A 72,089-nucleotide genomic window follows, 5' to 3' on the forward strand; every position below is an offset into this window, starting at 1 on the left:
AAAGTTAGTAATGTACGCGTCCCCATGTAAAGGTCGGTTCACCCGCTTCATCCTCCAATTCCTCTTAAGGCTGGTTTTCTTCACGACAACGTTATTCCTCGTAAGGAATAATTTTGGGAGTTAGTGTAGAAGGCTCATTTATGAGCACTCAAGTACTGTCAATACTTGTGTCAGCCCAATATTCAAGGCTTGTATAAAAGGTGCTCACTAAGCACGAAGTATGTACAAAGAACATACACAGAATTATTTTTTAATATAGTTTTGTTTCTACTCTCTCTCTCTGTCTCTCCCTCTCCTTCTCTGTGATTTCTGCATTTTACCGAACTGTCATACTTATGAATTGTGTACTCTGTGTCTTTTGCATATGCTTCCGCACACGTATTCTTTTACATGGTATCAAAGAGGGAGGAGGGTTGAGACTCCTTTGCAGGCAACACAAAATCTTGCAATAAAGATAGAGTTAAGTTATTGGTTTCGGAAAGGATAGGACAACAATATGGACAGAGGAATGGGATGCTCGCTACCAACTGAGAAGCTCGACAGGTGGAACTACGCATCTTGGTCATACAAGATGCACAAGTACCTGCTTGGTCATGGTTACTGGAGTTATGTTGAAGGAGCTAATGATACAACATCCGAATCGACACACAGAGACTTTTTGTCTTGGGAACAAGCGGCAAGCAGAGTTCTTTACTACTTCACATCCTGTGTGAGTGACCAGCTCTTGAGCTACATTCGGGATGCTAAGATGCTAAAGGACGCGTGGGCAAATCTCAAGAGGATTTTCACGCTGGCACAACGACCAGGAAGCTACATCTCACGTAGGAGCTCAGCAATGTCCACCAGAAATATCTATATGTGGCTGATTACACGGCCTGAATCAAGGAAATCTGAGATTCCCTCGCCTCCGTCAACGTGAACATCGAGGAGGATGAAATGGTGCAGATTTTTCTTGGAGGGTTAGCGTCAAAGTTCGGAGCATTCCGAACAACAGTCTCCACAAGGGAGAATACGCGTTCGTTCTTCGAGCTTCAGTCAATGTTGCTCGTTGAGGAAAATCATGTGGATGCATCAACAAGTACGCACGCTGACGGTAGGATGTTGTACACAGAGGAAGCTAGGCCCCATGGTCGAGGTGGATCGACGCGCAATGGAGGCAGCCAAAAAGAGCAGAACGTGCGGCATAATCGAAATGTCAAAAGCAATTCTGAACCCTCCGTAAGCAGGGGGAGTCATAGCGGCGCCGGAAGCCGGCAAGAGAAGGTCGTGACAGAATGCAAGTACAGTGTCAAGAAAGGCCAAAGGGAGAGCGAGTCCTGGAAGATGAGTGCCGACTCAGACAAAGCCGGATCGAGCGGAAGAAATGCAAAGAGGCATCAGAGGTCGCACTACGCAGAAGGCTCCGAACGAGCTTGAAATGGATCAGGTCGAGCCTTCGTAATGAAGAACAAGGCCAATTCGATGGTCGTGAATACCTCAGAATCGAGCGAGGTGTGGTACGTTGATTCTGGAACGTCAAATCATATGACGAGTCATGAGGAATAGGTCTCGTACTTGGACAAACCAAAAAACAAGGAGTGGGCGAAACGGGAGACGACCGCATACCATCGAACATGTCGGCGAAGTTCCCCTCAGCCATGTCGGGCAGAATGGGAAACTCAGGAATGTGTTGCATGTCCCAACAATAACGAAGAACTTGGTGTCGGTCGTACAGATCGTCGACCAGGGGATGCAAGTTTGATTCACGCACCTCGGGTGCTACATCAAACAGGAAGGCCAAGTCATCGCGCAAGGGTGCCATGAAGGGAGGATGTTCAACCTCGACACCAACCAAGCCGGAACTGCGATATTCACGAAAGGACAGAAGGTTGAATCAGATATTGACCTGTGGCACAAGCGGTTCGACAATGTTAACTTCCCACGCCTTCATGAAATGCAGATGAAGAACATTGTTTTCAGTTTGCCGAAATTTCGTGGCCGGAATGGCCAAGTCTATGAAGCCTGCCAACTAGGGAAGCAGCACCGAGTTCCGTTCCCAAACGAGCGTAATCGGAGTCAAAATCCGCTCAACTTAATCCATTTGGATGTGTGGGAACCGACACAGAACATGAGTCTCGGTGGAAGCCATTACTTCATAACCTTCATTGATGACTTCACTCGGCATACCTGGGCATGTACGATCGCGAAAAAGAGCGAAGTCTTCGCGTGGTTCATGAAGGTGAAGAGCCATGCGGAAAGGGAAACTGGGCGTAAGATCAAGTGCCTACAGTCCGATGCGGGAATGAGTACTTCTCCGACCAGTTCACAAGTTATCTACAAAAGGAAGGAATTCGACGTGAATTCTCGTGTAGATACACACCACAACAGGACGGCGTGGCCGAGCAGAAGAATTAGCTAGGGCAATGCTTGAAGAGAAGCATATGGCGAAGTTTTACTGGGCTGAAGCCGTAAGGACGGTTGTTTACTTGCAGAATTAGACTTCTGCCAAAGGAGGAGTGTCGTCACATGAGTTGTATTTCGGGAAGAAGTCGAACCTTCCACACTTGATGATTTTCAGCAGCATTGCGTATGTGCATGTGCCGAAGGAGAAGAGGAGGAAGTTGGACGCCAAAGCTAAGAAGTGTATCTTGGTCGACTATTCAGACGAACAGAAGGGGTATAAGTGTTATAACCCCCGAACAAAGGAAGTTTTGCATAAGCGGAGATGTCATGTTCGACGAATTTGCTTTGTGGTACTTGCCTTCACTTCCAATACCTCATGACTCCATTCCGAATTCTGAAGAAGAGGTCAGTGAGGCCGAGCTGCCTCCGCGTGATAGAGAGTCCAATCTCATTTCGGCTTAGTGGACTGAATGAGGGGTTGGGCCGAGATGGTCAACCAAATGAAGAGTTGACAAGTAGTGGAGACTCAACCGTGGTGTCCCCGCGTAAAGAACCAAGGAGACGGTTTATGCGTAAAGAAAAAGGGAAGAAGAAAATGTCGGAATATGATTTCGGCAGTGCCAAGTCAAATCGGAGCGAATCTGACTTTGGGCCAATCGAGAAGGAACCTTCGTAGAAGAGGTCGAAATCGGTCGAAAAGGTTGTGAAATCGGGTAATCACGAATTACGCCAATCTACCTGCCTTAAAAACCCCGTAAAAAGATACGGGTACAATGAATACATGGCGCATCATTACGCGTACATGACACGAGTGGCGGAAGTATGTGAGCCGGAGAGCTATGTAGAGGCAGCGAAAGACACGAATTGGTGTGCCGCGATGGAGGAAGAGATGCACGCTTTAACAGACAACGAGACTTGGGACCTGGTTGACGCACCTAAAGGTGTAAAGACGATCAGATGCATATGGGCGTTTAAGGTGAAATACAACACCGACAACTCGGTCAACCGATATAAGGCCCGTTTGGTTGTGAAAGGCTACGCGCAGAAGCACGACATAGATTACGACGAGACGTTCGCGCCGGTCGCGAAGATGACAATGGTACACGTTCTGCTAGCTGTAGCAGCGGTGAAGGGGTGGCACTTACATCAGATGGATGTAAAAAATGTGTTCCTGCAAGGCGATCTTGAGGACTAAGTGTATATGGTACAGGCCCCCGGATTTCTATCCAAACAAAACACTTCGGTAGTTTGCAGATTGAAGAAGTCTTTATACGGACTTAAGCAAGCCCCGCGAGCTTGGAACGCAAAGATTATGCAGCGGTTGCGTAGCATGGGGTTCACGACGTTCAAGTCAGACTCTTCATTATTTGTTCAGCAAGGTCGACATGGACCATTTTGTCTTTTACTTTATGTTGATGATTTAGCCATCACCGGTGCCAACCTGGAAGAAATCAGTCGCGTAAAGTCTCTACTTGCGGCATCATTCGAAATGAAGGATCTTCATGATCTTGACCCCTCTAGATAGAAACGTCAAGCATCGTCGAGATTTGGGAAAGGCATGCGACTCGACATGGTTTCAACAAATTGTCAGAAGCCTCATCTACTTGACGATCACTCGGCCGGATCTCAGTTACCCGGTCGGCTTGATCAGTCAATTTATGTCGCAGCCCACAGACAAACACTTTCAGTGTGCGCAAAGGATATTGCGATATGTTAGTGGCACCAACCACATATGTCATTCAATACATCCTCTATGATGAAGTGAGTTCTGTGATGAAGCCATTGCTAACAAGCACAAGGAGAAATGGTAGAGTGCAATGCAAGACGAGATGGACTCCTTGCATGAGAACTACACCTATGACCTAGTAGAGCTACCGAAAGGTAATAGAGCACTCAAGAATAAATGGGTCTACAATTTGAAGATGGAGAAGTCGACAGTGCACCCAAATATAAAGCTTGCATTGTGGTGAAGGGGTTTCAACAAAAAAAGGGTGTCGACTTCGACGAGATATTTGCACCAATTGTAAAGATGACATCAATTAGAACGGTTCTCTGCATAGTTGCTAGTATGGACTTGGAGATCGAACATTTAGATGTCAAAACAGCATTCTCGCATAGGGAGCTGGATGAAGAAATCTATGTGCAATAGGCCGAAGGCTTTGTGGAGAAAGGGAAAGAGAACTTGGTCTGTTAACTGGAAAAAAGCTTGTATGGTCTGAAACAAGCCCCACACCAATGGTACAAGAAGTTTGAGTCCTTCATGCACGAACATAGGTTCCTGAAAACACAGGTTGATCATTGTGTGTTCGTCAATAGGTACGATGAAGGTGACTTCTTAATTCTCTAATTATATGTTGATGACATGTTGATAGTCGGACAAGACACAAAGAGGGTCATGAGCTTGAAGAAAGCATTAGGCAAGTCATTTTCCGTGGAAGATCTTGGACCAGCGAAACAAATATTGAGCATGCACATAGTTCGAGATAGAACTAAGAAAGTGTTGTGGTTGTCACAAGAGTAGTATGTGACAAAGATCCTAGAAAGATTCAACATATTGGAAGCAAAGCTAGTCGGCTCTATCTTGCCGACCAACTGCAAACTGAATGCAAAGCAATGCCTAAGAGAGGAGAAAGAAAAGGCTGAGATGAGGAAAGTACCATATGCCTCAATCGTCAGTAGTTTAATGTATGTTATGGTCTGTACAAGACCAGACATAGCATTTGTTGTGGGAGTAGTAAGCCGATATATGAGTAGTCCAAGCACCTCGAGGGTATGCCTAAGGTATGGTGTCGGAAAACCCACACTCGAAGGGTTTACCGATTCAGACGTGTCGGGGGATACAAAATCAAGCCAATCCACATCAGGGTACATGATGACCTATGCAGGGGGAGCAGTGTTGTGGCAGGCCTTGTTGACCACAGAGACAGAGTATATGGCAAGGATAAAGGCTGGCAAAGAGCTTATTTTGATGAGAAACTTCCTCAATGAGTTGGGAATGAAGCAAAGGGATTTCTGGCTTCATTGTGATAGCTAGAGCACCATACATCTAGCCACGAATGTTGCATATCACTCCCAGACCAAGCACATACAAAGAAGGTATCACTGGTTGCGGGAGAAAGTGGAAGAGGGAGAGTTTACCCTTGTGAAGATTCATACTGACGACAATGGATCCGACATGCTGACAAAGAACCTACTGATGGACAGACTCAAGGTCTGTCGACAAAGGACAGGACTAACTGACGCCACCCATAGGAGTGAAGGGGAGTTTGTTAGGAACATGTCCCTCCTATGGGAGGAGCCGACTGTTCAGGCGGAGAGCCGACAGTCGATGACAAAGAGTGAGTCGATAGTATACAAAGTGATCCAGGTCGAAGACACGACTAACTAGTCTAGTTGACCGGATGGTCGAAGATAAGGCTGACTAGATAGTCAACACAAGAGTCGACTAGTCAACCAGTCAACTCATTAATTGTTACTGCTATTATTATTAGTATAGTAATAGGAAGATTGTAGTAGTGGCTACATTTGTAAATAGCCCATAAGGTGTATAAGTATAAATACACTTAGGGCAAAGCTTTAGACGTGACAAGAGAGAGTAGAACATAGTGAAGAGTTGTGTGTTGCAAAGTATAGAGAGTGCGTGAGAGAGAGCAGTGGCAGAGTTCAGTGAACTTGCCAAGAACCCTAAGTGGTTATCCTGTGAGGTTTAGAGAAGATTTGTAACCATTTTCTGTATTCTCGTGTATAATGGAAGATCTATTCTCCCGTGGTTTTCCCCGTTTAGTGTTTCCATGTAAACACTAGGTATTGTGCATTTGATGTTTTCTGTCTTTTCGTGACATTGTGTATTTCGAGTTTGTCTTTCTCACAAATCAAAGATTTGTTCCTTTCACAAACCCCATCCGATGCAATCTTTGCATGATATTCGCGCTCCAAACAAACGAGGCTTGCTTAAGTCCATATAGTGACTTCTTCAGTCAACAAACTGCCGATGTGTTTCATTCAGAGAGAAATTTGGGGGGTTGTACCATGTACACCTATTCCTAAAGCTCGCCTTGCAAGAACACATTCTTTACATCCATTTGATGTAAATCCCACCCCTTTGCCACAACTACCGCTAGCAAAACATGGAAGGTCGTCATCTTTGCGACCGGCACAAACGTCTCATCATAATTGATGTCGTGTTGTTGCGCATAGCCCTTTGCCACCAAGCAGGCCTTGTATCAGTTAACAAAGTCATCAGCATTATACTTGACCTTATATACCCACCTGCATCTGATCGACTTCACACCCTTGGGGGCATCAACTAGGTCCCATGTCTCATTTGTTGCCAATGCAAGCATCTCTTCCTCCATAGCGGCATGCCAATTTGCGTCCTTCGCCACTTCTGCGTAGCTCTCCGGCTCGCGCACTTCCACCACCTTCATCATATATGCATAATGATGCGCCATAAACTCGTTGTACCCATACCGAATTACGGGGTTCTTCTGGCGGGTGGATTGGCGCAACTTCTAGTTGGCCAATTTCAAGACCCTCTTGGCCGGTTCTGACCTTGTTTCTAGAGGTTCGTCTTCGTTCCTGGCTGTGTCAAATTCATTCGGATCCAATGCGCCGGTCTCTGCCATATTCCGGCATCTTCATCTTCCCTTTTTCCTTGCGCATAAACCGTCTCCTCAGTTTCTGGCACGGGGATTGCATGGCCGAGTCTCCACTACTCGTCGGCTAGTCATCCAACTGGTCATTCTAACTCAGTCTCTCATTCGGCTCACTTAGCCACAATGAGATCAGACTCTCTTCTAGAGCTCCGATTTCTTCTTCATCCAAGGGAATCTTGGCGTCATTGGCTTCATCCTCAGAATTCGAAATGGAGTTGAAGGAGGTTGGAGGTGGAGGCAAGTACCATGAAGCCGACTCGTCGAATACAACATCTCAACTGACTCAGACCTGTTTCATTCGAGGGTTATAACACTTATAGCCCTTTTGTTTGTCCAAGTAGCAAACTAAGATACACTTCTCGGCTTTGGTATCTAGCTTCCTCCGCTTCTCCTTCGGCACATACAAATATGCTATGATGTCAAACACCCTCAAGTGTGCCAAGTTTGGCTTCTTCCCAAAGTATAACTCATGTAGTGACACTCCTCCATTTGCAGATGTCTGATTCTGCAAGTAAACGGTTTTCCTAACCGCTTCAGCCCAGTCGAACTTAGGCATATGCTTCTCATCAAGCATTGCTTGTGTCTCTTCCTCTATTGTCCGGTTCTTTCGCTCCGCCACACCGTTCTACTCTAGTGTGTATCTGGAAGACAATTCTCATCGAATTCCCTCCTTCTACAAATAACTTGAGAATTGGTTGGAAAAGCACTCTTTTCCGCCATCAGTCCTGAGGCACTTGATCTTCCAGCATGTCTTCCGTTCAACAAGGCTCTTCACCTTCAAGAAACAAGAGAAGACTTCGCTTTTCTTCTTGATCAAGAAACCCCAAGTGTGTTGAGTGTAGTCATCAATGAAGGTTACAAAGTAATGACTCCCACCGATACTCACATTCTGCGTCGACCCCCACACATCCAAGTGGATCAAATCAACCTTGTTTTGGCTCTGATTGCGCTCATTGGGGAATGGAACTCGGTGATACTTCCCTAATTGGCAAACTTCTCAGACTTGGCCCTTTCAACCACTAAATTTTAGCAACCCGAAAACAATGTTCTTCATTTGCATTTCTCGAAGCCGCGGGAAGTTGACGTGGCCGAACCACTTGTGCCATAAGCCGATGTCTGATTCGACTTTCTACCCTTTGGCAAACATAGCGGTGCCTATCATTCGTTTTGAGGATAAACATCCTCCCTTCTCGATGCTGTTGCGCATTATTTGACCTTCCTCTTCGATGAAGCACCCAAGGTGAGTAAACCGAACTTGTATCCCCTAATCGACAATTTGTCCGACCGTCGCCAAGTTCTTGGTGATTGTTGGCACATGCTAGACATTTCTCAAGATTCCTCTCTGACCGACATGGCTTAGAGGGACATCTCCAATATGTTCAATGGGGTGAGCGGTGTCATCACCAGTTTCAATGACCCCTTGTTGTTCTGGCTTCTTCGGAGTCGAGAACGACTCCTTATGATTCGTCATCTGGTTTGATGCGCCGGAATCCACATACCACACCTCATTTGACCTTGAGGTGTTCATCGCCATCGAGTTGTCTTTGTGTTTCATTATGAAGGTTGGGCCCGTTTCAGCTTGCCCTTAGCCTTCGGCATAGTGCGACCTCTAACGCCTATTTGCGTCCCTTCAGCTTGATTTGGCTCTTTCTGAATCGTCGTGCTTCTTCCAGCACTCGCTCTCTCTGTGGCCCTTCCGGCCACAATACCAGGAGTCGGTCCCGGCTTTCCCTTGCCGGCTTCCGGCACCGCCTTGATTCCCCCTACTCGTGGAGGGTCCGGAATTGTTGTCGGCATTTCGATTATGCCTCGAGTTCTGCTCCTGTCAACCACCTCCATATTGTGCCGATCTACCGAGTCCATGTATAACATCTTGTTGTCGGTGTGTGTGCTCGTCAATGCACCCAAGTGGTTTTCTTCTGCGAGCAACATCGATTGTAGCTCGAAAAACGAAGGCGTATTCTCCCTCGTGCAGACCATTGTTCGAAATGCTCTGAACTCTGAGGCAAACCTGCACCATCTCGTCCTCCTTGACAGTCACATTGATGGAGGTGAAGGAGTCATAGATCTCCTTGATCTAGGTAATTGTGTAATCGGCCACAGACAGATCTTTCTATCGGACATTGTTGAGCTCTTGCTTGAGTTGCAACTTCCTGGCCATTGTGCTCGTGCCGAAAACCCGATTGAGGTTCGTCCATGCATCATTTGGCGTCTTGGCATCCCAGATGTAGTTAAGTAGCTAGTCTTCGACATTGGAGGCGAAGCAGTAGATTACTCTACTTGCCACCTATTCCCAAGCCGAAAAGTCATTGTGTGTCGCATTCGGTGTTGCATCATTCGCTCCTTCCACGTAACTCTAGCATCCATGACCAAGTAGATAATGGTGCATCTTATATGCCCAAGATGCATAGTTGCTCCTATCAAGCTTTTCTGTCGGAAGTGAGCTTCCCATACCTCTGTCTTTTCTTTTCCAAAAAAAAGCAAAAAACTTGTCTCTATCTTGTTCGTTTTGTCAGCAATAGAGGATTCTTCTAACCCTCACGCTTTAATACCATGTAAAAGAATATGTGTGTGGAAGCAGAAGCGGAAGACACAAAGTACACAGTTGGTTATTCGGAAACCCAACAGTTAGATAAACACAAAGAATAGATACACAGTGAGAGACACAGAGACATAGAGAGCAGACAACAACAAACTTCCATTACAAAGTGTTCTGTATACTCTGTACAACGAATGTGCTCAAAGAGCACTTTATATACAAGCCCTGATGAGTGGGCAGACACAAGTGTTGACAAGTACTTTAATGCTCATTAACTAAGCCTAACACTGACTCAACCTATAATATTCCTATTTACTAAAATAGGAATATAGGCCTCTAATGACCAGCCAATTCGGTTTACCAACCAATTTGGCTTTCGGCTTATTCAGCCGATTTGGGCCTAGCCAATCAATCTCCGACTCTCGGCTTCTTCAGCCAATTCGGCCCATGTTGAGCTTCGCTTGTCTCTCAATAGCAAATGACAAAAGGAAAGGAGCTAGAGGTGCCCGAAGACTCAGATACAGTAAAGAGTTTTTTACACAAGGGTGATCCTTTCCGCCAACTATACTATAGTGTATATAACGGGGATGTGGGTAATATGCTTGACGTATTACCCAAGAGGCATTATACGTTGCTCGTTGCAGATATACCATATGGATTTTGAATAATCGAAGCATTGTGAACATTTGTGCGTGGGGTACTATGATGCAATTTCTAAGAAGAAGGCTCGGGCACATGTGAATGAGCGAAATGTCGTAAATTATATCATTTGCCCAGTTGTGACGAAGAAGTTGTGCCATGTTTCTGGCGATAAAAGTCTAGTGAACCCCTACCAAAAACCATAGCGATTGATCGGGCTATTTTCTAACCCCGATGATTGGGTTCTCGACTTATTTTCTGGAACAGGTATTCTTACACACATGATCAATTTATCTTAAAATAATATTGATTTCCCCAAATATGTTTTCTCACTTACGCAATTACGATTTTTTTTTCAAGAACTACGACTACATGTTCTTTAAAGATGTTTAGGAACTGTGTTGCCTTGGAGAAGGACCCTTCACAAGTTAACTTTATTAAAATAAGGATCCAAGGTATCTAGGATTGTCTCAACCAAGACCAAGAGGTTGGGACAAAGCATATTAATGAAACTAAGATGTTCCAGTTGACCTCCAGAGAACCGATGGAACCTAAGACGAAGGAGGGGACCTTGTCGATCTTGAGGATGTATTATAGTTCGAACAAATGCTTGATTTAGTTGAGCAGACAGAAGAGGCAAATGTTGATATGACACAATAGTCAATTGATCTTGGAGAGCAGACAGTTCCAGATTTACTAATGGAATGAAACGTGTGTGTGTGTGTGTGTGTGTGTGTGTGTGTGTGTGTGTGTATTGCTTTGTGTATGTTGAACATTATTTTGAATTGTAACAACTTTTGGTTTGAGTATAATCTCCTAGTAACATTTTGTCTTTACTCTATCCTTTTGGTGTCTCTTATGTGTCTTAAATGTGTTTTGACTTGTAAAGTATATGGTTAAGTATAATTTCCATTGAACATTTGCTTTTTACTCTATCATTTACATGACAATGATTGGATATTATTGTATCTCGGTTATTTTTAACCTGAATGGGTGACTCTTGTTAATGTGTAAATTAGGCATTACATATGATTCATTGAACTTATTGTTTAAGTATATTTGGTATCCTATTAATATGATTTATGTTGTAATAATTCTTAGTAAACTAGTTTTGGGTAATCACAATGATATTAAGTCAAGACGGTTGTTCATAAGATTATGCGTTCAAGTTTGTTCACATGATTGACATCATAGATTCACATATTCGCATTCGTGGGGGTTCCCATTCGAATGCAAACGAACACGAATACGAAGGGGTAGTCAAGTATTCGTTTAACCCCCCCCCCCCCCCCCCCAAAAAAAAAAAAAAAACTTTTGTTTTTAAAATTTCCTAAGATAAAAAAAAAAACTTAACAATAAATAGGGATAATAAAAGAGTGACTTTGGGGACTTGACACTACTAGATGTTTATAATAAATGTATAGTCGTTTTATTTTTAATAAATAAATAAAATAAAATAAAGGCTCATTAATTTCTCACTTTTTATTTCCTCAAAATTTATGGATATTTTTAGCTTGACATTAAAAATGGTACTTCAAACTAATCATATCTTCAAAGTTCATACTAATCATATTTGTATAATAAATATAAAAATATTCGTTTTTAAATAATTAATTAATTAAAATAAGTTTCATAAACTCTCTTGACACTATAATCTATTAATGAATAATTGTTTTTTTTTGTGAAATACATTTATTTAAATAAATAAATAATTTTTTATATTTATTTTACAAAACGAATGGTTTTTTAATATTCTTGGGCCCATTTTGTATTCTTGAATATTGAGAATATTGCGCATGGAGAATATCACGAATATCACGCATGTGTCAATCTATGATTGACATATAATTAGCATATCGGTTTTTTGCATGCATGGTATCTCGTGAGATTTGCTTTTACGAATATTTTTCTAGTTGTAACCTTAAACCCTATTTACAAATTTGACAGATCCATCTTCATAAGTCTTAGAGACAAATATAAACATAATCGCATTTCAAAATTTGTTAAGTTGGATTCAAATTTAACATTATGTACAATGAAGCATAATACAATTATAATTGCATGGATTCCTGTCATCTTATCTACGAATTGGATAAATTTATCATAGATTGAATAAATGAAGGTTAATTTTGCAGTCTTAAAATTTTTAATTGCATATTTAAGCGGTGTCTTTAAAAATCATGTACGCATGTGTGATATGTTCTTGAAAGTTCGTTAAAAAAAGGTATTTCTTGACATCTCACGTAAATATCAAAAAGGGAATGCAACATATTGCTTGTTTCAAATGTCCTGGTGTTTACAAAGATTCATTACATGGAAGTCTACTTCCTCTATATAAGTATCAATAGAAATTCCTAATGAATGAATCACCCAATTGATGTATTGCACTCTTCCATCAGCCAAGTGCACCTTATAGGTGTGATCACTTACGGTGGGTTGGATTCCCCATATCTAAACCAAACGATCATTCACAAAATTGTGTGAGCTTACCGATTCAAATAAAAATTGTACGGGAGATCCATTGATATACCCGTTTGCACGTAATAAATCATTGGGTTCCAATACATAGTGAGGGAAAGGACATTTACAATTACTTAAATGATTTGTATAAACCTCAAGGACATCAAGAGTCTGACCTTTATGGTCTACAACTTTTGTTTTGTTGTTGTGCTCTTTCCATTGGATCTTTCAACATTTCTCTTTTGTATGACCCTTCTTTTTGTAGAATAAGCAAAAAGGATTTTGTCGCTTATAATTATGATCCATGAATTTGTTGGGTGTCTTACGTTTCCCAATGAATTGTGACTACTTAGTCTTGGGCACTTTGGGTTTGTTATGGTCCTTCTTTGAAGTGTGTTGATAACAAAGAACTATTTCAACAACCTCTTCAAAGGATTTGGGATCCTTATCGTGCATTATTAAGTGATAGTCCCAATTGGGGATGTCATTGACAAAACAAGCTATTAACCAATTGTCCCCTTCTAGACCCGATTTTTGGATTTGGGTTCTAGAATGGTGAACATAGTCTTCTAGCGAGGAAAATTTCCGGCTAGAGAGGTTCATTAAACCTTGTGCTGCCTCGGTTCCTGGCACATGCACATATGCAATACTACCGAATACTCTCAAGTGCTTCAAGTTCGGCTTGCACCCGAAGTATAGCTCATGTGCTGACACATTTTCTCCAATCTGATTCTGGATATATACAGCCATCCAAACAGCTTCCGCCCAGTAAAACTTGGGCATGCTTTTCTCCTCTAGCATTGCCTGTGCTGCTTCGACAATCAACCAATTCTTCCTTTCGGCTACACCATTCTACTCCAGCGTATATTTGCAGCTGAATTCGCACCGGATTCCCATTTGTTGCAGATAACAGTTGCACTGGCTGGAAAAGTATTCTTTCCCGCCATACGACCACCAGACACTTGATTTTCTGGTCTGTTTCCCTTTCGACAAGATTTTGCAAGTTCTGAAAACAAGAGAAGACATCACTCTTCTTCTCTATCAGGTAAATCCATTTGTGTCGGCTATAGTCGTCCATGAAGGAGATGAAGTATCGACTCCCGCCTAGGCTCACATTCTATGTCGGTCCCGACTCCCCACATGTCTGAATATATTAAGTTGAGGTTGTTACGGCTCCGATTACGATCGTTGGGGAATGGAAGTCAGTGTTGCTTCCCTAGCTGGCATGCTTCACAAACTTGGCCCTTCTGGCCACTGAACTTCGGCAAACCGAACACAACTTGTTTTGTTTGTAATTCTTAAAGCCTTTGGTAGTCGATCCGCTTATGCCAAAAGTCGATATCTGATTCGACTTTTTGTCCCTTAGCGAACAATGTGGTGTCAAAGTCATTTGTATCGAGGATGAACATCCTCCCTTCTCGGCACCCTTACGCGATGATCTGGCCTTCTTCTTCGATGAAGCATCCGAGGTGTGTGAACCGGACCTACATCTCTTGGTCGACAATCTGACCGACCGACACCAGGTTCTTCGTGATTGTCAAGATGTGCAGGACGTTCATTAGTCTCCCCTTCTGTCTAACATGGCTCATGGGGACATCACCAACGTGCCCGATGGGATGGGGGGTGTCATCGTCAATTTCGACAACCCCCAATTACTCCGATTTTTGAGGATATGAGAACTACTCTTTGTGGCTCGTCATGTGATTCGAAGCTCCAGAGTCAACATACCACACTTCGTTCGGTGTTGAGGTGCTTGTCTTCATCGAGTTGGCTTTGTGCTTCATCACAAAGACAGGGCCCTTTCTGGTTCCTTCCAACTCTTCGGCATAGTGCGAACGTTGTTGATTCCTGTGTTCGGCCTTGCTCTATCTGGATTTATCCGAATCAGCCTTCTTTTTCTAGCACCCACTTTCTTTATGGCCTTTCCGGCCACAATACCAACAATCCATTTCAGCCTTCCCTTGCCGGTTTTTGGCACTACTTTGACTCCCCTTGCTCGTGGAGGGTCTGGAATTGCTATCAGCATGTCGATTATGCCTCTAATTCTGCTCTTTTTGGCCACCACCATTGCATGTCGATCCACCTCATCCTCCACACCTCCGTGTATAGCATCCGATTATCCGATTTGTGCTCCTTGACACACCAGCTTTCTCTTCAACCATAAGCATTGATTGTAGGTCAAAAAACGACGGTGGCTTCTCCCTTATGCAAATAGTCGTCCGGATTGGCAAGTACCTCTGAGCTAGACCACCAAGGCAAATCCATACCATTTCGTCCTCGTCCACCATCACATTGATGGACCCTAAGGCGTCACAAATTTCCTTGATTTTGATGATGTAGTCGGTCAGCGTCATATCCCTTTGTCGGATATTGTTGAGCTCTTGCCAAAGCTACAACTTCCAGGCCATGGTACTCACAGCAAAAAACTTTTTCAGATTTTCCCAGGCCTCCTTCGGCATCTTTGCATCTCGAATGTAGCCCAACATCTGATCGTGCACATAGGACGCAAGGCAATACAGAACTCTGCTTGCCGCCTACTCCCATGCCGGAAAATCCTTATGTGCCGGTTCTAGCGCTACATCATTCGCTCCTTCTACATAACTCCAATATCCATGACCGAGTACATACTGGTGTCTCTTGTATGCCCAAGATGCATAGTTGCTCCTGTCAAGCTTCTCCGTTGGAAGCGAGCTAGCCATTCCTCTATTCATTTTTTTGTTTTTCTTTTTTTGTCTGTTCTTGACTAGGGGTTAGAGTTTGTCTATGTTACAACATTTTTCAGCAGCAGAGGATTCTCAACCCTCACACTCTGATACCATGTAAAGATTATGATGCGGAAGCTAAACAGAATAGAACAGAACCGGCTTTGCCGGACAGCAACAGAAAACACAGAATATCAATGGAAGATCACACGGTATGCGGGAGAGATAGAGAGAGCAGAAGACTATAACTCTATTCAAAAATAATAACACTCTGTACATACAAATATGTTCAGAGAGCACTTTTATACAAGTCCTTAAAAGGACTGACAGAAGTACTTCAATGCTCATAACTGAGTTACTGACACTAAATTCGAAATTTATAAGTACCCACTAATCTGGGTGCGTAGGCCTCTAACGGCCTACTGGCTCACTGATCGATTCGGGCCTACCCAATCGGTCTTCATCCGATCCGACTCCTAATTTGTTCAATCGATCCGGCCTATATTGAACTTGCTTCTCAACAATGTACAAAAGAAGTTAGTGATGAGTAGAAGACAAATATGACCCCAAGGATGTATTTATGGATGATCGAATATCGAGGGTACAAAGGTAGTTTGGAAGAATTGAGGTTATGTGAGAGAGTGTGAAATTAAAAAAACTCAATATAGTAACTAGTTAATGTTTTGGTTTTTGATGACTGAAGGCTTGTTATAAAGCTACTTTGACATCCTACAATTTTCTAGAAGACTTGGATGATAGATTCAACCATCTACATGCTTGAATTCAAAGAATTCCTTGTGACATGCAAGAGAAAGTAGCAAAAGTGTTGCATGTTTGAGGACTACTCTTCATATCTAGTGGAAGTTTTTTGTAATCTCTCCCTCTGCTAAACCCCCTTTTGGATCATCTCCTCTCCCCTCTCATAAACACATCTCTTTGTCACTTTCAATCTCTTTTTTCTTGTGCTTAGAAGTTTATTGTAGAATCTTATGAACCCTCTTTTTATGTAGTGAGCCTTTATATGTACATAATGTTTATAACTCATTGATCCTCCTCTCATCTATGTCATGCCCACTCCCTTCCGTCTTGTGTTTGTGTTCTTTCTTAATGTCATTCATGTCATCATCTTGTGTTTGTGTTCTTCCTTAATCTCATTCATGTCATTATGGCGCCTATCGTATACTGAGTTGTGTCTTGAGAGACCTTGTGTTGGGATTGTGCGAGGCAAACTCTAGCACAACATTTCTCATTTTCTTGGATTATCAATCATTTGAAACTTCTTGCACTTGGATGTTGGTCGTTTAAACTTTACAAAGAAAATAACAGGTTCAGTCAATTGAATCCTATTATCTACTATACAATTTTGGAAATTTAAACAAATTTTAAGAATAAAATTCAAATGAATGTGGCAACCTTCACGCAATTATAATTTCAACGGTCTTTTCATAATGACATCCTCTCTTTTCTTAAAAAGGAAAAGAACCTCATCTTTTATTAAAGACTAGAATATAATGGGCAATTGGAAATGCTCATTCACATTGATTTTACTCTATAAGAATAGTCCAAGTCGATACAAAAATACTCTACAAATCAACTAGGAAAAAGTAACAAATAAAGCTCACAATGGATGAACAATACTTTATTTTCTTAAGACTAGTACTCCCATAAGCCCACTTGCAAGTTCGTAATGGTCAGCAAGTGCAAAGCCAGCTTCTTTTGCTAGGACTTCTTGTTCCTTTCCTATAGTAAAGATTATTATCTGCCATTATATTTCATTACAATTTTTAATCACCCTTCTTTCCAAAACAAAACCCAAACCTGTTGGAAACTGAGAAATTGACTCCTTAAGATAAGCATACTCTTCTCTCATTCCATATTGAGCCGCAACAGGAACAACAAGATTGTCAAGAAGCCAGTTCTACAGAAAATACATATAATTCCAAAATATCATGATTTTCCTAGAAAATTATTTTATGCATTATAGGTCAATGGAAAATGCATCAGACAGAAGAAAGAAATCAGTTACCTGAATATCATATATCACTGTGTTGGAGGGTCTATTGAAATCTAGTATAGCAACACTCGAGCCTGAAGGTGAAAAGATGGATAATTTGTTTTTGAGTATATCGGATTGAAAATAAGAGTTAAACATTTCATAACCTTTCTTTACAACACGAAAAATTTCGTTGAGTGCTTGAGGAATATTTGTGACATTTCGCAATCCATATCCAACTGTCACAGCATCGAACGCTTCATTTGCAAATGGAAGATTCAAAGCATCACCTTGGAGCCACCTATTATACCAAAGCTCATATCTATTAAAAGATTGGGTACATATTGTATTATACAGTATCCACTATATGCATAGTTTCCATTGTATATTCATCACCCAAAAAGAAAAAGAAAGAATATTATTACTCTAAGTTTCTATAGCAAGGCCAAGCCTTAGACTTCTCTCGCTCGGACGCTATGATAAGCTGCTCCTCGGCAAAATCAAGACCTGTCACCTACGGCTAGAGTTGAGTAGGCAACAGAAGTCTGAGAAAGAACATAAATTACTTGAGAACAGCACTGACCTTTCCTTTTGGCCCAACCTTCTCCGAGAGAAGGAATGCAAGATCCCCACTGCCACAGCAAACATCAAGCACTGTATCACCTGGCTTTGCCCTAATATTCAGCACATGAGATGATTTCACAAAAACAACACCACCATCGGAACACCAATATTTCCTCAATAAATCTAGCAACTAGCTGTAGATGAAGTTTTAGTTTGAAATGTTTCAAATATTTCATTTTGAAGAATGAAAGAGAGTATTGCATTTTTGAACACCCTATTTTTTAAGCATATCTACCTGCTCCACTTGAAGAATGAAAGAGAGTATTGCACTTTGAACACCCTATTTTTTAAGCATATCTACCTGCTCCACTTGACCGTCATTCTCTTCCACACTCTATGTTGACCCAAACTCAGCCAATCATTAAGCTGACAAAAAGAAATACGAGCCAAGATAATGAATATTAAAAAAATACAATAATTTAAATTACTTCCAAGCAGTATATGTTTAGACATTAGCTCCCTCCGATATCCACAGGTCATGAAGTATATTTTGTCGTATGAAAGCATTAAAGGATTCTATGTTTAAAGACGGCAATTAGCAGTACCCTGTGCAACCATGACAAAAACATACAAATCATTATACCAGCTGATTTATTTTCCTCCAATGCTTCTGCACGTCATTGTAAATAAACTGTGCTTTCCATTCAGACATTCCAAAGGTCAAATACAGTGCTATGAATTCTACCCTAAAACCTAAACCCTTCTATGTTTAAAGACGGCAATTAGCAGTGCCCTGTGCAACCATGACAAAAATATACAAATCATTATACCAGCTGATTTATTTTCCTTCAATGCTTCTGCACATCATTGTAAGTAAACTGTGCTTTCCATTCTGACATTCCAAATGTCAAATCCAGTGCTATGAATTCTACCCTAACATTGGGTAATGTATTTGCCATGGTAAAAGGACGAATAAAGAACAGATGCAAAAACGAAACTCCCATTCATTCCAGGTGGAAGACTGAGCAATGGAGCTCCTGAAAGTATGCAACACTGTCTCTGATACCACTTCTAGAGAAGTGAAGATAGAATGACCATTTTCTAAAATATCTAAAGGCAGAAATATAGAACCAAAAAACAATTATGGGGTTTCACACATAGGAGAGATTAAAGACATCAGAAGCAGTTTTGCAAAATAAAAGCTCATCTATCTGATATATCTTCAAGATAGGAATGCACACATATGCATATACACTATTTAAGATACATAGAATATGCTCTTTGAAGAAGAGCTTCAGATGTTGATGGGACCATATCTTGGGGGCGTCCCAAAGCACTCATGGTCAGATCGTGAGAAAATCCTATGCAAGGAGAGATTATTTGATTGACGAGAATTCCCAAATCTTGGAATGAACGTTTCAATTCACGACAATCATGCTGATTGTGAAAACCCGATGTAAAAATTCATTCAATTCATGGCTCCACTCAGGTTGTGGATAGCCTCACAAATACCTATAATGTTGAGTGGCAATCTTTTCCAAGGATCCCATCTAATGTACAAAATATTCCTTTAGGAGTTGTGGTACAATACTGAAAATGAGACTATACTACTCTAATAGAAATCAGAATATAAGAAACTATTCTCGTTTAATAGGAGAAACCTAAGGGCCTTTAATCCCAGCACTTACAAGTGTGTGTGAGAAGAAAGGGGGAGAATAATCATGATAACCGTAGTCATTATGATTGTTCACCTTTGATTTCTTTAAATTTTGCATGTGAAGCAGTGCACTCTAAAGAGAGTAGGTAGGAAAAAGGGGAAAGTAAAGTTATCCCACATACAAAGGAAATTTGGGCAACATACTACTAGATAGATGGATGGATGGATATTTTTAGCATCCATAGAGAGGCCAATATTGACCCACAGGACATAAGTACAAAAGTTTTATTGATGTGTCTCTTTCCTAAGAAGGGATGTTGATAGTTAGAAGCACCAAGTCTCAATGTGTGAATAAGGCATACACATATGAGTTCAACCTTGTAAGTGCTCTCTTTCATGTGACACTCAAGTCATCACCCCCTCTTAAAATATCATCATAGATTTCACGACTTGCACTATATGCAACGCATGTAAAAAGCAAGTGATACTCTCGTCCTCCACTAGCCCTTTTTGTATACCTTACATGCCTTTATATTTGGCTCATTTTGATGCCATAATGCAACTTCAATACCTAGTTATATGATCGAGTGTGAAGGAGTATTAGGGTTCAACAAGACTTAATACTTGTGTTAGTAATGAGGTAAGGTTGAATATGATCAATAGGCCTTATTGCCTTATATAGAACCCAAAATTCAAGATTGCTGTTTGCAATGTAATATTCTAATTTTGTCCTTTTAGCATCTTTCCACTTCTTCCGTAATAACTACATATTTGATGGCATCACTTGAAGGCTCAAAGAGATCTTCCACATCCCAGCTTTTTGAACCATTTTTTTTATGTCAATGACCCAACCAGATGAGATAATTTTGCTCTTGTGATTCTTTTGTAGTGTACATCCAACATACCGAGCAAGATGTGGTGATCTATGATTTGGCATATTCTTGACTTTTGTAATGTATCTATATACTCTCTGTAGTGCCAATATTCTATAGGTCAAACACTTGTTTCCAAGAGCATAACTTGATAGGAGGTGGTGGATTTAATTCCCAATTGTCTCCTTAAAAACATCTTCTGAATCTTCTCAATATCATCCCATGCATTAAAAGAGGTAGTGCTTCCATACACTTCTACTCCATAAAGCAACACTTGTGTGTTACCTTGGCATTAAATAACATTAGTTTCACATCCCATCGATAAATGTCATTTTGGTTGCATTTATTTTCCAACTCTAGTTGCTATGTAAGAAAAAGAGAAACTATTACTTCGTACAGAGAGAGAGAGAGAGAGAGAGAGAGAGAGAACCATGTGTTGTACTTGACCCTTGAAATTCTATATGATGGGTTTGACATTTTCACACTTGTGGTTTCTCCATACTCTTAAGGAAGACCACATGATTAAGACTACATGACTAAGAAGCACCACATTATTGTGTGAACACCACGTTATAAAGGAAGATCATGTGCTTGCATGATCTCTATCTAATCCTCTTGCCTAACTTCCATTCATTCTCTTCTAGTACACCCAATCAGACAGAACTTTGGTTATCCATCCTTTCTGAACCCACTCAAATCTCCTCCATCCTATCTGACTTCATTCATCCTCTCATCCAAAGACTCTTCTAATCTCCCAAACTTGCTTGTGTCCTCTCCTCCATCCTTTCAAGCTCCATTAAGGAAGACCACATGATTAAGTAAAGACAACCTAACTAAGAAGCACCACATTATAAAGGAAGATCATGTGCTTGCATGATCATTATCTCGTCCTCTTGTCTAGCTTCCAGTCATTCTCTTCTAGTACACCCACTCAGATCTTTGGTTATCCATCCTCTCTGAACCCACTTAACTCTCCTCCATCCTATCTAACTTCATTCATCCTCTCATCCAAAGACTCTTCTAATCTCCCAAACTTCTCGTGTCCTCTCCTCCATCCTTTCAAGCTCCATTCATCCTCCTCTCCAAGGACTCAATTGATTTTCTATTCATCCAAATCTCCTCTCATCCAAGCTTCCCTTCTTCACACATGATCTCCCCACATGACTTCTCCTCACATATATATATATATACAAATCCATTCGTCCGCTCCATGAGAAAGAGTGGGTTATGATGGGCATTTTTGCCTCACTCTGATGGTGCTAGTACTTAAAACTTACACCTAGTGCCTATAGATGCATTCTAATAGTCGCATATATTTTCCACTACATATTGTCAAGTAGCCCCATTGCATATAGTCACTATTGGAGAGAGGTAGCTACATACCTAAACTCTCTCTCTCTCTCTCTAAGTTCACTATAGAGTTTTTCTCCAACATTTATTATTAACTACGATTTTATTCCCTATTTATTTAAAGCTTGATTGTAACTAGTAGGTAGTCCAGCATTCACTTGACTATGAAATAGGAATTTCACCTGACACATCCCAGATAAAAAGAAAAAAAGTAAAATAAACATTTTATTGGATTGGAATCATCACTATTCTGCTGAATAGACAACCACTTTGAATAAATTGGTTATTTTAGCTGGATAGCTCATTTTGTTCCTGCTATACAAACACAGGCTCCTTAGCTGAGTGTCTCTATTTTTCTTCAAACTTCAACCCACTGCTGCTATCTAACAGCTTATTCATAAAGAGATCATTTTGGCAAGAGCTGAAGAACTCAGTTGGGAAATGCCTAAGATCACTTGAAAGAATAATTAGACATCCACTCTATGAAAAGATAAAGTTATGAAGTAGTTGTTCCAAATCTCAATCAAAAGAGGTATCACTGAATCAAACTTCATTTGCATTTTCATTACAAGTGACTTAATCAAAGATGTCATCTAACAAAATAGTATATCAGCAGTGTTCATTTTCTACTATTCATTTGAAGACAACACTAATCTTTATAAGATTTTTATTGAAAGAATACAATTAGTGTTCATCTTGAAAGTTAAAACTAGTCTATATCCACTAATCAAAAATGGTATTCCTTTTGAAAAATACAACTAACATTCTCTCTAGTAATCAAACATATGTGCTTGTTTCTAGCAATGGGTATGGTTCGGTTTCGGTCCGGTTCGGTTTCAAGGCAAAGAGACCGAACCGAACCGTCTATATAAAACAAAAACCAAACCAAACCGTTTATGAACTCTCAAGTATTTAAACCAAACCATTTACAAAAAAGTAAACCAAACCATTTAGGGAAAAGTTGAAACCAAACTGAACCATTTAATAAAAAATTTAACCCTAACCATTTAAATCAAACTAATTAAATATTTAAATAAACAAAAATACATTAAATTAAATAAGCATTTAGGTTAAATTTACTAAATCAATAAAAGAAACTTTAATTTGAACCATTAAATTAAATAAACATTTAAGTTAACTTAATTAAATCAATAAAAAACCATTAAATTAATAAACTATTATGGTAAAAAAAAAGTTAACCAAAAACAAATAAACCTATAAACCCGAGTTTTAGAACCGGACTGAACCGAAACTGAATCATTTATCGAAAATCCAAACCAAACCAAACCATTAAATTTTTTTGGGAACCAATAAACCATTAAACCATGGCTTAACAGTTCGGTTCAGTTTGAGCCGAAACCATGCCCATTGCTACTTGTTTCCAAAGATTATGCTAAACAATCCTTTGATGTTCATTTTTTAGGGTAGCGAAAAATCGAACTGTTTCTGCTCATTTTGGAAAAGTCAAACTAACCTTTCCTCCACTAACCCAAAAAAAATTTGGTAACGTAAGTCGCAACCATAGCACTAACACCTCCAACTATTTACCGCACCTATAACAAGAAGAAGGAGAAGGAGAAGCAATTTGAACCACTTACATTATCATATGCCGGAGCGATGCGGTTAAAGAGTCGTTGACGATCTGTGGAAGCAACGCCGGACACCATAGGAAGCATAATCGAGCTCTTCTTTGGAGACCATGGCGAGGAGGCAGGGGAAAGAGCAGGGTATGGTGGGAATGGGGACGTTATATGTGTTGTGACAGACGAACCGAAGCGATGGTGAAGCTTCGCAGAGTTCATCGACGGGAGCCTAAAAAAGTTATCGTCGAAAGAGACCAAGACAGACAGACACAGAGAGAGAGAGACGCACGCACAAATAAATAAATAAATAAATATGGGAAAGACACATACATACTTCAAGTTTTTTTTCTGTTTTATAGAGCAAATATATATATGTAGATAAATATATATGTTTGTCATGTGAAGAGAGAGATCACAGGTTCGAGCACTGGGACCGCACGAAATGAATGAAAAACTCATGATTACACATGGTAGCTTCGCCCCCATGCCTCACACCTCATATGCTGCCTTCATTCATGATAGCATGCAAGCCTCGTCTATACAATGTTGCCATTGATTCATATTGTCGTAAAGAGAATACATATTGTGACAAGCCTCATATTACTTGCAACCATTGTCCGCACATGATGAGCTTCTTGTAACAACTCGGAACCTTGAGTTCAGGACATATGCATTAGTCCGACACACGCAAAAACTTTCAATTGCCCTTACCACAAAGGAGTGGCAAATGAAGAACAAGCCAATTGTTGTTAAAGATGAGCCCGAATGTGAAAGTGAAAACATCACAAATAGGCACCTTCAAACTACACATGTTGGCTTGACCTTTGCCATTGAATTGAAACATTGTCAAAAAACAAATAACCTTCCCCGCATTGCCTCCAACTTCTATTTTAGAAGGGATCTTCCTTCATACATCCATCACACTAAACCTTGACAACTTTGACATAATCGAGTTTGTGCATCCAAATGATTCATCCATGATATCATCCCTTGCCAAATCGAAACAAAATTGTATGTACGAACTAGACAATGATTGATGGGGGTGGGGGTCAATATGGTGCAAGTGTCATTGTGGTTGCAATGTTAATGTCTCCATTAACCCATGACACATGCTCAAACCCCAACCATAGATATCTCCTCTGCTACCTTAGAAATTCCTACATTTACATTGTATATGTTGACACATGCCCACTTATTTACTATAACATCCAAAATATCACTTACCCCAAGTTTGGAATTGGCATACATTCCCCTAGTCAATGGTTATTAGCCCCTATTTGTTTGATGCCATGGTTTTCTGTTAGTGTAGTTTTTCCACCATTGCTATCCTTAAGATTCAAATATATGCACAATACTTTTCAACATCTTTATATTAGATTACATAAAAAGCAACACACCATGTAGGGTATGACCAAGAGGATAACAATGGTCCCACAATATGAAAACCATAATACTATACTTCAACCTCTTCCTTTTGCATCAAAAGTCGTACTGATATTTTACCTAATTGATCAAGATTTACTTTTGTAGGGTCTCAAGTCCCTTCAAGACTTCCAATAACTCTCACTACTCCTTCACCGTGACGTATATTTGATCATATACTATGTCACCCACTTATTTTTCATTAGTTCTTAACTCAAACAAATACCATTCTTGATTCACTCTCCTTTACACATACACATTGCTTACATTGTACTAAATAAATAAAATAGAAAAGGAGAGACAAAGAACAAAATAATTACGATACATAAAGTAATCTATTGAATAGCTAAAAGTTTTTTTATAGAAATGAAAGCTCTTTATTTATATACAATCATCCGCATTTATATACTATAGTAGGTTACCATCCCACTATTTATTCTTAAAGGTTGATATCTATTGGTTGATTAAACAACAATCGCTTTTAGTTAAATAAGTAACCTTGTTATTAAAGAGGATTTTATTCCCTATCTTAGCATATGCCTGAATACCTACTATATATACAATATGGCCTTCTAGTAGTGTTCACACACTTGGGGGAAATGGAGTCCATAATTGAATCTATATTTGATGGTTGGAAAGATATTAGATGAGAAGGGAGAGTTTAGGGACGGCAAATATAACTTTCATCATTTGGTTGGTCGAAGGAAGGCAAGGAGTCAAAGAGTTCAATGGTTGGGAGTGGGTTGGGGAAGTTGGGCTACGATTGGGTGGATGAGGGGCAACAACATTCAAGGCGACGTCACACACATGGTGGGAGTTATCAAGGCTTTTTGACAATACTCATTAATGTTTCCTACACATCATGGTTTTATTGAAGCTAGAGGAGTGAAGGTGGGTATCCACTAGTTTGGCCTCGGTCTACCCAAGGAGAGCCTTAGTCTTTTGGAGTTTGTGCCTATCTTCTTCTCTCAACCTTCGTGGTGGGTGTAGAACAACATCTTATCCCTAGACTACCCCTGATCATGATTTTTGTGAGTTGGTGGGCTCTCCGAGGGCAGGGAGACATTGTAGAGTTTGGGCACTATTGGCCCCTCTTGGCCGAATCGTAGTTGAGATGTTGTCCTAGAATGTTTGAACACGATTAGAAGGCCATAATGTATCTATTTGGGATATAGGTTAGATTAAGAAATAAAGGGGCATTTAAATACAAAAGCTACCAAATTAAGTTGAAAGTGGTGTTTGGTAAGACAACCAACAAATCCCAGTTTACGATTGGATAGAAACATGCTTATGACATATAAACATCAACAACTATAACAATAAATATATTTGCATCTTTTTACTAAACGTTTTTACATAGGTACAACACCACTAATCTTCATCTTCTATATAATAATTTAATTATATTTCATTCTTCCATGATGCATGTATCTATATTTTTCTTGTGAGCAACAATGAAAAGGGTGAATAGGGGTGTGTATGCTCATGTGCGTGCATGTGTGTGAACACGAGTAACCAGAGACATTCAAAACGAGCGTTTGTGAGACTAAATTCGAGATGTATGTGTATGGGTCAATTGCCTAAAATTTGTTCAATGTTTTGCTAAACACATTCCTCTGTTCAGTTTTTTTAGAAATCACAAAAATGTATAAATACGTACACATCTATATGTAACTTTTGTTCCCTTTTTTTCTTTTTTGTTCCACCCCTTTCTCACCTCGATGAACCATCGAAGTTGGCTCACCGAAGTTTGATTTAACACTTCAACAATTCATCGAGAGGTAGGGTTGACACCTTGTTAGAGTTGTGAAATAATGACAAATACTTAAAATGTTGGGAAAACTACGACCACATAAAGACCTCATCAAGCCATCTTCCTATAGATGTAGACAACAATACATCCCAAATACAAAAAGAAAACATTAAAAATATTCTCTGTAAGAAAAGATGGAGCATAAACAAACCAACTCACGGTGGACCAACAATAAGGCAAGTTTGAACAATAAATTCGAGGCAACCATCGCTACCCACCCAAAAAGCATGCATGCCTATCTCATTCAGCCTCGAGTATAAGAATCACACACTCGCTCCACCCAAGCCACAACCACTAATACGATAGAGGAAATGCACACATCAAGTGGGGCACCAAGTCGAGGAAACATTGTAGCAGAAAAAAGGTAGGTTACAGCAATTCGCACGTCTTTCTTCCACCTCACACACTCTTCTCGTATGTTACCACTCGTCTCCACACAATTACACCTCTCTCTCTCTCCCCCATGCAATCACTCTTTCCACATCTCTAATTCTCACAATCTTGCCCTTCTTCTGACTACTGTCTCCGAGCGTATGTTTCCCGTATGAGTTTCACAAGACAATGATAATCCTTCATCACAACATACTCTTAGGTATATGCACCCCCTTTGACACACACAAGAATAATAATAAGTTATAACAATAACAATAACAATAACAATAACAATAATATCATTCATTGTAAAGGATGAGGAGGTCGGGGGTTCGAATCCAGACAACATCCGAAGAACCACTCCTCCTCCTCCTCCTCCTCCTCCTCCTCCTAGACTCTGTCTCTCTCTGTCTCTCTGTCTCTCTCTGTGTCTTCTGTCTGTCGTCCGGCTTCCCCTGCCTGTCACTGCGCACGACAGCGACGCAGAAGAAGCCAGGGCGGTGCAGCAGAAATAGGAGCGCCATGACCTTCGTGCCGCCTCCATCCACCGTCGAGAGAAATGGCCAACTCGACTCTCAGATCGCTCAGCTTATGCAGTGCAAGCCCCTACTTGAACCTGAGGTTAGTACGTTTGGAGCCACGCGCAGCGTCCCCACCCCTGCCTTTGCTTTGAATTCCATCTTCTCTGACAGACCCTAGGTGTCTACTCAGAAGAAGAGGTTGGATAGTTCTAGGGTTTCTAGCCCTTTAGTTCTGCTTGTTGGTTACATACATAGATCTTGGAAGATGAGGAGGAAGAAGCACGACTGAGAAAGAAGAAAATGAAATCTTTCTGTCATGTTTGGAAAGAAAGTTAGATCTGTTGTGTTGAGAGATTTGAATTGATATCCTTTTAAGGTTAGTGAACAGAAGCACATGGGCTACCAAAGGCTTAGTCCAATATTTGAGCTGAGATGAATTTTCAGGAATTTCAATACAGTTTTATAGGGAGAAAGTTGCTAGTTCGCGAATGTCAATGACGGGAAATGCGTTGCAAATTAAACCAAAGTCATTGTTTTTTAGAGTTTCCTGAAGTTAATTTATAATTAGAGTTCTATATATTACGCATTTAGAGTGCATAGTTTCCACATTCAATCTCTAAACTATACACATCTTTTTATGCGTGGCATTTTTGGACTACGCACGTATACTAGTGGAGGTAACTTGAACCCAATTTCACACTGAAATTTGAACCGAAACTACATTTAGGGTGTCCACTTTGCACATTCTAATTCTACAAACACATCAAAGGTTGATATTTTGCCCTTGTTTGAAGTATGCCTATCAAAATTGCCAGAGGCATAGTTATGGTCAGATTCATATTGAAAAGATGTAATTTTGCTAAATCACACAGGATTTTTGGATAGGGCCAACATGAGAGTCTTCATGTACTGGCTTCCCCTTGATCAATCTTACTCTCTGAGAAAACATCCAAAAAACGGGTTTCCTGGATGCATGATTTTTGCATGTAATGATGCAATTTTGCTAAATCACATAGGAAAACTTTGTATATGGCTTGTATAAGAGTCTTCACGTATTGGCATACTCGTGCCCAATCTCATTCTCTAAGAAACGTCCAAAAAAGTAGCTTATGAGATGTTTGCTTTTCGTATGTGTTCAGGTGCGGGCTCTTTGTGAAAAAGCCAAAGAAATCTTGATGGAAGAGAATAATGTTCAGGTGATATAAGAAGTTGAACTTATTTATTTTGCTATGTTGTTTTGCTTTTAGTATTTAACAAGTAATAAGTGCATGCTAGAAAATTTTAAGAAATGAATTTGCTGATATTCTCATGAATCTGAAACAGCCCGTCAAATGTCCAGTTACTATTTGTGGAGACATCCATGGACAATTTCATGACCTTGCAGAACTATTTCGAATTGGAGGGAAGGTATCTGACACAGTATTTTGGTTTTTGGCAGTGTATAATTCTGTACTACATGACTTTGTGCTGGTATTTTTGAATCTTTAAATACACACACACACACACACACACGTACACAGCTTCTGGAATCACCTAAATCTATGTATATTGTGTTCATACATGATACGAATTTGGCAGGCGTTAAATCTTGTATGCATTTTCCATTTTCTCAGATGTAGTCATTGATTCCCAACTGCAGCCTATAGATGCTATTGAAAAATTAAATGTTTTCCAATGTTTATATACTTCTCTACTTACAAATAGTTTGAATGCTAACCTACCTTGCATCCGAGTAGGAAAACAATGGTTTCCTTTCTTAGCAAAACTCTAATATTCACAGAGCAGAATTAAGCTCCCTCGAAAATTCCTAAATTGGGCATGCGAGTATATTCCCCATTTTTCTGTGACAACAAAGGGTTGCGCTGATTTTGATTTATGCTTCTAGTGTTTGAATGAAAGTGCTACTTTTGTGCAAGTAGGAGAGGATATTGTGTTTGTGAACCTATGTATACATTTTGCAATCCTAATGATGAAAGTAAGGTGTGATACATGAAGTGAAACTCCTCAATCATGTATTCACTTCTTTATAATAGGTACTAAAATATTCATGTACATTTATTTCATGAGGGGAAACAAAAAGAAGAATGAGTGTGCTTCTTTGTGCTGGTGAGGTGTACACCTATTCATCAATTTGTGTCTTAATGTTTACAATCATGATTTGTTTAAAGTTTTTCTATTTGTTATTCAGACATTGGCGTGACTGGTGATTGTTATTGTGAGTTTCTTGCAGTGCCCAGATACAAATTATCTTTTCATGGGAGACTATGTCGACCGTGGATACTACTCTGTGGAGACAGTCACAGTAAGTTAGTTGTATACTATAAAAATTATGCAGGAAAACTAATTAGTTTCTTGTCGTTTCTGTGTTAATGTAAACTCTTGTTATTTTGTATTCTCTACCAAACAGCTTTTAGTTTCATTGAAAGTTCGCTACCCAGATAGAATTACTATTCTTCGGGGAAACCACGAGAGCCGGCAGGTTTGTTGATTTTGAATTTTTATTAAGGTCTATACAGATGCAAAACTTCCCTAGTTCTAAAAGAACACATTGGCTTGATTATTATTTTCCTACAAAATTGATGATACTGTGAAATTCATTGTCTTTTTACTAATCGTTGCAGATCACACAAGTTTATGGGTTTTATGACGAATGCCTTAGAAAGTGAGTGTAATATGTATATTGTCAGTGAACAATGATAGATGGTTATTGGAAAATTTCAGTAACCTTTGTGAACACAATGTTTATGTTACAGGTATGGCAATGCGAATGTTTGGAAGATATTTACAGATCTTTTTGATTATTTTCCTTTAACAGCCTTGGTATGTCTTTTAGCTAGACATGCTAATCTTCCAACTCATTTCCATATGGATTCATTGCAGCCTTTTTTCAGAGCAAGTAAAATATTTAATTTGATGTTGAGAAATTATTCAAAATTTGCAGGTTGAGTCGGAGATTTTCTGTCTTCATGGTGGTTTGTCACCCTCCATAGATACACTCGATAATGTGAGAAAACTGGATCGTGTGCAAGAAGTACCACATGAAGGACCTATGTGTGACCTATTATGGTCTGATCCTGATGATAGATGTGGATGGGGAATCTCACCTCGTGGTGCAGGATATACATTCGGTCAAGTAAGTGTAGGTGGATAGAAGCATGTTTTTCAATCACAAACTCATGGTCGATGCTCATTGCATACTCTGTTTATCTCACATTTATATAGGATATATCTGCTCAATTCAACCATACGAACAACTTAAAACTAATAGCCAGAGCACATCAGTTGGTCATGGAGGGCTACAACTGGGGTCATGTGAGTTGGCTATATGTGTGTGCTAACAATATCTTTCACTTCCGAAGAGAAATATTGATGTAGTATATGATGCATGCAGGAACAAAAGGTGGTTACTATATTCAGTGCACCAAACTATTGCTATAGATGCGGTAAGTTGTACGGGAACTTGCTTTCTCCATAACTTCTTGTTACTAACCGTAACAGTTATTAGAAAGTCTCGACCATAAAAGTTTGCGAATATTTCTCATGATGTAACCATATTATGCTACATAAAAAAGCAAAAGTTTGAAATGTCTTTAATTCAAGCATATAAAGATGCATTTTTCTCTGAGAATCTAGAAGACCTTAGCCCAATACCCCAAAACTCAATATTACTATTGAAACTCGACCATCTAACAACCACAAGCCACACAATTATACTTCAAAAAAATAATGAAGCTTTTTCTTACGTAAGCTGATAGTAGTGCATTCCATCAACTTAGCCTTTGTGACATGGAAATATAGATTTGTGAAGTTTTTGTATTGGCTTTCCCATAAAATTCCAACAAGGATAGTTATATGACCAAGAAAAAGAGAGTGAGTTGAAGCATAATGAAAAAAACTGCCTGGTGAAAGCTATCATTCAGTTCAAATCTTTGACTTGGTCAATATACTTGAAGATAATTCTGGATCTGGATCTGCTAGCTCTCTTCGATCTTATTTTACCCCTATACATTTGTTATTCATTTGTAGGGAACATGGCATCAATTCTGGAGGTGGATGACAGCATGGGACACACATTTATTCAGGTTTCTGTACTTTTTATTTTTACTTCATTCACATGTATGCGTATGATACATACACACATTTCCATATTCACTTAATCACCCATATACACAATTATAAATATAGTCATAGGTCTTGGCCTGTGAACCTGTCTAAATTTCAGGTGTGGCTAAATATGCCATAAAAAGTTTTTAAAGTCTCATACTAGTTTTTTTGTAAAAGCACTGTCTTGGACTGATTAATAAACATGACGGTACATGAATTTTTTAAATTATCTATCACACATACATATCCATACCCAATGTACATGCTACGTTTCCATGTATTATGTATTGAGTAAAATATAACCTCTTGTTTTTTTTTGTGGCTGTTTGCTTACGATATAGTTTGAACCTGCACCAAGAAGAGGAGAGCCAGATGTCACAAGGAGGACTCCGGATTATTTCTTGTAGACAAACTCTATGCACTGATGATGATGTTCTGGATTGTGAAAAATCACCATCTACAGGAGTAGCTTTTGTTGGGATGGTTCGTTAACTATGTGGAATACATTGCAAAGGGGTTTATTTAAGTTGGTGATGATGATAGCTGTAAAATTGAACAAGAGTTGTGTTTGGCCAGCTACCATGTATTGAGAGTAAAAAAGTGAGGATGGTGAAGAAGATAGTTGGGGCCTTCACCAGGTTAGTGACTTCACGTGAGATATGTGTTTGTTCTTTTTCTTTTTCTCTATCCTCATGAGTTCAGAAGAATGGTGCTGCCATAAAAAAAACCTCAGTCATGGACAAAGGGATCATCTATTTTTATGGCCGAGTTTGGGTTTGATTTTGATTCCTTGTATTTATATGTTCAAGATCAAGAGACATTGTCGAGGATGGAATGTGCAAAACATTAAATACAAATATTTTGTTTATTTTCTCCATACATTCCAAAGATGAGTTTACAAATCCCAGCCAACTTCCTATAATGAGTTAGAATCATTGGTGGTGGATTGTGTGACCACAATCTGTTATTCCCGTTCTTTCTAAGAAAATAATATAGCTTCGCTTCATGTCATTCATTTCTCAATGAATTCTGTAGTAAACTTTGCTAAGATAGGCAATAATTCCTTCTAAAATAGAGCAAGAGGTCCTCATAATGTTAGTGTAAATGGGATTTTGATGCTTTTGCGTGCTGCTCATATTCTTGTTTATATTAATGTTCTTTGCCTTTGTTCATACCAAGTGGACGTTTGATCTTAAATGCTTCTTCCGCTGCCGCGTTTTTCTATTATTTGTTCAGGATTGCTCCAGATTCCAACTTGTAATTTGTGAAGTATCTCATGATTTTTATGTTTTATTTTATCATAATGCCTAGTCACTAATTGCTGATGAAAGCGGAAGGCTTATTCTGAAGATAATTGATGAAGTTTCTTAATGTGTAAGAAGTCATGATTTTTATGTTTTGCTTTAGCATGATGCCTGATGACGAAAACGACCAAATGCTTATTGTGAAGGTAGCTTTAATGACATCTCATGTATCGTAGCACAAGGTCATATATTAAATCCTTGTAAGTGGCTGTAAACTATATCTAATATTTTTCAGTTTAACAGCTATGATGAAATATTGATACTGATGGAGATCAATCTTAAAGACAAATAACTCACATTCCAAGTGGAGTCAACTACTGGAATAGTATCATCATAAATAGCTTCGAATTGAAAACAATAAACTAGCATTCTTAACTAGTCATCATGTGAATCAGAGTTTGGAATTAGATTGTTTTATCAGCTTCTATATAAACGCATTTAATACCTTACCTTCTATCAAGGGCCCCCAAAACCCTTGGTGGCCACTTTTCATCTTCCAGAAATACTTCTTGAAGTTTTTTTTGTTTGTGTACGATCCAAGTCTACACTAGTCTTGAGTTTGACCTGATTGTCATAGTATGAAAACTATGAAGTAAAAACTTGTTAATTGCGATTGGTTTCATATTGAAATTTGTAATATTTTATGCCGAGGCCCTTTTGTAGGTCTTGCTATGCAAGCATTGACTTTATACAATGCAATGGTTTTCAGCCCTGGAGTTGTCGAAGACATATTTATACGTTTTTGGGTTTAGTTGGTTTCATCATTATCTTGGAGCTAGTCGACTTGACTTTTAAATTCTTCAATCATTGACTTAACTTGGTTAAGTTGTTTTGAGATTGCACTTCTTGTTAATATATGTTCAAAGCATTTGTTATCTATACCATTGTCATTTCTCTTTGGAACAAATGAATTTGGAGATTTGTAGTGAGGTGTACAAATTGGCCAACATTTTGTTATGTATTGCGTTTGATTGACGTTAAATTTGAAGAGTCCATTAATTGATTCACCCCATTCATTAAGAGGTAGATGTAGGGTTTTAATTAGTTCCACATACTTTTAAATATTACATTCATCCTTTTAAATCAAAATTTATTGACGAGATATTCAAAACAAACTACCTTACTAAACTTTGCATTATCTTTCTCTTGTATACATACCCCATAGTTGCATAGAGTCAAATTAATCTATGTTGATCATGATTATGTTGTACCTTTGGCTATATGTTTTGGTAATTATGCAAATCTAAGGGATATTGTGTGAGTATTGAGACAAGTTAGGACGATCTTGTAATTGTAGAATTGAAGAGTTTTTGGCTATTTTCTAGAAGGCAAGGTACCTTGGGGTACCTTGGTAATTTTGCAAAAGTTACAAGCGTTTTGGTTTTTTACCATACAATGAGATCCTATTACAAAGCCTTATGGTACTTTGTCATATATAAAGCAATTACAATCTACAATATAATATATAATTTTATACATAACACACAATCTCTTATCTATTTTTGCACATAAAACTAGTAGTATTTTGTTTGGAAATGAATACAATTTGTTTCTTGATAGAAAAAAAGGAAAGTTCCCATGTTATTCATCTTCAAAAAACCATTAGGAAAAGTTAGGTTATCTTTTAGAGCCATTAGATCTTGAAAATCTGGACAGTAGAGTGTGTGGTTAGTCACAGTTGGCGATATCCAAATAACATCACATTGTAGCCTTTGTAAGTACTCTTTTTACTTTTACTTTTGATAGTTTTTAGTAGCTTTTCCTTGGGGTGGGGTTTTTTAGGTGGGTGGGAGGCAAGTGACAAGAAAAACATTTTCCTTGAGCACTTGAATAACTTCTACCTAAATCCTAAGTGTCATTCACATGGAAACAATCACTATATTACTTTGACCTTCATTCAATGGGGTGTATGTATGTGTGTATGTTTGCTTGCCTTGGTTGGTGGTACCATTACATGTTTGGTTTGAATTGACACTCACAATCACAAAAGTAGCAAATCAGTGTGTGATTCAATCAACTAGGATATGTTCATACTTAATCTAAGACCAATTAATAAGTTTTAAATCATGTAATTAGTAGAGCTTGTTCGTAACAATTGAAAATTATAAATTTCCTAACCTCATATATATGTAAGGTATAAATACGTGCTTAGAATGATTTTTTATGTGATTAAGAGCCTCAACTTTAAGGAGTTACCTTAACAATCATTGTTTTCTAACTTCTAGTAAATAGAAGCATATTTAGAATTATCTTCCTTATTAATATCCTTGATGGTAGTGCATAGAAGGCCTTTTTCTATTGCAAATGTTTTCAACGAACATTGTTTGTACAAAATCATGAGCATATGTTCATAGGAAAATAGTCACTACATTGTTTTGACCTTCATTTAATGTTGTTCGCGTACTAGCAAAGTCATATTTTAGGGCGAGATGGTGATGGATGCAAGATGCATTAATTGTTCAAGTTTTTCCAACTCTATTCATACCACCAAGCATGTACACATGTTTGAAGTTTGTAACGACCACCAACATGTTATAATATTTCTTTAAGCACTTGAAAATATGATGGCACTTAGCTTACATGCTTGATGAATTTAATAGCTCCCTTAGTTGCACTAGAGTCAAGGGGCCTGATGAGTCTTTTTGTTGACATGATCATGTGTAACACACATTTTGACTACCCAATGTTATTGAATGTCCACAATCAATGTGGGCAACTATAATAAAGTGAATTGTAACCGTGACCCATGAAAATGTTTAGTTAGCAAACTTGATTGCGATACCATGGAGATGCAAGTATATGTGTGATGGATTCCCTATGCGACACGAAGTAGTGGAAAGTTTGAAGACACATTCTTGACAAAACACAAATACGTGTCCTCAAGGATCTTTATGGCAACTTTTTGAGTTTTCTACTCGAGGATATTTGAATGGAACCTAATGAAATCATGGTGTTGGTTTATTACCAACTTCTGGGAATATGTACATTCCAAAGGCAAATTGCATGTCATCATATGGTCTATTTTAACATGTAGATCTTTTTTTTTTTCCAAAAAAACATGTAGATCTTTTAGTGAGTCTAATAGACATCAAGCACAAATATATGGATGATGTAGATAGCTTTATGAGAAACCTTGAGGTTCAAATATAAATTATGGGACCAAAGTGAAATATTTTATAATGATTTGTTTTTTAGAGATAAACATATAAATTTTGCTTTTTGTGAGGGTGCATTACGGTGATTGATAGAAAGGTACGTAGGAGAAGGTCTTGGTTGAAAATTCGAGCAAAACAAGCTTGAAACAATGTGTGTGTGTGTGTGTGTGTGAGAGAGAGAGAGAGAGAGAGAGAGACGCAAGAGTGGAGAGGGGAAGAAAAAGAGAAATTGTTTTTATTGCTGCGCTCTCTATCGGTAACGGAATCGAGCATAAAGACATGCGTTGGAAAGCCCTCGATTAGAGCTTCGTAAGAGATATAGCAAGTTAAATTTGGTGATCTGTGCGAGAAGCAGAGATTAAAATAAGGAATCTCGTGTTGTTGGCATCCACATACTCAACACACATTGTGGGTCTTTGATTGTATCCATAATCTTCGACCTCTTCAATCGGGTGAGTTCCGGTTGTCTTTCTTGTTCATGGAAAATTGTTTTTATCCCGGATCACTATCACATCAAGAATAATGGATATAAACATGAATTCCTCTCAAATTGTGGGGGACATCGCGATATGGAAACCATTGATCCAAAAAAGAGTAATGTAATGGTTGAATGTAATCGTGAAAGGGAAGACATTGGAAGCTTTAAGAGGTTTAAGGGCATTGAGGAAATTAATGAGAAAAAAGCGATATATGCTGAAGTAATACATGTAGACGAGGTTGACAAGGATAATTGTGATTGGGATACTTTATGGGGAATTGCCAATACCTTATTGTCTGATATTTTGGAAGAAAATGAAAATGCAACAAAAGAATGCAATGATGAGGATGTTGATGCTAAGGTAGTGTTACAATCTTTTGATGTATTCTATGATCGTGCAATTATATTGTTTTTTACTGGGAAACTCCCATACATTAATTGGATTAAACAATGGTTGAACACAATCGTGTCACCAAATTGTGTTGAAAATATATATGTAGGACCACGAGGGTTTTATGATGTAGTGTTTCGTTCACCGAAACATCGAAGTGCACTGTTGGCTAAAGTTCTAGTGTTTTTTGATAAACGATTGGTGCATGTAATGCAATGGTCCCCTATTGTGGACTATCATGCTTTGTTAAAACAAGAATGCCTTGTTTGTGTAACAGTGGATTGTAAGCATGCTCTTTTATGGCCACTTTTACCAGAGTTGATGAGTCAAATGGGTAAAGTGTTGGTATCTCCACATGCAAATGCTACAAATAAGTGCAAATTTTGTGTGTTATGGGATACAAGTCGTAAGAGGCCAGGATGGGTGCGTATGAACACACCTGGTATGAAAAGACTTTGTTTTAAATTGAAGTGGGAGGCATTTGCCGGTCATTGTTTTGGATGTGGTGAATGGGGTCACTTTATGGCGGAATGCCATCGTCATTGTCCTTCAACTATAGAGGTTCCTAATGAAGGGAATGCTAAGGAAGGAGTTGGGAGAGATGTTGGTGTGTCAGATATGGTGGTTGTTATGGATGAAGGAACATCATCTAGAGCAGGTTATAAAGAGGTTTCACTTCAAGGTTTGGGCCCTAAGAATAAGGGAACTCAATCTATGGATATGGAAAAACAAAATTTGGTGGTTATAGATAGGGGGGGGAAACCGTTGGATAGAGCTAGTAATGATGTTGTTGTTGAAAAGGATTGGCATTAGGTTAAGGGCAAGTTGAAGGGCAAATCAATGAATATGCAACGTAATAGTTTGCCCACTACTCGTGAGACTACTTGGAAAAGTAATTCAGGAACTAGGGAGGGTCCTCGAAAAGTTCCTTGGCAAAGATAATTTAGGGTTAAGGGATTACCCCTTCACCTTCAATTTGATTCATTGGGACGAGTTGTAAATTCATCGAATTCTCGAGGTTTTTGTCAAGCGGGAGAATCTAAACAAAAGAGTTCGATAGACAACTCTAAGGATGTGGTGCATGAAAATCCATATGCAACATTGGAACATGCTTTGACTAGTTTCATGACATCGGTTGCTCTAAAGGAGCAAGTGTACCCATAACATTGTTGACTGTATGAAAGTGGTAACATGGAATGTGAGAGGGGCATGTTCTCCTCATAAGAAGTATATATTATGGCAAAATTTATTAAGTAAAGAATGGGATGTATTATGTGCAGTTGAGCATAAGTGTCATGAGTTAGCAGGATGGATATTCATCATTCTATGCAGGACATCTTAATAATCATTATTCAGGTGTGGTATTAATCGTGCAGGATAAGTATTTTCCTCAGGTGGTGCATAATGATCCTTATGGTCGGTTTTTGGTTCTAGAAATCACTTTTTTTGGCGAGGTTGTGTGGGTGGTTGGGATTTATGCCCCTAACCAAGCAACTCAACGTATTGCATTATGGGGCTCACTCCGTCACGTCCAGGATTACTTATGGGTGATTTTAACATGTGTGTTGATGCATCTCAATCTACGTTTGAACATTCAATCATGGATGATCCTGAGCAACTTGCTTGGGATTCATTGGCTATGGAGGTTTTGAAGTTGGATGTTTGGACATGGTTGCATGGGAATGATCCAGGTTTTACTTTCCAATCCGCTCAACATAGACAAACATGGAGTCGGTTAGATAGAATGTATGTGATGCACAATGATTCTTTTTTATCGACATCACTTTGTATGACAGTTTTACAAGATGTAGGAACTTCATATCACTTTCCTATTTGTTTGGAGATTTGTGGTCATGCAATTGACATGTATAAATCCTTACTTGGAAAGCCTCCATTATGCTTTAACTCTTCTCTTTTGCTTCAACCTCACTTTGATTCTCTCATGGAGCAAATTTTGGTAAATTTTTCACAAGAAGTGAATCTTAAAGGAGTTAAAGCATGGGATATCACATTACGAAATATTAAGATTGTTCATCGTATGTATGGAGTAACTAATGCTCAACGAAGAAGAGGTCTTCTTCTAAAATTCTCACAAGTTCTCTCTAGGTGCAATGCATTATTGATACGTGCACCTTTAGATGAGGAGGTTTTGGATATCCAAAGTCAATTGCATGTTATTACTTCTCAGTTGCAATTCCAAAGTTATCATTATGTGAAGATGCAACAATTGAGGGATGGGCTCATAGATAATCAATGCCAATCCCATTTGTTTTTCCAAGCGTTACATCCTACTTATTACTCGATCTAATGTGGTACATGTGAATCAAGGTGATGAATGGATAGTGGATCCTACTAAAATAATTGGCATATGTGTTCATTACTTTAGGAGTTGATTGGCCTACAATTGTTAATGACAAATGAGGTGAGTAGAGCACGCCATGAGTTTTATGATTTGGTTGGATGTATTGTGCATGACCTCATTAGTCATGAATAGGATGTAGATTTCACTGAGGATGAGGTGGACACAGTTTTAAGGCATCTTCCTAGTGGTAAGAGCTCTGGTTGGGATATTCACACATTTAAAAAAATTTAAGTGATATTCACACATTTTAAAGGGGCCCTTAACTTTGATGTTTCAACATTCTTGGGATTCTAGTCGTATGCCACAAGCTTGGAAGGTTGGTCTAATTAAATTAGTTCCAAAGGTGGCATCTCCAGAGTCATTTCATCAATGGAGACCTATTTCTTTGATGGGGGAGTTGTATAAGATATTTACAAAGGTCTTGGCAAATAGATTACAAAAGTATTTGTCAAAGTTGATACATCTCGCCCAATATGGTTTTATTGTAGGTAGGAATATATTGCACAATGTGTTGAATGTTCAAATGGCCATGGATTATGCTCGAAACACTCATCAAGTATTGATTATGGTGCAATTAGATTTGGAGAAAGCTTATAATCATGTTAATTGGTCCTTTGTTTCTGGGTTAATGCATACAATGGGCTTTGGACCTCGTATGTCTCGCCTCATCTTTTTATTAGGACAAGATGTAGTGTCTCGAGTCATGCTTAATGGAGGAGTTACATAAGATATTGCCCTTACAAGATCCGTTCGTCAAGGATGCCCTATTAGACTGTTGTTGTTTGCTATTGTTACTCATCCCTTGTTAGTGATGTTATCAAGGCTTGCAACAAATGGTGATATTGTGGGTCTACACCTTCTATTTGGAGGGCAACTAGTTGCACAAGCTTTGGCTGATGATTCTTTTATGTTTCTACAAGCCTCACAAGAGAATCTTGAGAAGGGGATGCTTGTATGGAACCAATTTGCATTGGCTTCCGAATTACATATTAATTGGAGGAAGTTTAGTCTCATATCATGTACTGAAAGGGATTTGGAATGTTTAGGATGACAAGGATCCGTGGTGAAGAAAGGCTCTAAGTTCATGTATTGGAAATCACAATCTTGGCCATTTCATGGACGTTTGAAGGTTGTACAATGTATTATGGAACCTATGTTATTATATTACTTACCATTGCTGCTGTGGACAAAGAAGGTTTTGCATTCTATTTTGCAACCTCTTCAATATTTGTTGTGGAAGAAAAGGGATAATATGGGAATCACTTGGGTTGCATGGAATCATCTAGCAACTCTTAAGCGCTTGGGGGGAGCTGGAGTATTGAACTTATCTAAGCATATGATGGCTCATAGATTTTCATTATTACAAGAAATGTGTTCAAACTCACAACCATGGATATCTATTGTTCAATATTTCATTGAGAACAAGGGTTTAACACATGGGAGGACAACAATTAAGGCTTCATGGTGGCAATTACTAAATGGATGTATTTCACTTAGGATTCTGGGCTCTACATGTGTTCAACGCTTGGTTACCTCATGGCAAGAAGCACTCTTGTTATGTGTATGGAAATGATAATCTAGTAGAGAGCATTGTAATTCTTTGCAAAAAGAGTTACTTGTGTCTTCTCGGTTATTATGTTGGCCAGGAAAGGAGAGATTACGCGCTGAATTTAATCGTTTGTTTCGTTTGGAGGTCAAAGAGGTGGGAGATATAGTTGAGGCTCCATCTCAAAGAATTTTGGAGTTTGTTGAAGCACGACAATTATTACGCATTCCGCCTAATTATGGGTTTACTTGGCAACAACTACAAAATATTCCATTGATGCAAGGTCCCTTACCTCTACAAACAGGAGAACAACCGTGGATTGATTGGTGTTTAAAGGGTCAAACATCGTTGTTACAAGTGACTACTAATCTTTTGTATTTGATTGCTCTGTTGAGTCTCTTGGATGGTTATCATCTAAGGCTGAAGAAGAATGGAGATTACACAAATATGATCATGGGTGGTGGCAAATCTTACAACGTAGTTGGCATTCTAAATTGCCACTTGTAGCAAAGGTCTTCATTTGGAAAGTTTTGATTGGACGATTGCCTTTGGGATTAGCTCTAAAGCGTCGTGGACTAGCAACGGGTAATTGCTTTTTTTGCATTGTTCAAATGGAAGATAGTACTCATCGATTTATACAATGACCGATTGCTTCTCAGATTTGGAGTTACATTTCTCAAATTTGGCAAGTTTTATCACGGTGTTATTTGACACCTAGACAGTGGGTGTTTACACAATTTACAAAGGTGGACCCACAATCAGAGATGGAGATTGTTTTTTTCTATTTTTGAGATATTGGGGATTGCGCCATAATTGGAATATACGCAACGCTTTTGTATTCGATGGTAGACATGGAGTGAAAGCATATCTATGAAAGTTGAAGGGAGTACTAATGTGACAATTTTCTTTATTGGAGCAAGTGGAAATCCTTTCCTCGGTGGAATGTTTGTCTTGCCTATAGGCAATTCAACATGTTCCATTACCCATGTAGTGTACTGTAGTTAGTGGGTGACCATACTTCATGGTCACACCCATTGTAAGTAGTGTTTTTTACACACATTTATTAATATAATTGTGTGTTTGCACCAAAAGAGAGAGAGAGAGAGAGAGAGAGAATACACAAATCTGATCATGGGTGGTGGTAGATCTTACAACATAATTGACATTCTAAATTGTCACTTGTAGCAAAGGTCTCCATTTAGAGAGTTTTGATTGGAGGATTGCCTTTGGGATTAGCTGTAAAGTATTGTGGACTAGCAATGGGTAATTGCTTTTTTTGCACTCTTCAAATGGAAGATAATACTCATCGATTTATACAATGTCCAATTGCTTGTCAGATTTGGAGTTACATTTCTCAAATTTGGCAAGTTTTATCACGGTGTTATTTGACACCTAGACGATGGGTGTTTGCACAATTTACACAGGTTGACCCAAAATTAGAGATGGAGATCGTTTTTCTATTTCTAAGATATTAGGGATTGTGTCATAATTGGAACATGCACAACACTTTTGTATTCAATGGTAGACATGGAGTGAAAACATATCTATGAAAGTTGAAGGGAGTACTAATGTGACAATTTTCTTTATTGGAGCAAGTGGAAATTCTTTCCTCGGTGGAGTTTTCGTCTTGTCTATTGGCAATTCAACATGTTCCACTACCCATGTAGTGTAGTTAGTGGGTGGCCATACTCCATTGTCACACCCATTGTAAGTAGTGTTTTTTACACACATTTATTAATATAATTGTGTGTTTTCACCAGAGAGAGAGAAAGAGAGAAGGAAAGAAAGATATATGTACATCTTCTTAAGGCCAAAATTGGCCCATGAGACAGTTGGTTTACAACAAAATGGGTGTTTATCCAATCATCAAAACTAAAATAAAATAAAGTAAAAATAGAACTTAAACTAAAAGAGTTCTAGTAGTGTACAAAACGTGGCATACTCGATAAAAGGAAGTGACTTTGCACTAAGCCTAATTTCATTTCCACCCAAGCCTCTCGAAAAGAAGTGGGAGGTCAAAAGGTTTTGGTGTGGGTGTGACCCATGGTCTCAGTGTATAGAGTACCCCAGCCATGGCCTCTAGGCAGTGTAGCTCACGTTCCCTTCTTTTTTTTTTTGCTTCTACACCACGTTGAGTTGCTTTGAAACCCGACATCCAAGGGTGTTTGGTTCTTCTTTGGTTTTCAGCTTCATCAAGGAAAAAGACGAGTGGTGCAGGTGTATCGACATTCGTTGTCTCCCCCTGTTCTTGAAAAACTTCATTTCTTACATGTTGGGGAACATTAACAACATTATTGTCAGCATTTTGTAACTTATTCTCTCTGTGTTGTTTTAGCTCTAGGATGTATCTGCCTAATTTCTTTATACCTAGAGTATCTAATAGTTTGGGGAGGGTAGGAGAGGAACCAAGTATGTCTTGGTATTTTGCCCTTATCTCGGCTTAGGTGGGACACTTGCATTTAAAGTGGTACTCATCCTCTATCTCTATGTGACATAGCCTACATATCCTTTCCTCCCTGGGGGGGGGGGGGGCTATATTCCATTATGCCCCATGGGTGGGGTTTATATAGTACAAGAGGTAACCGTTACAAGTAAAGAATGAGACAAGTAAGGAGTTACATTACATACCCACTTTCTCACCTTTGTACACATGCACACAAATGTGCATATGTTCATACACATACTCATCCTCACCCACTCATTTATATTACACATTACACACCATACACCATACACCATACACATTACACCTTAACCCTCTGATACACCTATACGGGTAACACTGACCCTCTGTCAAAATCAAGTTGCAATAAAATCTTGTCCCCCAAGGTCTATGAGTTAGCCATGGGTTGACTTTGTAAGGAGGAGATCAAGTTATCAGTTAGGATATGCAACTTAATTACTCACTCAATATTCTTTGATCACTCATAATACAAATCCGAGCACAGAGAGAGAGAGAGAGAGAGAGAGAGAAAGACACACACACATAGAGAAACGTGTGAGAAGTATAGGTGGGGAAACGGGTCAAACAAGAAATATATAGAAGACTGAATGATAGGGTAAGGGTATATAGGATGGATATAATACAAAAAATAAAAAGCCTTGTCGGTTCGAGTCTTGTTTGGAAGATAGAAGATCAAGTGGATGGACATATGATTGTCATTTTGCTTTGCAGTAGGTGCTCGAGGAAAAGGAGAAAAAAAAACAAAGGTGCATGCTAAATAAATAGCATTCACCATTTTTATTTGCATGAGGTGTTCCTAAGGCCTATGAATTGGAGAGGGGGGTCAAATTTTAGATCAAGGCAAAAGCACTATCGAAATTTCAATAGAGCATGGAGTAGTGAATCAAGTGGGCATTCAAGGCTGCCGATGACAAGAGGCAACAAAGCCGTCTTGTTGGTCCACTAAACCAAAACTCAAGGATATCACTCCGAAGCTTTGCCCTCAAATCTTATAGCTCTATTTTCATTATCTATTTCCCTTTCAAGCCACTCTGTATAACAGAGTTGAAATAATCTCACTTGTATCTACTATTTTCATTATCTATTTCCCTTTCAAGCCACTCCGTGTAACAGAGTTGAAATAATCTCACTTGTATCTACTTTATTCGTGAAATTTAGTGAAATTTATAATTTTGATATCTATATTCAATTATTTCTTGTGATTCTTCTATCTGAAACTACGTAAAGTTATGTGATTTCGGTGCTTAATTGACAAAAGACAAAACTCAGATTGCCATCTTGGAAATCTTGTCACGCCAACACGAAGATTTTCCCTTGAGGGTTGTGATGGAATTTTCGGATCATGGTTCCGACCACCGGATGAGAAGTTAGAACCTTCTCCACCTCCTCAAACCTTCACCTCTTGGAGCCTTGTCCACCTCAACCATTCTTGTCTTCCAACCTTCCCATCCTCCAACATTTGAAGGGATTAAAATAACAATATGAGTGTGTAAGCCTAATGTGCCACATAGATGTATTTGTGTAAGACAAAATTTGAACCTTGCGCCTATTAAGCTAGAAGCATTGTATTTACCAATAAAGCAATCATTATATTTTTCAATTTATATTTACTATGAATACTTATTCAAATACCATTGAGACCAACCTTCTAGGAACAAAACCAAATATCGAGGGGTAGGATGGAGTCCGACACAATAATTCGATTATGCAACCCATCCTTTATGGTTCAAGTCGTTGATGGTCCTACGCATGTTTCACACACACATGCATAACTTCACGACAAAACATTGTTAGAATAATTATCTTATGCTTCTTTGCCCTTTCTAACTTTTACACAAGGGTTTTTATACAAAAGGAGCTACATCAATGGATTGCCTAGTCGTAAGGGTGTCCTACTAAATTCTTCTTAGACATTTAACAAAATTACATGTCCCAAACAATTAACACCAACAAGAGATTCTCAATGGACAAGTGCATATGTTGTAGACATATGTGTGGTTCATGTGCTTTTCTTAACATTACTTTTATTCTTAAATAGAGATCATAACTATGTGCGTAATAGGTCATAATTGTTTCATCAAACATAGAGAAGTTGTGATAGGTTGGCGATTGAGTAATCAATATTGCAAACTAGAGAGATGGCTCACACCATGCCATTTTATCATGGACTTGTACTATAGTAGTAGACTCATTAGAAAAGCAACATGCAATAGATGCACATTTGAGCCATCAAGATTTTGAGATGGAAACTTTGGATTTGGTAGGGAGTCTATATACCTAACTAGTGGGGGGTTTCGGTGAGTATTTGTGGCCCTTCATTGTGCCTGATAAGAAAGTATTTTCGCGGTTACAATCTCTAAATAGTGAAGGCAACCGCGAAAATACTTTCTTATCAGGCAATAATGCTCTAATTGAGACATACAACATGTGTTCATTTAACATACAAAAGGGAGTTCTTACACCTCATGTTTATGCTCACATGTAGAGGGTATTCTAAAGGCCTTTTGGTGATGTTTTCCTCAAGAGAGGTTGAGAACCATCATTGATATGTCACATTTAGTAACATTCCAGTATTGCAATGTGGAATATATAGGAAGAATTGATGTTGTTGTATACTTTGTGGTGAGACACAATCCACACATCATAGACCTTGGTTGGCATATTGACAAAGTTGATGCACACTCGCAAAAATCAATGTAATACCTCTAGAGGCTCTTTAAGGGATATCAAGGAAAGGAAACAAACCTTCCTTGCAAGCTAGAGTTATTCTTGTCTTTTCTTTTATTTTGTTGTGCCCTTGATGGTTTATCACACATGGTTCTTTGGAATGTTCCAATAAGTGTTTTTCATGGAATGTTTGAAAGTGGCATTACTTTGTATTTGTATTATCCTCAAATTAGGCCATCTTGGCAATTTTGATGTATATGTTATACAATTTATATAAAACTATGTTTTAAAGATAAATATGGAGTCAATTATGTGATTGTTTAGATGATGATGGTTGTTATCATGAGTTATGAATACATCTTCAAATACAATACTCTTTTCTAGCACATAAAAAACAATCTACACACTCAATGCCCACATACACTCAAGAAGAACAATGACACAAGACGACGAGGTCAACAATGACAGAGAGGAAGTGTAATGCACTCTAAATATTGACTAATAAATCAGCAAGAAGTCAATACAATGGTTGTAGAATAAATGGCTTGCAAGAATTACCTCACTCAAAGACTAAACTAATCTTGGGTGAAGGGTTGCCTTCTCTACTTGCAACCACAAAATTCCTTTTGTAAGGGGTTGCACAACCCATGACTTTGTGGTTGCCAATGATAGCCAAATGTTTGAAAGAACTAAACATAAAAATGATATAATACTATTAGCATCATAAAGCCTAGATTCCAAAATGGTACGAACACACCTATCATGTTGATAAAGAGGCATGAAGTTGCCTCTCTTGCACAATAAAATACCAAAACCTTCCACTAATGGATGATCGTAATCTGTAATAGGAGATTGCAACCTTATGCATGGAGCTTTGCCCGGAGAGGCTAAGTTGATGGAGGGGAATCTAGGTTGCATGATCATTTTTCGCTGAACTTTAATGTGGTTGTGTAAGGAGCTCCTATGTTCTAGTATGGGTGTGTAGGATGTGCTCTAAGTTCTAATAGACTTTAACAAAGCACAAACTTTGATGGTAGTCTTTGATAAGTTGATGGAGGGAGCCTAGACTACGTGATCTTTTTTAAGCTCGATTTTAATGTGGTTGTGTAAGTAGTTCCTATGTTCTAGTATGGACGTGTAGGGTGTGCATATGTTTTGCTAGATTGTAACAAAGCACAACCTTTGATGGTAACAATGAGCTATTAGTTTCTCCAAAAAAATTAATTGGCCTCTTTCTTCTAGACAAAGGCTTCACTAAAACTCAATTTCCACAATCCAAGGGTTTTTGAAAATGAGACCATTATTAGGAAGTGCTAATAAATGTACAGATCAAAGTGCAGCTGTAATAAATGTGGAGTTGAGAACACATGATAACAATGGCCAAAAAATAGTACTTCACACAACCTATAAGTTGTTATGCTTTTATTTCGTGAAGTTATGAATTTATCTCAAGAATTTAATGGGTGTGCAAGGAGTTAGTGATGCATTCTCCAATCATTAACTTATTATGACCAAGTTAGAGTGAAATATACTAAGTCTTCTATAATCTTCTTACCTCATCTCCTTACAAAGTTTTCCTACTAAATGATATTAATCTCCGTGCATCATTTCGAGTTATGGATGTGAGTGACATAACGAAAACTCATAATAATTTGTGGTACAAGTCTAAGACTAAAGTTCAATAATGCAACGGTTACATTGGGCATAGACGGGTTGCAATCATGCAACCTTCATGTACAATGGTCACACCATTCAAGAAGAATTTTCACAACTATTAAGTTCGTCAGGTGTTCCCCTTATTTGGATGCACATCTTATTCCATAGATTATAAGCATGGTAGTTTATTGAGTTAAAGGTGTGAAGCCTTGGAGAGATGTAAGTAACAAGCACCTCCATCGAAAAAAAGAAAAAGAAGAGGACAGATCCTTTAGGCTCTGGGTTCAAGAACATTGCTATGATTATGATTATTAACCGCATGTCAAATTTGAAGCTCCTTTGTACTTGCCATATCAATATTTTCATTAATCATGAAGATTTCTTATAATCGTGTTAATTTCCATGAAAGTGTCAAAAATATCACTTGGTTTTGTCAATACGGTTTTCTTATGGTTGCATGGTATCATAATGCTCTCTCATCAAGTTACAAAGATTAATATCATGGAAGAGCTAATAGATCAATGGGGTAAAACCAACCTCATAGTGTTTGTAGATAATTGTTGTTCTATTCATTGCATGGTCATGCAAACACCTAGATTTGTTGGAATTGTTTCATCTAATACACCTACGAGTTTAAAACACATTAGTGTTATTAAACCTTGGCTTGAATTCGAAAAAATGCAATAAAGATGGAATAACTTTTTCTTAGCTATAGCAGTTCCACTTTATTTATGGTTCTTTACATATAAAGGACCGAACATTGATTTTTATTGATTAACTCCAAAACTTCACAATAACCTATTACCATCACCCTTCATATTACATGGTATAAGCAAAACATATAATTGTCTGAAATACACTTAAAGGGTGGGAGTGTTTCTTTACATATTGATAGTGAATCCACAGTTGAATCTTATGACAATCCCGTTAGTGATTGTCTCCTCCAGAGTCCATACGAATCTTTGTCTCGTTTTGTATGCATTTTAAAAAGGAACATAAAAGTTTGGGAAAATGTAGAATCATAACAAATACGTTGTTATATGCAACCATGCCTAGCATTAAATAAAAGTGAAGCGAATGGAATCAGTTGTCTTTGATTTACATAACCAAAAGAAGATTCACTGTGAAAGAAAGCTTGCAAATGTCTTCGTAGTATCATATTCTTATAAGTTGTGTAATTTGGAATTGAACTTGTATAAATTTCATGACTTGGAGAACGATCATCTATTTCGTTTGCTCAAAGCTAGTTGGCTATTTTGTCTCCCTCATATCAAAGCACATCTAAATTGGGTTATGAGGAAAATCATTTTGTAGATATTTAACTTATGACATTCCGTAACCCAATTTATGTGTTCCACAAGGCCACTTATGTGTATCCAAGTTATGCTCACGAGTAACAATGCATTGTTATAAGCGTGCTAATATACATACATGGAGTACGTAAAATAGTGCACACTCATATGTATATATAAATATATAATATAAAGTAATCGATGGTACCATGTACTAATGCGGCATCTAACCTCACCTACCTAGGGGAGACAAGTGAATAGGAAATGGAGGAATGCTAGGCTGTAAAAGATATCATGTGAGTTTTGGACAATGTAGACAAAAAACACAAAAGAGTTAGAGAAAAAGTATAAGATACAAATTTTAGACCTTGGGATGTGTGAATCTATGTGGAAAGGACCACACAAAAGCAAAAAAACATGAGTGACCAACAATTATGCTTCAACGAAGCAAGTGGGGTGGGGGTGGGGTGGGGTAAACAATAGTGCTAGCCAACAAGGGCAACAACATAAAGAGCTGGTGGGGAATGCTAGTTGGTAAATATAGATCGTAGAAGGAAAGATAAATTGAGGGTGGTGGAGGGGGAATCAAAATGCACGAGGTAATCGAATCAACAATGACTTTGTTGATTGTAGCTAAAAACATATGGATGCGGAAAGTATAATTTGGACAAGACATTTGTATAAATTTGAAATGGGTTTTGATTGCTTTCATGTATGCCACAGAAAGTGTGGGTGTCCATGTCTATTTGTACATGAATATTGGTGGAGCATTCTCATGAAAGACTTTTGTGGATATGATGTGAATCTATGTTAAACCCATACTTTTGAAACTCGACAAAGAAGCTTCCTTGTGGCATGTAGTAGGGACAAGGATGTTTGTGCACATATGCTCATATTTGCATCACATTTGAATGAGAAAGGTGTATTGCAATGTATGTCTCGTGATATCCATTATTTGCATATTACCTGATGTTTCATTTGTTTAAGATGAAGCTTCCTTGGATAGAGCAAATTCGAGACAGTGTTAGATGAATGGGCATTTATAATTTGTCCACTAGAGAGAGATGCGGGACATAAATGATCTTCACTTGTTATACATTTGTGGATTTTGTAAGTGATTCCTAATGCTCAATAATTTGACTAATAAGTCTTGCAACACAACTTCCATGTCTTGTCCAAGAAAGATTTAGATAGGGATAGATTGTGATGTAAAATATATGGAAAGCAAGTTTATGATGAGATCAAAGATTGAGAAGCCAAATAGAGTGAGTGTTGACACATGTACACCCTCATGAACTTGCTGAGAGTGTAGAGTGCAATATAATGTAAAGAATTACACAATTTGGGAATGATGTGACATATGAAAACCCTTTCAATGTGGACAATGGAGACAAGAATGCACCATATTCGTTGAAAGGGAAGGGGACAAGTGAAGCTAGTCACTTGTGTGGTCCATCAAAGCATAGTCTTTTGAGGGAGGAGTTGGGGGCCCCCACCCGATGGAGGTATGTGATGTTTATTAGGGAAAACTACAAACATACTGAAAAAGCCACATGGGTTTCAAAATATTTTCGAAATGACACTTCTTAACAAAAGACAATTTAGTAGCCAAAGTATTGGAACGGCTACTTCTGTGCCATGAGAATGGAAAAAAAGTTGAGCGGCTAGTTAATGTTGATTTGCGTGACATCTCAAATTAAGTAAGGGGGTTAGTAGGAGGGACATGGCAATTTTGCATTAGTGTGTGTGTGTGTGGTGGCATATGACGGCCTGAATGAAGGCTATGTTATTTGTGGAGACAAGGATAGATAGATTTTTTTTTTTAGCGTCCATAGAGAGGCTAATATTGACCCATAGGAGACGGGAGCAGGGGACGGCGGACATATATATGTCCAAGATTTCAGGCATTCTCTGCATTAATTAGGCCACTTGAAAAAGCGGGATGGTGTTTGAGGAGGCTTCTACTTTTCCATTTGTTTGTGTGTGTGTGTGTGTGTATGAAGGTAGAAAAAAAGGGTAGTTCCAATGGATGGGCATGGGCATGGGCATGGGCAATGGGCAATGGAGGCATGGCATGGAGAGGAGTGGGTGGGGTAAAATTGCTCTACCTCACCTACATATATGTTGTATGTACAGACAGACAGACAGACAGACAATGGTTGGCTGGCTGACTACTGACTACTGGCTGACTGGCTTTAGCTTTTGTTTGATATGAGAGTTCTCAGTGGGTATGTGTTGTTGTTGGGTGAGAGAGAGAGAGAGTGAGTGGGTCACGTGGGCGGAGAGGTGTGAAACGGCCATTTGGGCATGCAACGTCTCTTTCTGTGGCCCAAAAGCTGGCTGGCCTCCTCTCTCTCTCTCTCTCTCTCACACACACACACACACACACACACACAGAGACAGAGAGAGACAGACACGGAGGCAGAGAGAAGGCTTCTTCTCCTTTGGTGTCAAACAGACACAGGCTGGTAAAAAGGAGACAGAAAAACCCGGTCTCGGAAGGGCTGCTTAAAAGGAGGAGAAAACACACACACACACACACACACACCCCACACCCAGAGAGAGCAGAGAGAAGCAGTGGCTGTCTTTTTATTTTTGTTGAGGCAAAAACAAAAGGATCATTTCATAAAGACCACCCCACCCAGCTGCTGAAGCATTGCAGCAGCTTCTGAAGAAGAAGAAGAAGAAGAAGAAGAAGAAGAAGAGGGAATTCAAGGAAGGGAGAAAAGGAAGCAGAAGAGCGTCCTGCAGGGGTGCTCAGCCGATCGATCGATCGATCGAAGAGACAAGAAGAAGAAGAAAGAAGAAGAAAGAAGAAAGACTTAAGAGAGAGTAAAGAGTAGAGAGAGAGAGAGAGAGAGAGAGAGAGAGTAGAGAGAGATGGCACAACGCAATCACCTCCTCCTCTTCGGCAGCACCTTCATGCTCCTGCTCCTGCTGCCATCATCATCATCCTCCATGATGGCTATGGCGCAGAGCAATACCTCCAACTCTTCATCTCCCTCTCCCTCTCCCGCCCCAACCCCCATCTCTGCAACGCCTACTAAATCGCCATCGCCATCGCCATCTCCATCGTCTGCCTCCATTACGCCCACCCCTCTTTCTTCTCCTGCCTCATCCCCTGTCTCTGCTTCGCCCGTTTCATCTCCTGTCTCTTCTCCTGCAGTCTCGGCGCCCGTTTCTCCTCCCGTTTCTTCCCCTGTCTCTTCACCCGTTTCTTCCCCTGCCTCTTCACCCGTTTCTTCCCCTGCCTCTTCACCCGTTTCTTCCCCTGCCTCTTCATCCGTTTCTTCCCCTGCCTCTTCACCCGCTTCTTCCCCTCCCTCTTCACCCGCTTCTTCTCCTGCCTCTTCACCCGTTTCTTCACCCGTTTCCGCCCCCGCCTCAAACCCTGCAGCTTCTGCATCCAGCCCGCCATCCCCTCCTCCCACTACCCCTACCCCTCAGCCATCCACACCCAGTGTAAGTTCCCTTCCTTCCTTCCTTTTCCTCTCTCATTTCTCCATCTCTTTCTATTTCTGCGCTTCTCATTCTCTGCTCTGCTTCCTTCTCCATGAATAATCACAATTCCTCCCTCCATTCCTGTGATTTCTGAGACACTACTAGTATATATATATATATACATATATATGCATCTGTTTTCTGATGATGATCCTTCTCTATCTCTGATGTTCCGTTCTCTCTTTGTTTTGTTTTTGCAGAGCGCTACTACTACTACTACTACTACTACACAGAGCCTTGCTCAGATGTTGCTCTTCTCCATGGCTGCCGTGGCTGCAGCGCTCTATGCATTCTGAGCCTTCAGAAGAAGAGCTGAAGGGAGCAGAGAGAGCCAAGCCAAAAAAGGAGCAGAGCAGAGCAGAGTGTGTGTTGGCTCTTCCATTGGTGCTGGGATTGGGCTTCCCATGCTTCCATCACCATCTTTCTTCTTCTTCTCTCCCTCTCTCTCTCTTTTTTTATCCCTTAAATTTTTGGCTCTAGATTCTTTCTATATACACTGTTTTTCTATGGTCATACACAAACACAGTCGGTCACTCATATTCATGATGATCCATCCATCCATCCATCCATCTCTCTCTCTCTCTCTCTTCCTCTCTTTACTCTGTAGCCATGGTTGGCTTGCCCTTCAGAGCTTCTGAGAGCACTCTTGTTCTTGTTATTTCTGAGACTCTTTTTCTCTTATCTAGAATCTTTATTAGCAATATAGTCTGTCTACATTACATACCTTTGATGATTTCTACTCTGTTTTTTCCCTGTGTATGTGTCTTAAGCGCTCCATGTAATTGATTATGTGATGAGAGAGAAATCATGGCTCATTGGGTGATTTGTGGCATTGCAAACGATGATAAATAGACGGGAGTAATACATGTTAAGAAATCATGGGTGTGTAACTAATTGGTTTAAGCGATGGGTAGACAGTAAAGAGAAATAGGAAAAGGCATTGTTGATTTTCCTTCATTTTGGGATATGTAATCTGTTTGCTGCTGCATGCTATATAGCCAAAAGGTCAGCTGTATGTATGCCATTGAATTGGATGTGGCCACCATCAAAATCTATCAGAGCTATCTCTGTCTTATGGCTTTTGTCAACCAGGACAATTTGATAATGTGGGCCCTTCAATATCATGGTGGCCAAAGAAAGGAAATATGTAGGGAATAAGAAGAATGTAAAGAACAAAAACAAGAAAAAGAAAGAATTTAAAGTCTTGCTTGTGATTTTGGTAAGTTGAGATAGCAAATCCAATCCAAGTCTCATGTGCAATCCAAATCAAGTCTTGCTTGTAGATGGCATGGGTTTACTAAAACTCCCCATGGATGATGATCTTGCCACTAGAATGTGGTGTGGAATTAGTCCTGTGGAATTCGGTCGGGAACGTCATTAGTTCATGACACATGTAGATAGATTTTTCCTTTCACATTGGTGTGGACATGGAGGCATCACATATTTACTGTGGTTTGACATTCATAGTACCACGATTTTCCCTTTCGCATTGATGTGGGTTTTGATGTTCATCTCAAACATCGGTAAGAGGTCTCCGGACACAATTATATGTGTGGGTGTGTGTGGCCTCGAGACAAGAGCCCTCCATGGATGGATCATCCCGCATGTGACAAGGTATTTGTGGGTGTCCATTGAAGCCATGTGAAGATGATGGACCCCTCTTGTACAACAACAAAAGCTTAAGATTCCCCCCTATACATCAATAGATAGAAAGTAAAAGTTTCTTACTTTAAGAAGCAACCTATATGTCTGCATTATGTAATAATAATATATTGGCATGACACATCCAAAGTAACTTTTAAAAGCAAATTGTCGATTGTCGAGGAAGAGGTGTGAAGGTTACAACAATCAGTGCGGACAGCAGAAAAGTTGTTAAAAATAAAATTGGATGTCACACGTACACAGATGGGATGATATAATTTATATGCATTTTTGTGATTAATGTCGAACCGCATTATCAAAATTTTGGTCCATAATTCTAGTAACTAGCCATCATGTTGAGAATTGCTGGTTACTTGTGTGTTCTCCATCATTGTGCACTTTAGAAACTAATGTGTCCACAACTAAGGGGTGTGTGTCTACTGTTGCACTTGGGGTGTAGGATTGATATCTTCGCATTTAGGATCAAATCAAGATCACTCCTTGGTTTCATTTCAGCAATGAAAAATTTGCCAAATGTCAATGAGGAACTATAAATGTAGTGGACATCTTCAATACGTTCCAGATGGGCGTGGTTTGATGAAGGATATAATAATTGAATGAATATTAAAAAAGGAATACGATTTGTGTCCACTATGAAACTTTTTGTATGCCATGAGAAACATTAATCTATCTCATATTCAAAGTTTTTTTTTAACCTTTGCACTAATGGTAGGATTGCCAAGGAGGGCTTTGCTCATATCATATATGTAATCACTGAATGTAATAAAAGTGTTCGTGCAAGCATACAAACACATTTGGAAACAAACACGTTTGAAAAGGGAAAACTATCTTTGTCTTGGGTTCGAATCCCAATTTTCTCAACCCCCCTTCTTACCCCCCTTCTCTCTCTCTCTCTCTCTCTCTCTCTCTCTCTTGTTAGTATCATGTCATAGTAAAATTTTATGTTAATGTCATGTCATAGTAAAATGTCATGTTTTCTTCATATTCTCGAATATACGTTTGATGAGTTTTTGAACGTTTGATTATAATTTATAATGACATATTTTGATTCAATCTCTATAGTTCATACTCATTTTTTTGTAAAGTTCTAACGTGAAGAAATTGATACCTTTATTAGTTGCGAGATGAGAACATTGATAATTTGCAAGAGAGAGAGAGAGAGAGAGAAATATATATATTATGGAAAACTTTATTTGATAAAGATTGGGCTGTTTTATGTGTAGTTGAACATAAGTGTCATGATTTAGCAGGATCTGTGTTACATTGGCGTGGATAATTCGCATATTATGTAGGACAATTATCAAATCATTACTCAGGGGTTGTCATGATTATTCGTGATTCGTTTTGTCCACATATAGTCTATAATGATCCATATGGACATTTTTTGGTGATGGAAGTCAAGTATTTTTAGGATTTGATATGGTTGGTAGGAATCTATGCACCCAATAATGCTAATCAACGCATTGAGTTATGGTCTTCAATGTAATGTATCCACGATTATTAGTGGGACGTGTTGGTTTGTTAATGGGTGATTTTAATATGTGTGTTGATGCTTCACAATCTACTTCACGATTCTCATTGATGGATTCTCCTAAGCAAGCAGTTTGGGACAAATTGGCATTAGAGGTTTTGAAGTTGGATGTATGGAAATGGTTGCATCAAGATGAGGTTGGGTTTACATTTCAGTCTATGTAATACAAAGAAACATGGAGTAGGTTAGATAGAATGTATGTTATGCATGATGAGTCTTTTTTGCTAGAGATGCTTAATATGTCAATTATGCAAGAGGTTGTGACATCGGATCATTTTCCCATATGTTTTGAGTTTAATAAACATGGGGTATATATATACAAAACATTGCTTCAACGAGTTCCTTTGAGGTTTAATTCGTCTTTATTATTACATTCTTTATTTGATGCCTATATGCAACCAAATTTTTACATGTTTTCAGAACAAGTTATTTCAAAAGGATGGCATGCATGGGATACAACACTACAAAACATCAATGATATTCATCATATGTATGGTATGACTAATGATAAAAGATGTAAGAAATTGATTGATAAGTTTTCATATATTCTTACGCGGTGCAATGTACTATTGATGAATAATCCATAGGATGAATAACTTTTGGATGTTCAAGTTCAAGTACAAGACATTGTGAAGAATTTATCTTGTCAAAGTTATCAACAGACAAGACTACGTCAATTAAAGGAGGGATTTATAGCTAATCAATCACAATCTCATATGTTTTTTCAAGGATTAAGACCACCATATGCTCGTTCAAATGTGGTACAAATTAAGATAGGGGATGACATTGTTGTAGACCTAGTCAAGGTTATTGAGTTATGTATTACTCATTTTAAGAATTTGATTGGACCAGAAGAGGATGTCTTGAAAGCACGACAAGAGTTTTATAATGTAATTGGGAGTGCTGTGAATACAAATATTTGTCAAGAATTGGATGCTGATTTTGAAGAAGCTGAGGTGGAAAAGGTATTGTTACACCTTCCAAATGGTAAAAGCCTTGGCTGGGATGGTGTTACAAATGAAGTTTTTAAGAAGTATGCTAGCATGCTTAAGAGTCCATTCACACAAATGTTTCAACAATGTTGGGATTCTGGTTTCATGCCTGAGAGCTGGAAGGTGGGCTTAATCAAATTGATGCCAAAAGTACCATCTCCGAAGTCATTTCATCAATGGAGGCCTTTTTCATTGATGGGAGGGTTGTACAAAGTGTTTGCAAAGATATTATCCAACAAACTTAAGAAGTTCTCACCTCAACTTATTCATCCATCTCAATATGGTTTTATTACAGGTAGAAATGTATTGCATAATGTTTTGAAAGTTCAAATGGCGACCGATTATGCTCGACATACACATCAAGAAATGGTTATGATGCAATTAGATTTGGAAAAAGCATATGATCATGTTAATTGGTCTTTCCTCTCAGGTGTGATGTATAATATGGGGTTTGGTCCTTGTATGTGTTGACTTATCTTTTTGCTAGGGCAAAATGCAACTTCTCGTGTGATGCTTAATGGCGGCGTCACTCCGAAAGTGTTTCTTACTAGATCCGTGCGGCAAGGATGTCCATGATCATGTTAATTGGTCTTTCCTCTCAGGTGTGATGTATAATATGGGGTTTGGTCCTTGTATGTGTTGACTTATCTTTTTGCTAGGGCAAAATGCAACTTCTCGTGTGATGCTTAATGGCGGCGTCACTCCGAAAGTGTTTCTTACTAGATCCGTGCGGCAAGGATGTCCATGATCATGTTAATTGGTCTTTCCTCTCAGGTGTGATGTATAATATGGGGTTTGGTCCTCGTATGTGTCGACTTATCTTTTTGCTAGGGCAAAATGCAACCTCCCATGTGATGCTTAATGGCGGCATCACTCCGAAAGTGTTTCTTACTAGATCCGTGCGGCAAGGATGTCCATGATCATGTTAATTGGTCTTTCCTCTCAGGTGTGATGTATAGTTTGGTCCTCGTATGTGTCGACTTATCTTTTTGCTAGGGCAAAATGCAACCTCCCGTGTGATACTTAATGGCGGCGTCACTCCGAAAGTGTTTCTTACTAGATCTGTGCAGCAAGGATGTCCATGATCATGTTAATTGGTCTTTCCTCTCAGGTGTGATGTACTCTGTGGGACATCACCCTTTAATGGCACCAAGGGAAACCTGTTGATCAAGTAAACAACTGTGTACATCGCCTCAGCCCAATAGGATTTCGACAGTTTCGCATGGGAGAGCATGCTCCTTACTCTCTCCATGATTGTTCGATTCATCCTCTCTGCAAGCTCGTTTAATTTTGGGGTCTTTGGCACTGTGTATTCAATTCGAATACCTTGGCACTTGCAGTATATCCTCGAACTGCCCTTTGTACTCGCCACCGTTGTCGGTTCGAACAACCTTCAGTTTCCGACCCGACTCTCTTTCAGCTCTTGCCTAGAACTCCTTGAAAAACGATAGTACTCGATCCTTCGTCTTCAGTACGAAGGCCCATGTCTTCTGACTATGGTCATCAATGAATGTCACAAACTATTGTCCACCTCGATGCGATGGAGCATCCACATAGCACACATCCGTGTGTACTAGTTCCAATGTAGCTTCTCTTCTTCTCGGTGGTCTTGAGTGGAATGCCACCCTATTCTGCTTTCCGGTTAAGCAGTCGACACACTTCTCCAGGTGCACTCCCTTGACTTCTGGTAGAAGTTTCTGGTCAACTAACCTAGAAGGCCTGAATTAACCCATCCTCTCTGGTTCAAGTCCCCGGTGGGCCCACTCAAATTTCACACGCACACGCATAACTTTGTGACACTGAATCTTGTGCATCATAGATAATTTTCTTTACCCCATTGCCTCTAGTGGGATTCCGAACCTTGACTTCATTATTGAAGTGATTATGTCTTATCATTTGGATATCCCTTGTTGTTGTCTTGATCTTCATTCACTATCTCTTTCTTCCAGTGACCTATTTGTCCTAAACCTTGATCTATTGTAAAACTTGGCTTGATCCTCTGAACACATCAAAATTCGAATAAATTAGAGCATTTGCCTCACCTAAAAAGAATGAACAAGATCCTACCTTGGAAATATAAATACACATTAATTCACAATAAACAATAGGGTTTGATTGATTATGAGATATATTGGACAAACAAAAACTTTCGTTCGAGCGGATCAATTCTCTTGCACAAGCGTGGGGGAGGCATACAACAAGAATGGAGTGTTGGATCGATTAAGTCAATGACATAACTTTATAAGTAGCCAGAATGCAAAAGCTCGAATATCATGTCATTACTCGGAACGAAGAGCATTGCTTGTCAATTTCATTCTTTGGCGACTATAGAGATCAGCCCCCGGGAAACTTATAATTAGTTACATCATACATGTGTGGCCTAGGCCATGAAGAACTTCTTTAATACATACTTATATAATTACATATTACATCTAAACAAAACTGGGAAGAAGAAAAACAGGGAGGGCCAGGGCACATGCGAGTGCAAAGAAGCAAATGAAGCCATCTCTTGTCCGATTCCTCACAACCCATTCAGGTATAGACCCCTGCTAAACCCTGACACACACAGATAGATGGATAGATAGATAGATAGATAGATAGATAGATAGAAAATTAGATAGATAGATGGTTAGAGTTTGTAATTCCATCGATTAATCTATCACTATTTATGAAAACAAGAGAATGAGCTAGTGTGTGCGCTTGAACAGGGCCTCCTATCCGTGTCGGATTCACCCCTGATGCTGGCAGAGGTGTTTTCGCAACTCGAGAAATCCGCACAGGTGAACTCATCCACACCGCAGAGCCCCTGGTGTCACATCCATCGCTTCAAAACCTCACAAAGGTACCACCACCACATCCTTCCTTTCTCTTGGAATCTTGGACTATGTTGTTGTGAATCTCTTTTGCTGTTTTCACATTATTGGATTTGACATAGCTGAAATGTAAAATAGCTTGATGGAAGAAAAAACAGTTATTTTTGCTTGTTCTAAACATCAACTTGCCCTCACACTTAAATTTATGCTGCCCTGGAGCCTAAGTGTTGCTGCACAAGAGCCATGTGTGAGGTTGAATATACTGACCTATGGGCCAAGAATCATGGAACTTGATGTTTTGAGCATAGGAAGCTAGGTGAGAGTGGGAAAAATTTATGCAATTCTTACACATAGAAATGAGAAATCACTCAACTGATGCAGTCTAGTATATCCACATTTGCTAGATACGTTTGGAAATCATTCAATTTCTTTTTGTGAGTTCCATTGACTGATTCAATAAAGATCAAGACTGCAGGGTTGCAGTTAGAGTTCATTTGAAGATCATTATAATAAGATTATGTAATGGCCGTGAATCTCTTGGATGATGTCACTGAAAATGAGAGACTGTTCATCCATGACCTACTTAAGGCATTGTGCCATCAAGGGAAAATGCATGAAGTGCGCAATAAACCGATCCTGCATGTTGGCATGCCTTTTCTTAGGCAGATTAGCAAAAAGGTCCTGCCAAGTTATACTTTTTATTTTTACTATGTATTTCCTTTTCGGAAAGTTGGAAATAGATTAGTAGAATGAGTCTATTGTGAGATACATCAAAAAATCACCCTGCTTGGTTGCAGATTAATCATCCTAGAATGCATCCTTGAGATTGATAATTAAATGAGGCATATTTTCTGGACATTTTGTTAAATTTGAGTTGTTTTATGGCATGATGCCCTTAATAGTTAGAAATCTGTGGGATCAGAACCCTATACAACTGCATTTAAAGAGGTTGCTTTGGAATTATTGACATGAACTGGAGATATGATGAGCGATGAAGACTTGTTTGGAATATCTTCAAGTCTAGAAAATATTTCTTGATTAATTTCTGTTAGAGAAGATTCTGGAACATTCTAGAATGACTTGATGCTTCTGAAACTTTTCTTCAAGCTAGAAATTAATTAAATTGTTTTTAGAGAACCCCAAGTTATCTGATGCAATCACACAGACATTAGAACATTAGTAATCTTCCCCGATGGGTGTTGAGATAGTTCCCAAACATGTGTGAGAAAAGCTGTTAATAGCAGCAGCGGAACAATTGTAAGAAAAAACAGACACTGCCAAGCTGTGAGAAGGCTGTTAGACAGCAGGTGCACCCCAAGTTATCTGATGCAATCACACAGACATTAGAACATTAGTAATCTTCCCCGATGGGTGTTGAGATAGTTCCCAAACATGTGTGAGAAAAGCTGTTAATAGCAGCAGCGGAACAATTGTAAGAAAAAACAGACACTGCCAAGCTGTGAGAAGGCTGTTAGACAGCAGGTGCAAAATAGTTGCAAAAAGTAGAGACACAGCCAAAGAGCAGAGCCTATTTGCAAGTAACAGCAAAAAATAAAGTTCTTACAAAAAAGGCTATTATAACCTATTTATTCGAAATTGGGGAATGTGGGTGAAATAGTTGTTTAGTAGTTAGGTGACTCTTGTACTACCAAACATGTACAATAAATGAGGAATAAGAGGGAATATCTTGGAAAAGCAGAAGAGAGAGAAGGCATTTAAAGAGTTGTAGATTCTAGAGAGAGAAGAATCTAGGAAGAGAAAGAAGAAAGAAAGATATATTCTAGAGAGAGAATGTAGAGGAGAGATAATAAAGATGAGAGAGAGTGTAGGTTTGGAGCTAACACCCTCCAACATCCTGCGCACAATTCTCTCCTACAAAATGTTGGAGATGCTCCTTAATTGTCACCTATTTATTTTTTGTAATATTTTGTGCTTAGAGCAAGTGGATTGGATGGATAGAATGAAAGAGAAATCAGTTGACTTTACAAAACATGTTTTTAAACAAGCAGTGCTTGATTAAGGCCAAACGATAGCTTTCCCTTCCTATAGCGGTTTGTGCTGATATACATCCTATCTTAGAAACTCAAAGTAGTGTGATATTGAGCGAATGGGAGAATATAACCCAACAAATGTTTCTGGTGTGTCCTTACCATGCAACTCCCGTCACAATAGATTGCATAGATTTGCTAACATGACAACGCATTAAAATTCCTCTTAATTAACCTAGGTCAACCTTGATGCGACATCTGACCCAGCATATTCCAATGAGTCCTGCACTTATGTGCGACATTGGATATATGAATGCTATTCAGCCACTTTACATTCTCGCCATACTCATACTTATGAAACTATGAGCAAGCTCTATGAACAATTCACGTAATCACTTCATATCTTATTTAGGGGACTACGCAGATAAATTGTTTTGTTTTTAGCCAATATTTCTGTAAAACCTGATAAATTCCACAAGCTATATCTTTTGCCAGTTTGGAGTCAGTACTCTACAAACAGCTTTCTTCCCTTCGTTTAGACAACATGTTTTCTGAACATGCTCCTCCTTGATTACTTCTAAAGAGAGCCTTCTTCAATAGTTGTTCTCCTCAGTGATCTGACTAGGCTCTTTCTAGATTTCTTTTTACTTTTTCATACAGCCATTTGTTCTAGTTGTAACTCTTAGGCTTTTAGTTTGGCTTAAGAACTTCATACTTTCTTAAGAATCAGGCCACACGTTAATTCTGATGCAACAGTATGTGATAAAAATAAGTTCTATTAAATTGGGAATACACTATTTTATTTACGAAAGTTACAAAATTCCACCGTAAGGATGGCACTTTATCTTTGCCAAACTCCGGCCTGAACCCTTGACTTCGATTTTGAGACTAATGGCAGACATAATTTTCTTTCAGTTTTACCCTTGATGGTACAATTTGTAGATCCATTCTTTAATATATTTGGATACACTCATCTGTCTTAATTTCTAACTAACATGAGGAAGTCTTGGGCTGCCATATTACACTATGGAGTGCACGAGATAGATGTGTATCCATATAAGAAGGCCTAATAATAAATCCAGCCCAGAAAATGTGAAAAAAGAGTGCCTCATAGGGAGCCATCTGCCTACCAAAAGATGTTTTGGGGCTGATCCATGTTCCTTTGGCATTGAATTTAATGATATTTTCTTAGATGACTATTCTTTTCCTTCAGGTGTGGACAATCCTAGCTATATTGCAATGTAGGTAATATGTTTATACTTATGCGATACTACTGGAACCATGCTTGCATTTCAGCATACCAACATAGGTTATCTCCAGGTTTAGCAAGCCTTTTTGATGATGTAAGTGCCAACCTTGAGTGCCTTTGCTTAGGGAGCTCCCAAATAACTTGGATATCAGTCATTGATCAGAATAATTCCTAGGACACTATAAGGCTGCTCTTGTCTCCACCTGGATTATGTAAGGAAGTCGAAGATAGAATGACAGGTTTCTGAAGATATCTAAAGGCAGAGATATAGAAACTAAAAACAATTATGGGGTTTAACACATAGGAGGGATTAAAGAAATAGAAACAGTTCTGCAAAACAAAAGCCGCCCACCTCAAAAAAGAATATACAAGGTAGGAGTGCACACACACACACACACACACACACACACACACATATATATATATATATATATATATATATATATGTGCTATCCAAGATACATATAATATGCTCTTAGAAGAAGAGCTTTAGATACTGATGTGACAGCTAAGTTATAGCCTCATAAGTGCCTATTTAATGCTGAGTGGAATCTTGTACAAGGATCACATTCAAACTACAAAATATTCTTTTAGAAGTTGTAGTACAGCTCTGAAGACAGACTGTACAACTTTAACAAAAATAATAGAAAATATTAAACTTCCACGATTTAGTTTGTGTTTCTTGTAATTGTATATGTGCGCATTATCTTTCAAATGGATGAAGGGCAATATATCCACGATAAATTGGAGCACAGCACAATGCAGCCTTCCGTTGGCAGAACCTGACCTTGTGAATGTCACCAGATCTGTGTAAGATTGTGTGTATGCCACCTTTCCTCTCTCAAAAAGAATGCAAGATATGATCTTTTTACCCATGCTTAAGTGGCAGTTAATACTATCAGATTAGTTTTATCAAGGCTGATTGACAAAATCTTTATCTATATAAAATGATTTCAAAGCATTTAAATGACTTTGTAGTTCTTTTTGAGATTTGGAGATCACACAATGTCATCAGCATATTGTAGTGTCAGTAAAGCACCCTTGCCACACATGCTACTACCCATATCTATGTAATTAGATATTTCATCTATATAAAGACTGAAAAGAGTGGGTGGTGATGTGCATCCTTGTTTTCCCTACAATCATGCTAGCCATTACTGCCAACAACCCAATAGGGTGGGCACAGTTTTGCTGACATTGATTCATAGTGAGAAATGCCAAAATTAAGATGCCTAGATTTGAGGTCAAATTGTTAGATTTGATCCACTTGAAAGTTTCTGAGATTGATTGTATTTGTAATTGTAGGTATGTTATTTTTGCCTGAGATGGTTACCTCATCTCTCTGGTTCAAGACATCTAGAAGGAAATTCCAAGAAGGTGCGACACCATTTCCTTAGTGGTTGCACTGACAATGATAACCTACAACCGATTTTTTGTTCCCAATGTTGTATTGATTCTTCCTCAAAGGTATGCATATATATAAAGAGACACAATTAACATCTACAATATGTTCCATTTGTTAAAAGATAATTTTTGGCTAATCTTTCTGCATTCCAGAACTTTTATGCAATTGAGAAGAAAGCAAATTGGAAAGATTTTCACCATTTTTGTAGGTATAGTGATAACTTGTGATAAGGGCCTGAATTCTTTATTATTAAATAAAATGTTTTAACTGGTTCATAGATGCAATGATTAGCATGGTGGGTTTTTGGTTCTTAGCTGTAATGTATCCATAATGAGGTTTTCAACGAATTACGATAAATTCAGGTTATATCAAAAATGCGTTTATCCATTTACTGGAGTTTTAATGAGTAGCCCAGAAAATAGTAGTGTGATTGTAATGGATTTGAACGCATTATGGGCTTTGGTACCAGGAACAATTGAATATTGAATGGGAAATTCAGGACGATTTTAACACTTGAAAGTTTGGTTCTAATGCAAAAACATTAAGTTGAAGATTGATGTGTTTTTATTAAAATATATCTTGTAAAAAACTAATTTTTATAATTGAATAAATCCTCCAATTCTTCATACAGGAGAACCCTTCTAAGTTTGAAGAGAACCTTCCACAAATCAAAGCTTGTGGCATCGAATTGATCTCATACAGTGATTTTCAGTTGTGGTGTAGCCCATTTTCACCCAAAAATAAACTTTGAAATTATATCAGTTAATTTCTGAAGTTAAATTTCAGTAATCTGAAATTTAATTACAGCTATTAGAAAAATTGTTTTTATGTAAATATAACGAGATGAGAGGACCCCAGACACCAGGGAATACATGGAACAAAGCTCAACTAAATCTGAATATACTGCTATAACGAAGTTTTTTCTGTTATGGAATAAATACAAACAACTGGTATTTAGGGAATTCCAAATGTTTTGGACCAGTTCTTGTAACAAAACTTTTCCATGAAGGTGGAAGTGTGCGAAGAACTGAATCAGCAGCAACGCTCTGTTGTTTGCAACTTTTTTGTCGAGAGGTATAACAAAGGTGGTGGACTTAGGGTAGGAGTGACAGGAGAGAGAAAATGGATGAGATGCAGAGAAAACAAAGGACAGGGAAGAGGAGATGCATGTAAGTTTTTGGAGCCCTCTAAAAGTAAACTTGTTCTGGGGGAAAAAGTATATTGTTCTATTAAAATGTGATCTTACGACACATGAACCATTTTACACTTGTCAAGGAACCCAATTATGTCCACACTGGCTACCACATTTTGTAAATAGTGGCTTGTTTGGTTTGTTCATATACCACACGCTTACTGTCCATAGTGATTGAAGTATGTCATGTTTGTCTTCTCACATTAGTGGTTGGCCCTCCTTGGATGTTAAAATATCATTCTAATTGTCATTTAAATTAGAATACCACTATGCTCGACTTGTGAGGAAAATCTGGTCGCTCAGTTGGGCTGTGACTACATGGCACAGCACTGCACTTCTATGATTGAAGTAGCCGCCATCGTAGAGCCAGAAAGCTTTGCTGAAGCAGTCCATGATCCTCATTGGGCGCAAGTGATAGATGAAGAGATGCATTCTCTCTATGACAATGAGACATGGGACCTCCTCATCTTGTCTCCAGGAACTCAATCTCCAATTCTTGGCTAATAGAGACACAATTGCTACTTGTCATGGACAGAAATACTATATTCCACCGAGCAAGATGTTGTGTTTTCTTTTCTTAGAAATAGTTGGCAACATCTATGGCTATAATCTTGAAGAGTCCAGCAATAACTAACTTCTTAATAAATGACCTCTTTTTCTTTTTAAAAGTGTTATTTAAATGAAGCACACAATTGTGTGTCAGCGAACAATTGATAAGAACCATAAATGCCATTTCATTATGTTTTGGATAAATTGATGTCTCATAGATTTTGTTTTTTATTAAGAAACTATTAAAATAGAGCTCCCATTCAAATCCTTATTGTAGCTTTATAGAAAAGAGAGAACTTTTATGAAACAAAGTCTAACTTGGGGCCCAAAAACCTGAAGCTTCCCTTGGAGAAGGCATTCTTCAAATACATTTGGAGGTGCTATCCCATTGCTGTAGCAAACACTCATATGGTCCATACAGTTTTCATCTTTGCAATTGGAGCAAATATCTCATTGGAGTCGATGCTGTGGGTCTGTACATAACCCTTGGCAAAGAGCCAGAAGTTATAATGATTGACAGAGGCGTCAGAGTTGTACTTTACCTTGTAGACCCTTTGACAATCGATGGCCTTCTTGCAGCCTTTCAAGATTTAGATACTTATGTTTTTTCTATTATCGGCTTAACTTATTGGTTTAATGGGCTTGCATTTTATTTTTGGGATATTTGGTCCTGAAAATTTGTGTCAACATATGGTTGATTGAAACTACTTCATACTGGCTCATTATGAAGAAAATTTTGGATTGAGTTAGGCAATAATGGAGAATTTATCTTGTAGACCTTTTGACAATTGATGGTCTTCTTGCAGTGTTTCAAGATTTAGAAGGAGAGGATAAAATCTGGGATTTTCAACATCATTATCCCAACAAACCCGCTCTACCTAGAAATCGGTGATAAAGAGAGAATAATGTTATGGCCAACGTGATTGTAGACATGAAAATCTAATAGTTTATATTGATTAATATTTTGTATGGTTAGTCTTATCTTAAAAGAGTAGTCACAAGGTGACTTGTTGGTGGCATGTTTGGCATAGAGAGGTGCAAGGTGGCTCACATTCATGGCGTACTTTTGCGTACTTTGTTGAATAGAAGGGGGTTCCACCCTAGTTGTCCTCAATAAGTTCAAGAACAGTTATTGGGTGTATTGGATTGTATCTAGTCTCATCTTCCTCTTCAATGTTCTTACTTTTCCTTCTCTTCTTTTTACTAGTCTATTATCCATTGCTTGTCTTGCTTGTTGAACATCATCTGATATCCATAATAGTATGCCTTTTTTATTATTGGTGTTAACCTGATTTGTTAATGGGCTTGCATTTTATTTTTGAGATGTTTGGCTCTTAAAACTTGTATTAGCATATGACTTATTGAAATTGCTTCATATTGGCTCATTATGATGAAAACTTTTGGATTGAGGAGTTATGTGCTGTTTATTGACTATCGATTACTACAATCATTCATGTAATGATATTAATCTTGCATGAAAGGGACTAGTGGGTTGTTTTCCATAATTTTTATTTTTAATTTGAACTTTTGATTGTCATGGCAGCGAACAGAACTTAAGGCTGCCTCTTCTAGCCAAACGCCTTGTTTGCATGGTTCTTTCAGAGACGGTGCAAAAGGATGCTTTGGATATTCTTTCTTACCATAAGCCACAATCCAATGTTGCATCTTGTGTAAGTTTCATACTGAAGGATTGGGCTTGGTATGCACATATTTCTAGGGATAAAGTATGGAAATCTGTTTGTTCCTTGTGTTGGCAGTGGATGCTGACATGGGAAATTTTGCTAGAGGCTTTCAAAAATTCTCAGAGCGTCAAAGACAAGCTTAATTGTATCCTTCACCTGATATTATTCTATGCTCGTAATAAATTGATAATGCTGCTTCATGCTTGATAATGTTCATGATGTATATAATATGACAAACCCATTTTGAAGAATCATGAACGTTTCTTGACCTTAACACTCATTGACTGAAGCTCTCTCTGCTGAGTGGTATATTAATGTCCTGGCTAGGATCTCTCTGAATTCGTTCCGTATAGAAATTCTAACTGAGGAAAGCACAAATCTTTTGGCAGCAGCTGTAGCATCAGTATCTGGGGAGGCTGTTAGTGGGAGTGGAGTTTATGTCCTTCCATCTATGTATAACCATGAGTGTGGTGAGTTTTATGTTAAAATTCTCAGGTAATTCAAACAATGCATTTGATGTTCTGGATTTTCTCTTCTTGACCCACTTTTTGTTGTCAGATCCTAATGTGGATATCTCTTGGCCCACAAATTCCATGGCTCAATTGACTGCAAGAAGAGATATAACAGAAGGTGGAGTAATCTACCTTTTTATGATCATTTAGACTTGCATTATGTGCTCAGGAGTTATCTCAATCTTTTATTTGACGTAGGTGAAGAGTTACGGATCACATACATTGATTCCTCCATGCCGCGATGTTCAAGGCAGCAACTCCTACAAAACTCCTACCACTTTCTATGCAATTGTGCGAGATGTAGAGATGATGACTGACTACTGGCAGTTATCTTGATCTTTTATTTGACATAGGTGAAGAGCTATGGATCACATACATTGATGCCTCCATGTCGTGATGTTCAAGGCAGCAACTCCTGCAAAACTCCTACCACTTTCTATGCAATTGTGCAAGATGTAGAGATGATGACTGACTATTGTGTTGCAAATCTCGGACTAACAATGCGTTCATATAAATTCTACCCTGCATTTGCAGATTGAGTAGGACAAGCTTGTCAGCAAAGCTTGAATGCAATTTATCTATGAATTACAATGGGCATTATGGGTCATTCAGCAAGGACGGAGACATAATGCACAACAAAGACATCAATCTCTTTTCAGAAACACATCAGTGTGCAGAAATTAAATGCTATGTTTAATATTTCAAAAGGTCCAAAAGTTATATCCATGTGAATCTTTCAAAATTTCTGGTGAAATAAAGTAAAATGAAATTATACCCAATCTAGGTACCCAGTTTATGATCAAAGCACAATGGTAAGAAGATCCATGGTTACAAGTAAGATAGATTATACAAGGTACAAAATAAATATATGCGTGAGATGTAGCCCATGAACATTGTCCAAGGATGATGCTGTATGTTCTGCTTGGGGGTCATGCTTGATCTCAGGCACTGGTATTATGTGCTTCATTGCAGAAAACATATTCTATGTGATGATTTGTGTATCCTTGGGCATCTGGAGTGGCCCAATTGAATTACTTGGGCGGGGGGTCCTGGTTGTGCTTGCTCCAAGGTCCCTCAGCACAACCTTTTAAAGAAGTTCAGCGTTTGCCTTGGTAAAATTTCTATGAGCTTGCCCAATCATCAACTCATGGGAGAATCTCAATCTATAGATCTCTATTAAACAAAGCCCCAAATCTTTGAGTTGGATTGTATGAGACATTGTGCATGCAAGGAGTAATGGAAGGAGTGTCTATGCTGAAACCATGGAACTTGGAACCATGATGCCATTTGTATGTACCAACATGAACGATCACCCTCACTTGCTAATGAAGACATCTTCTATTTGCATTGTTACCAAGTCCACTCCTATTGGCATCGTGAAAGGGGTAGCTAGTGCTCTTTACGTAGCCCAACATCTCTACACCACATGTTTTCATGTGTCATATGATCTTATGGATTTGGTCCAAGTCCTTGGATAACTAGTTTCATAATATCCTCTTAAACCATTAAAATTAGTTGTAGAATTTGTCTCAAGCAAGAAGCCCCTTGTTTTTCAACTTTATGTGCCCCATAAACTTATGCTTACATTCTCTAGTGTCGTTTCTCAATTCTCCTCGCCTTGATACTAACATCTACAATTTTCTCTATCCTACAATAGCAAATGAGCCTAATTCACAAAAGATGAAAAACAAATGTAAATAATGTAAGCCATCTTATTTGGAGGTAAATGATGACTTGAACAAGATTGAGCACGAGTATCTAGTTAAAGAGGAGAAAATGGACACAATATGAGGCATTTGCTTGTTCGGTCTTTTCCTCTTCTATTCATCAAAAACTTCGTGTAATTTGGACATATGGGTTTCACAAGACGTGTTTTCTCATCTACAAGGTCATTCCAACTTGCCATTGCTTGAATTCTTTGTTTGGCTTCATAAGCCTCATCCACATTGAGCTTTCTCTTTGAATGTCTAAGATGTGAGAATGAAGGTTCAAAGTTACACCCCTAGCAAACCTTGACAACCGTTATTCCATGTTGAAGGAAAGGACTAGGTTAGAAAAATCTTACCTCCTACCGAACATGGCTTCTACATCCGAGCCGGGAGTAGAAATTCGAAAGTTCGACGACAAGAACTTTGCCCTATGGAAGGAGATGATGCAGGATATATTGATCATCTGACATCAAATCGAGGAAATACGACACAATAATAAGCAAGCCTCGATGGCAGCAAACGAATGGCGCTCACTAGAAGAAATAGCCAAGTCGACCATTCGAATGCATCTAGCCGAGAATGTCTACTTCAGCATGGCCAAAGACACAACAACATTTACCTTGTGGGAGAAGCTTCAGGCCGTTTGCGAAAATCAGTCCTCATCAAAGCTCATATTGATCCGACATTTGTTCAATATGAAGATGAGAGAGACAGATACGAAAACCTCCCACATCAACACTTTCAACTAAGTGTTATCCGAACTCTCCTCCCAAGGGATTAACTTCGAAGAAGAAGTGAAAGTCTTGCCCTACTTTCGAGCTTGCGGGCAAGTTGGGAGGTATTCTGCACGACATTCGCCAACAACTGCCCGAAATGAAACTTAGACGAAACTATTGGCCAAGTCCTCGTAGAGGACATTCGGCGAAAATCAATGGGACTCACCATCAACGACTCGGCAGGAGCTCACTACTCGACCGAGCCAGCCGGGAGAACCCTAAACCCTACTCCCATGCAAAACGGCGTGGCGGAATGGATCAACCGGACGATCCAAGAGAGGGTGACGGCAATGCTCCAACACTCTAGGTTGAAGCATGAATTCTGGGCTAAGGCACTATAGACGGCCATTTATTTGATAAATCTATCACCGTCAAGGGCAATGTGGCTTGAAGTGCCATAAGCACTATGGTCAGGATAAACGCGGACCTACGACAAGCTTCGAAATTTCGGATGCGAAGCTTATATGCCTTCATTCTGAGGAACAAATGGACCAAGTTGGCACCCCATGCAACAAAGTGCATATTTCTCAGTTATGGAACCAATGGGGATTTTGGCTATTGGCTATGGAACCGGAAATTGATCCGGAATAGTGACGTAGTCTTCAATGAAGACTCGATTATCTCTGAACGGAACCAATCGAAAATGGTTGGCAGAAAGGTTTCTTTTGAAATCTCCAGAGATGCCATAGAAGGACCGACCCACTGGGCTGAATCGGAGATTCGATCAAGCGAGCGACACCCTTGTCGAATCCGAATCGACTAGAGGTCCACTGGTCAAAATTGATTCAACTACGAGATTGACAGGAGGTGAAAACAACAGAGTCGACATGACCAACTCGCCCAAACAAGCTAAGGTGACAAAAGGCTGATCCAAATCAGTCAAGGCACAAATCCCTTTGTCAATCAATCCTGAAGAAGGGGAGGATGACCAAACATCACCGAAATCCTATTCAAGGGCAAGTCATCCCACAGGACTCCTGAATATGGTTCAAGAAATACCGATCAACCAGCAGAGATGATCGAAGCATTCGAACCAAAGATCTCGGCATCCAGGAGATCAAGATGAGCTTGACGGCCGATAGAGTTTTATCAACCGGGCCTCGACTATGTCAATTACACAGACGCAGGCGAACCAAGCTCTTACAAGGAAGCTATAACCGCTTGGCTCATCACCAAAGGATTCAAACAAGAACATGGGTTGACTACGACGAGATATTCTCACCAATAGTAAAGATGACCACCCTCAGACTTCTACTTGGGGTCGTGGCGACTGAAGACCTAGAGCTCAAGTAGCTAGAGGTCAAGATGACACTCTTACACGGAGACTTCAAGGAAGACATCTATATGTCTCAACCAGCAGGCTTCACGACGATGGGGGAGGAAGGTCATCTCGTATGTTGACTGAAGAAAAGCCTTTATGGCTTAAAACAAGCGTCGAGGATGTGATATCAGAAATTTGACACCTACATTAGGTAACTTGGCTACTGTCGGTCCGACTCCGACCCATGTATGTATATTCGGCAATTGGTCAATGCGTCCCGGATCCATCTAATCCTATACGCCAAAGTGGGGCCTTCACGACAAA

General features: G+C 38.9%; 4 protein-coding genes across 5 annotated transcripts; 3 read left to right on the forward strand and 1 right to left on the reverse strand.

The window, feature by feature from the left end:
• Window positions 1-16,886: 16,886 nt before the first annotated feature.
• Window positions 16,887-23,674, reverse strand: MENG (S-adenosyl-L-methionine-dependent methyltransferases superfamily protein). 2 transcript variants are annotated; one of them, XM_087331686.1, is made up of 8 exons: window positions 23,412-23,674; window positions 18,296-18,360; window positions 17,954-18,044; window positions 17,796-17,884; window positions 17,538-17,671; window positions 17,404-17,465; window positions 17,196-17,295; window positions 16,887-17,112 (listed from the first exon to the last, which is right to left on the reverse strand). In XM_087331686.1, exons 1-8 carry the CDS (start codon window positions 23,613-23,615, stop codon window positions 17,069-17,071), a joined length of 789 nt encoding a protein of 262 aa, XP_087187812.1. In that variant the 5' UTR covers window positions 23,616-23,674; the 3' UTR covers window positions 16,887-17,068. The 2 variants fall into 2 exon arrangements, with proteins under 2 accessions (XP_087187812.1, XP_087187810.1); XM_087331684.1 differs by having other exon boundaries at window positions 16,887-17,117; window positions 23,412-23,673.
• Window positions 23,675-27,418: 3,744 nt separating this feature from the next.
• LOC147854643 (serine/threonine-protein phosphatase PP2A-2 catalytic subunit) lies at window positions 27,419-32,503 on the forward strand. Its single transcript, XM_087331683.1, has 12 exons — window positions 27,419-27,624; window positions 28,664-28,720; window positions 28,848-28,931; window positions 29,755-29,826; window positions 29,932-30,003; window positions 30,146-30,186; window positions 30,278-30,344; window positions 30,466-30,657; window positions 30,747-30,836; window positions 30,916-30,967; window positions 31,551-31,606; window positions 31,970-32,503. The coding sequence occupies exons 1-12, from the start codon at window positions 27,526-27,528 to the stop codon at window positions 32,033-32,035; spliced, it is 948 nt and encodes a 315-aa protein (XP_087187809.1). The 5' UTR covers window positions 27,419-27,525; the 3' UTR covers window positions 32,036-32,503.
• Window positions 32,504-51,500: 18,997 nt separating this feature from the next.
• On the forward strand, window positions 51,501-53,169 carry LOC147854644 (uncharacterized). The gene is made up of 2 exons (XM_087330885.1): window positions 51,501-52,405; window positions 52,645-53,169. The coding sequence occupies exons 1-2, from the start codon at window positions 51,824-51,826 to the stop codon at window positions 52,738-52,740; spliced, it is 678 nt and encodes a 225-aa protein (XP_087187011.1). The 5' UTR covers window positions 51,501-51,823; the 3' UTR covers window positions 52,741-53,169.
• Window positions 53,170-59,077: 5,908 nt separating this feature from the next.
• Window positions 59,078-68,760, forward strand: SDG38 (SET domain protein 38). The gene is made up of 9 exons (XM_087331625.1): window positions 59,078-59,165; window positions 59,338-59,471; window positions 63,985-64,146; window positions 64,237-64,292; window positions 67,369-67,495; window positions 67,583-67,652; window positions 67,798-67,977; window positions 68,066-68,137; window positions 68,218-68,760. The coding sequence occupies exons 1-9, from the start codon at window positions 59,126-59,128 to the stop codon at window positions 68,334-68,336; spliced, it is 960 nt and encodes a 319-aa protein (XP_087187751.1). The 5' UTR covers window positions 59,078-59,125; the 3' UTR covers window positions 68,337-68,760.
• Window positions 68,761-72,089: the final 3,329 nt, after the last annotated feature.

The sequence above is a fragment of the Azolla caroliniana genome, unplaced genomic scaffold (genome assembly GCF_043228905.1).
Source record: "Azolla caroliniana isolate FFs.n. ecotype wild unplaced genomic scaffold, voAzoCaro1.0.p SCAF_15, whole genome shotgun sequence".
NCBI lineage: Eukaryota > Viridiplantae > Streptophyta > Polypodiopsida > Salviniales > Salviniaceae > Azolla > Azolla caroliniana.

What these genes read in the sequence shown, in the direction of transcription:
- MENG (XM_087331684.1), bottom strand. Translation starts at nt 23,615, where the DNA reads ATGAACTCTGCGAAGCTTCACCATCGCTTCGGTTCGTCTGTCACAACA. An exon ending in TCGCTCCGGCATATGATAAT is followed by an intron (nt 18,361 to 23,411) that starts GTAAGTGGTTCA and finishes TCTTTTTGTCAG; the next exon opens with CTTAATGATTGGCTGAGTTT. An exon ending in AATTTCTCAGTTTCCAACAG is followed by an intron (nt 17,118 to 17,195) that starts GTTTGGGTTTTG and finishes TCTTTACTATAG; the next exon opens with GAAAGGAACAAGAAGTCCTA.
- LOC147854644 (XM_087330885.1), top strand. Translation starts at nt 51,824, where the DNA reads ATGGCACAACGCAATCACCTCCTCCTCTTCGGCAGCACCTTCATGCTC. An exon ending in CTCAGCCATCCACACCCAGT is followed by an intron (nt 52,406 to 52,644) that starts GTAAGTTCCCTT and finishes TTGTTTTTGCAG; the next exon opens with AGCGCTACTACTACTACTAC.
- SDG38 (XM_087331625.1), top strand. Translation starts at nt 59,126, where the DNA reads ATGAAGCCATCTCTTGTCCGATTCCTCACAACCCATTCAG. An exon ending in GATTTTCACCATTTTTGTAG is followed by an intron (nt 64,293 to 67,368) that starts GTATAGTGATAA and finishes TTGTCATGGCAG; the next exon opens with CGAACAGAACTTAAGGCTGC. An exon ending in AATCCAATGTTGCATCTTGT is followed by an intron (nt 67,496 to 67,582) that starts GTAAGTTTCATA and finishes TTGTGTTGGCAG; the next exon opens with TGGATGCTGACATGGGAAAT.
- LOC147854643 (XM_087331683.1), top strand. Translation starts at nt 27,526, where the DNA reads ATGACCTTCGTGCCGCCTCCATCCACCGTCGAGAGAAATGGCCAACTC. An exon ending in TATTTCGAATTGGAGGGAAG is followed by an intron (nt 28,932 to 29,754) that starts GTATCTGACACA and finishes AGTTTCTTGCAG; the next exon opens with TGCCCAGATACAAATTATCT. An exon ending in ATTTTCCTTTAACAGCCTTG is followed by an intron (nt 30,345 to 30,465) that starts GTATGTCTTTTA and finishes CAAAATTTGCAG; the next exon opens with GTTGAGTCGGAGATTTTCTG.